The following is a 72,089-nucleotide window of genomic DNA, read 5'->3' as shown; positions in this document are numbered from 1 at the left end:
ACTTAGGAAGACAAAACTTGAACTCAGGTCTTTGGATTCCAAACTCAACCCACTTTCTGCTACACTTTGGCTGTCTCCCTTAATACTGAACAAAAGCAGCTCAGTGCTGAAAGCCAATTGAACTACAGAATTGAGGGAGTCTGACCTCACCTTAAAGTGGTTGCTATGGCTTGGATATGGTTTGAGTGTGTCCCTCAAGGCTTCATGCGTGGACATTTAATCCCTCTTGTGAGGCAGTAAGAGGATGGAACTTAATCCAACTCTGGTGCTTAGAGGTGAGGCCTTTGAAAGATTATCAGGATTAGACAAGGTCATCGGGGTGGATCTCCCATGACTGAGTACTGGTGGTTTTATAAGAGAGAGATCAGAGGACATAGACATGTATGTACATGCTTCCAGTTTCTTGCCCTGCACTGCCTTGGGACTCTGGCAGCAAGAAGCCCATCACCAGAATGTGGCCCCTTGAACCTTCAGACTCTGAGCCAAAGAATCTTCTTTTCGTCATAAAGCTACCCAGCCTCGTGTATTTTGTTATATTAACGAGAAATGGATTAATACAGTTGTAAAACTTAAGCTTCACACATAAAAGCTCAATGAATCAACTTTTTAAAAACAAACACACAAAAGATCTTGTGCTTTCTTTAAATAAACAGAATATAATCTTCAAATTCCTACAGTGGATGTGGTGAGAGGGTGTGGACTCTCATTTCATGGCCTGAAAGGCCAGCTGTCAGGGGAAATGCTCCCCACTGGGTGGGGTTCTCAGACATTTCTGTGGTTGTGTGACTGACCAGGGTTATCCACTATCGTCATAAGGCCTGCCTTTCAAATCTATGAAGTGGCACCCTGGGTTCACTCCTCACTTAACCAGAGTGCTCCAATCCCCAGGGCTTAGGCTGAGCCAGCACTATCACTGTGTTTGCATTTCTCACAGCAGAGTTATGGAATAGGGTTTGGGGGCCTAGGAGATCTGACTTCAAACTCTGGCTCTGCCACTTGTTAGCTTGGTCAACATGGTCTAGTTGTTTAAACTGTGAGCCTCGGGGTCACTATCTACACAATGGAAATAATAGTAGGAATACCAGCAGTATGTTCAGCAGAGAGTGATACTCAACATGTTTTAGTTATCAGTATTACTAATCTAAAGCATATTATTAATTGGGAAACACAGTTAAACCATTAAAGGAATGGAGGGCAGAACATTGGATGGTCGTTATTGGTAATTCTTCCTTGACCACTTTGTGAACCTCCCAGTCTGTATGTATTTTGGAGTTTGTTGTCATACTTTGTTGACTCCTGTTATCACTTGAAGAATGTTTTTTCTTCCTGCTTTGGCTTAACCCCAACAACATGGATTGGAAGTCCTGTGGATCCCTGACCTAATTTTCCTTTTTTCCTGATTGTCACTCTGTTCAGTTTTTTTTTTTTTTTTTTTTACCCTCTGGTCCTAGTTTCCATTTTTCCATTTTGTGAGACAAAGTTAAGTGTGTAAGTAGGTTATTCTGGAATTTCGACTTGTTGGAAGACAGACATGAAACATTTTGATTGCTCTCAATAGCTGCTCCCAAGTCCCAATTACACTCCATCCAATCATTCTTTATTCTTTAACAACATCTTAAGTAAATTACATAATCTTCTCTTCATTTTCAGCTGTTAAAATTTAGTCTGGTACAATATAAAATGTCAATCTCCGACGTGATTCACAGTTCTATGCCTATTCTCTCCAGTCTTCGGGGTTCTTGGCTGATCCTTTGCTGTGATGAGGTGGGAAAGGGAGAAGATAAAGGGAAACCTTGTGTTTGTTTAACTGGTTCGGGCCGTATCTTGTGTTTTTAACTGGCCAGCTCCTGGTAGCCTGTGTCCATGCCTCTAGTGTGACAGAAGCTTATGCAAAAGTTTTTGGAGACCTCTTAAGATCCTCTCCCCTTCCCCTGCTGTTCAGTTCCCTAACTAGAAGATCCTACTCCAGCTCCACCTCTTCTACTCACCTGTTCTAGTTCCACCTCAGCTCCCACCAAGGGAGTGTATGCAGCATCCTCTTGTTGGTGGGTATCCTTATCAGGTAGATAGTACAGATAGATGAGCCTCTTGGGTAAGAAAACAAGTGGCTCAAGCCCAGCTTCCTGCAAAGAACTGTGACCAATTATCTCAAGGGCAACTCAAGTTCATTGCCAGGACAAGTAGTGGGCCTGCAGCTGCTTCAACTGGAGGACCAGTTCTCCTCCCATTTCATGACTATGCAATTTTCTTTGACACAGAGGTTGGAGAACAGTTCTGCTGTGGATAGCCACCTGGGGAAAGGAGATGCCACTCTCTTTTTCGTGATGGAAGCCTCATTCTTTATATCCAATTCTCTTGGTGTCTTCCTCCTTACTTGTTATTATAGTTAGGATATGGAATGTCCCCTAAAGGCTCATGGCTTGAAGGCTTGATGCCCAATACAGCAAGATTCAGAGGTGGGCCTATGGGGAACTGATTGGATCATGAGGATTCTAACTTCATCAATGGGTTAATCTACTGATGGATTCATAGCTGAATGGACTATTGAGAAGTGATGAAAATTATAGGAGGTAGGGTCTAGTTGAAGGGAATGGGTTCTTGGGGTGTGTCTTTAGGTACTATATCTTGTCCCAAGCGTGTCTCTCTATATATATCTGGTGCTCTGTCTCATATCTTTCTCTCTCTTTTTCTCTCCCTCTCTCTCTTTCTCTCTCTCTCTCTCTCCTTTCTCTCCTTTCTTCAGAGCAGCTCTGCTTCACCATGTGCTCCCTGCCATGATGTTCTGCCTCACCATAGACCACAACAATGGGGTCAAGTAACTCTTGACTGGAACTCTGAGCCAAAATAAACCTTTCCTTCTTTAAATTGTTTTGCTCAGGTATTTTGTCAAAGTAACAGAAAGCTGACTAACACACTTGGTTTGAATAGGAAGTTGTACCCTTAGTCCTAGCCAGGGAAATGAGGTAGTTGCCATGGCTTATGATACACTTAGACTTCCATTCCTCTCCCAGCCTTTTTAGTAGTTTGTAGTGGTCCTCAACAGGGGGAACACTGATTGGGAAACTTTCTGACAGTTGATGAACAGAGATGAAGATTCCAGACATCCTGCAATGCATGGGGCAGTTCCACACCAGGAAGAACCATCTCATATCCCACATGTCTTTCTGGTTCTATGCCAGACATTTTATAGTTATCTGAGCCTAGAACCTAATTCCATTTTACAAAAAAAAAAAAAAAAAAACAAAACCACAAATAACTTTTGTATAGTTTTAACACTACGTAAATCAAGGGAAAATTATATAGTACGTGCTTCTTTTGGAAATTTACCAAGAGTTGCTCATCATTCTGAACAAGTGCGTGACTAATGATAGGCTGGTTATGCTTTTTTAAGTTGTCAGTATGTCACTCTGAATTTTTTCTGTTTCATTGGCAATTACTCTATAACTACCAATTTGCTTATTTGTTCTTTATTTCATTATGTTAACTCTAAAGACAACTGGGCACATACCTGTAATCTCAGGGACTCAGGAGGCTGAGGCAGGAGGACCACTAGTTTGAGACCAGCCTACGAAAATTAGTGAGACCATGTCTCAAATAGTAAAATAAAAAGGACTGGAGATGCTGTTCAGTGGTAAAGTGCCCATAGGTTTCAAGTCCAAAAAAACAAAAACAACACACCCGCACACACAAAGTATCAATTCAATAATAACTCAATTTTATATTGGCTTATTTTTTTTTAAAGTCCAAACATTCATTATGAGATCCAAATAACAAACTTCATTATATCCTTTAGTGTTGTTGTGTCTTAGGAAATACCTACAAGAGTGCATATTATTTTAACTAAATCCCCCCTTTATTTATGGTATTTCTATAAAGTTAGAGCATTTTTTTTAACCTGACTCTGACATTAACTTGCTGAGAGAACCCAGAGAAGTCTCTGAGTGTCTGAGGTCGGTGTCCATGTCCTTGTCTATAGAATGATGAGGTTGCATAGATCAGAGATGACATAATTGTGGCTAGCGTGCTGCTGCTCCTCATTCTGAGGATCATACAGACATGCTTAATCAACCATGACACCTTTTCTTGCTGAGTCTTGATACTTTTTTTTTTTTTTTAGACCAGTCATGATCCATTGACTGGTTGCCCAGGAAAGGAGCTCAAAAGACACAAGCCAAAGAGTCAAACCCATGCTAGGCCCAAGTCTTGGCTCTGATACTTACTGGGTACGTGACTTTGAGCAAGTCGCTTATTCACCTTTGGTCTTAGTTTTTTTTTTTTTTTTTTTTTCTGTTAAAAGAGAACCAATAACCTCTAAGTCACAGAGCTCTAGAAGTGAGCATCTGTGATCATAAATGAGCAGCCTTTGTAAGTGAGATAGGGCTAGACAGAGCTAAATTGTTCTTGCTACTGTGGTCTTTGTAAAATTCTGTACAGAATTTACCATACAGATGGCCCTCCCAGCTGTGTGGTTTTGAACAAACTGATTTAACTCATTGGGCTCAGTTTCTTCGTCTCTAAAATGGGGCAATAATAGATTTGCTTTAAAGGCTTACTGTGAAATCTCAAATGAGTTAATCAAACATTTATCCCCAGTGTGGCTCTCAGTGTGCAATAAAATGGGAATAAATAGGTTGGGCTGGGAAGAGTCTCATTATACTGTTTAGGATTTGTCCTGAGTAGGAATTTTCATGCCCTACCTAGCTCTTCCCCAAGATTTTAAAACGTTCTCTAATTGATTTCATGCCATGAATTTAAGTCAAAAGAATCCTTACCCTTCTGAGTTGGACTCTCCTGAAAGAATCACCAAAAGAAAATACTGAGAAAGGGAGCTGCCATCCCAATATTCCACCCTGTAGCCTCTTTTCTGTACCTCTCAGCTCTGGCTGTCTGGCTAAAGTTAGTGCTGCCCATTCTGAAGATTTTCTGTAGATTCTAGAAGGATGCAATAAAAATGAATTCCCCAAAATGCCACAGAGGAATGCCTGATTAATCAAAGTTCTTTAATAAAAAAGTTATTTCCCCATAGGGCGGCTGAAAGTTTTTCAGTCTGCCTTTTGCTCAAGGATCATCCTGGAAAGATACTTCTCAGGGGGTTCAATCAAAATTATCCTTTATCCTTCACTTTACAGAATAAGAAATTATAGTGTTCTAGAAGGTTCCTGGCTATTGCCACAGTAGGAAATGATAGGAATTCTTGACATTTCAGAACTTTGATGTAGCAATTTCTTTAAACATTTTTTTAAAGGAGGGAAGTTTTTCTTTAAAGACCTTTCAATGGTTTCATTGTTGTACCTGAAATTTCTTTATTCGGTGGATTTACTCTAATTATCTAAATGATGCTAAAGAAAATGGTTCCCCGCCCCCCCACACACTATCATAGCAAAGATGTGAATGTGAATTGTTGTGGGTTGGAACATTGATTGTACTGTAACGAGTGGCAGCTGTTAGCAGAGGCCAGGGTTCTGGCCAAATCACTGTCTTCTCCTGACCTTAGGTGTCTGGATTTAAGGTGGGCAGTATTTTGACAGAAATACTGACAATTTGTCAGAAATACTGAGTTTCCAAGGACTCCACAGGTTGCAAGCACCATCTCATCCCCACTGAAACCTGTTACCATATTTGGGTCTCTTTAATTCTCACTCCATCAAGGAAAACACATCCTAGCAGCAGTAGGCAGCAACCCATGGCCAGAGCAGAAAGCAAGAGAAAGGAAGAAGAGAGATGGTGAGAGGAAGAAAACAGGGCAGAGAGCCAGTGAGACTGAGCAGAATGCACCGAGTCCCATGGAGAGACCTGCAGAGACAAAAACCTCCCTACTCAGACACAAAAAATGTAATAGGTGGACAGCTGGAGAGACCAGGGAGGAGCAAGGAAGAAAGTACAATGCAAGGAGTAGAAACAGACCTGAAGTTAACATCTATTTACCTATAGAGATGTCTTTATAGTTAAGTCTGTTGTGGGTGTGTGTGTGTGTGTGTGTGTGTGTGTGTGGGTGTGTGTGTGTACACGCACATGCTTTCAAACCACTTGCAGACCAAAAATACCTTACTTATCAATGACCTAGTAGTATCTTCACTGCTTGTTGCCACAGAATTTGGAGTTACTAATTTGTTTTGGATACAGAACAACTCCCCTTCCAGGTCAGAAATCCTGCTTCTGTGTAGCTGACAAAGGACCAGGAAGAAAAGGTCCTCTTTGCTTAGAAAACTGTTGCCCAGCACTTCTAGCCAATTCATTATGTGTAATTGACCCTTCTTAGAATAGGTCAATCTATATTAGTACTTATTAGCACTTACTAGTTTTAGGTTTTTCTTTAATATCAATCAAATGTGTCCCTAGAAAGAGGTGTTTTAGAAACCCAGGTGTCCTCCACTTCTTGTCATTGGCCCTTCGGGCCCCTTCCTTCCATTGATGGAGAAAATTGGATTTCTTTAAGCACTTTACTACTTTATTTTTTTGCTGGGAATTTCATCACACCTGTGAGAAACTCAGAAGCTGCATCCTCACTCTTTTGCCTAAAACATGGTGGGTTTGAGTTGAAATGAAGGACAGAACTGGTTTTCTTTCTGTCTTTATTTCCATTTTTGGCAGGAAAGGGTTCCATTTTCTGGCCCAAATTTCTTTCCTGGATTCATGCCCACAGTCCTGGAAGGGCTTAGCTATCAATCCACTCAAGTTTGATTGATTTGTCATTTTCTGACGCTGGAATGAGTTTGTTAGAGGAAATTTATGAACACATTATCCCAACTGGCAAGAGCCTTGAGTGCTTCAGGATTTCCTGAAGAAACACTACAAGAACTTTCTGTGGCTTTTGTTTTTTCCTTGGGATGTGGTGTGATTTTCATGGTCTATTTGTCATAATGCTTCCCTGACGTAAAATACTCATACAGCATAAATAACTCCTCCCTGAAATACTTCGGATCTTTCCAATCTGGAAGTCTAAGCTTAAGCTCTCTGCTTTAATAAACTGCAGACAAATTAGCCAGCGGAAGAGACAGCAAGTTCCTACTGGGTCAAATTGGTACATTTTACTCCATTTATTCTTTCTTGGCATGTCTGGACTCAGATTTGGTAGTTAGATATTTATTGCTGTCACTTATTGTACAAAAATTATTAGTTTAAACTTTTTGTAGGTTTGTATCTTTTTCTCCCCATTTTTCCATTTGGTGCTTTTTGCTCTGAATTTTATTTTTTTCTGGTACTAATATTGTTCCTTCTGCATATTTTTGTAGCACTGATGTGCTATCTCTTTGTTCTTTATTTTCAACTTTTCATTGTCATTCCGGCGTAAGTTTATCTCATATATAAACAGCATATAGATTTTTTTTTGTTTTATTTTACATCAAATGAAAGCATTTTTTTTTGTCTTGAAGAGAATTTATTTTTTCTTTTTTATCCCCTCAATATTTTGTGTAGTAAAATATACATATCATAAAATTTGCCATCTTGCCCGTTTTTAATTGTGCAGTTTAGGGATATTCAACTCATTTGTAATATAAAACCATCTCCATAACTCTTTTTACCTTAATGTTGAAACTCCCTATCCATTAATAACTCTCTGTTTCCCCCCCCCCCCATCCTTGGCAACCACCGTTCTACTTTCTGTCTTTATGATTTTGATCACTTTACTTCATATACATGGAATCATATGGTACTTGTCTCTTGGGCTTATTTCACTGAACATAATGTCCTCAAGAGTTATCCATGTTGTAGCATATATCAGAATTCCCTCCCTTTGTGAGGCTGAACAAAATTCAGTTCTATATAAATACTACATACTGCTTATGCATTTGTACATTGATGCTGTACACTTGGGTGACTCCATGTTTTACTATTGTGAAACCTGGGTGTATGAATACTGTTCAAGACTCTGCTTTCAATTCTCTTTGCATATACCCAGAAATGGAACTGCTGGATCATAAAAAGCATCTGTCTTTTTTTAAAAGAGGCATTTAATGCATTCATATTTATTAATTTGGATATATTCCTTCCAATTCATTTCCTATTTTATGCCCATTTATTTACTGATATATTCAGCAAATATTTTCTTCACTCTCTTGTTGCTTCTCCGATTATGAGGCCTTTGCAAATTACAGGTGACTTGTGGTTGTAACCATGGTGATGCTGACTTTATAACAAGTAGTGCCTTTGTCCTGAAGTTAAGGATGTCAGAACTTGGTAAAGCTTCCCGATAGAGACAGCCAGTGGTGTCATTGTTAACTGTGATGGAACTGAACTACCATAAAGATGATCTGGACCTAGAGCCAGTCTTGACTCTGAATTGGTAGCCTCTTCCCCTATCCCCACACACTTGCTATATGACTTGGGATATTTAATTAACCTCTGCACCCACTAATTTCCTCATTTGTAAAAATACCAGTGTGATTGCAGGGATTAACTGGAGCAACATGGGAAAGCACTTACCACAATTCTAGGCTTAGTGTAGAGTCTGAACAATGTCTATATAAAAATAAAACATCTCTCTTGGTTTGTGGTTGTTTCCTTTTCAGAGCTGGGGTCTGGTTGGTATGCAGGAAAAGGGGAAGGCATGTGTGCTATGTTATCTGCTTGTCATCACAAGAGGAGCCCAGTGCAAGCCATGGATTGAAGCATATCCGGGCATTGGGGTGGGCCTTGGAATTCCACAGTGAAGACTCCTAGATAAGGAAATGCCAAGGGTGGGGGCTGCTGAATGGCTTGGGCTTCTGGTGCTGGGAAGAGAGCTGAGAAGGGATTTGTGACCTCCAGAGTCACCAAATAAGGAAGGATATCATCTTTTTCCACCTCACTCAAGTATGAATGTCAGCAAGCAGACCAACTCATCCCACATCATCTCAGTACCCCCTAACTATGATTTTGAAAGCATCTAGGCACAGCGCCCAGCTCAGGAAATGCTTATTATGAACAAAGCATATATGCCCTTATTTTTTGATATGATTTCTAACCTTTCATATTTCAAACTTTGCCGCCATAGATAATTTATCTAGGAAAAGGGACAGCTGCCCTTTGAAGGCAAGAAATTGCCATAAGCAAGCCAAAGCCCCTGTGACCCCAACTCACTCCTCTCCCTTGCCCAACGTGATCAGTCCAGGTTAGTGGTTCTAACCCAAAGTGACTCCCCAAAGAGCCATCGGATTTTGCCTCTAGAGGCCATTTCTTTGCCAAACATTCCTTTTCAATGAGAGGACGTTTTCATCCCCTGGTAAACAATCTTGCACACAGCAGAGAACAGTGCCTGTCCCTCTTCAGGGGCTCCACTTAGTCCAGAGCTGATTCCAACCCCAGAGGCGTCAGTCTGCGCTATAAATTCCTTTGTGAAACCTGAGAGCCTGTCTCCAAAGGAGAGCAAAGATCTTGGAGGAGTTGCAGTTTCCCTCGGCCCTGAAAGATCTGCTCCTGTTGGCAGCAGAGGACTATGTTTTTCCAAACAGACTCTTCCATTTCTTATGTGACTTCAGTTTAGAAAGCACTGCCAGGCTCCTGCTAAGTGGGAGAGCTAAGATCCTCTTGCTTGCAGGTCCACACATGCTAGAAAAGAGATGACATGCCTCCGGGAGCTGTTAGCCAAAGTCTTTCCCAGCTTCTTTCTCAACTAGTTGCTATTAGAAGGAGCACAGCTCCACTCACCCAGAGGCAGGGTGGGCCGGTGACCTTCAGCCCGGTGGTAGAGGCTTTCCACATCTTTATGATCCCTTTGGTTTTTTAATGAGAGAGATAAAGAGAGAGAAGAAATAAAAGAGTTATTCAAAGGATATAAGAAAGTTAAAGAGAAAAAGAAAGAGGAGGAAAAAAGAAACGAATCGCTGCACTGTTGTGCTAACCTCCTCCATCAATCCTGGGGAATTTAGCATTATTCCTATTTTAATTATTTCTTGATATATATGTTTCCTTAAGCTCAGAATTTGGAAATTAGGTAATAGGTCATTTTCTGGTAGGATCTCAGACAACTCAAGATGTCATTTTGGTGGCTCCAAAAGAGAGAAAATGAAGAGTTCGCTCTTGTCTTTTTGTTAGACTCCACTTGGCCATCTGTATCCTGTTGTAAAGTGGGGGCTGCTGGATCTCGGGGTCCCTAAGAGCTAACAGACATTCTAGCTTTCCCCTGAATTAATGGGGGGCAGTTGAACCAGTGTGTGTGATGGATGCCCATGTTCTTATACTACCATCTGAAACATGCCTTTTCTAGTTCCATCACGGTGGGTGGTAAGAAAGCAGGTCAAGCCATTTTGGCTGAGTGTGTCCTCCTTCCTCAACCTTCTGCCTGGCTAGCAGCACCAAAATTGAATGTAGCTGAAAAAGCAATGCCCACAGGAGCCTTGTTCTGTGGCTTTCCTGGGGCTCCAGGGAGCCTCTCAGAAATGCTGACTATCAGGGCTCTGTGCTGGCAGGTTGGCCTGCTTCTGGCTTCTGTCCTCTTTCTCTGACCCCTGCTGGGACTTCCTCCTCCTCCTCCTCCTCCTCCTCCTCCTCCTCCTCCTCCTCCTCCTCCTCCTCCTCCTCCTCCTCCTCCTCCTCCTCCCCTCCTCCTCCTCCCCTCCTCCTCCTCCTCCCCTCCTCCTCCTCCTCCTCTTCTTCACCCTCCTTCTCCTCCTCCTCCTCCTTCTTTTTAATAAGATTTTTATTAAACACACATTGATTGAATGCCTACTATGTGCCAGGATACTTCTAAGTGCTTGGTGTGCATCAGTAAGAGAAACATCTCTTGCATCATGGAACTTCTGTTCTAGGGTCCTTATTTTACTAAAATATTTTATGTATTTTTGAGATTTGAAATGTACAGTAAGTTGAAGAGATAGAACAATAAACACCGGTTTGCTCTTCATCTGGATTCACCAATTGTTAGTATTTGACAGTTACATTCTCTCTCTCCACACATAAACCTTTTCTGCTGAACCATTTGAAAGCACACTACCCCACTCCTAAATACTTCAGATTTCAGAACACATCTCCTCAGAGTAAGAACATTCCTTTACACAACCACAAAACCATCATCAGACAGAAGAAAACTATCATTAAGTCAATAATACTGTCTAAAATACCATCTGTGACTGGAGACAATTGTCCCCAAAATGTATTTTATGGCTTTTGTGTTTTACATTATAGGATCCAACCAAGGTTCCTGCTCTCTAGTTTCTTTTAATCTAGAATAATCCTTTGTTTCTTTTTGGTTTTGTGTTTCCAGTCACTAACCTTTTGGAAGAACTCAAGCTAGTGGTCTTGTCAGATGGCCTACAGTCCGGATTTGTCTGAATGTTGCATCATAATTGGATTCAGGTTAAACATTTTTGGCAAGGATTTTACATAAGTGATGGTGTGTTTTTCTTATTGCTGCACTTCAGGAAATGCATAATGTCAGGTTGTCTGACAGGAACGGGCTAAACACATGTTGAATGAATAAATAATATACACGTACATAACCTCTTCAGGTGCCACTTCCTGCAATGTTTATAATTAGGGGACTGGACTAGACAATGTTAAAGTCCTTTTTACCTTTGGGAAAACTTAGCAATGCCTACTTATGAGCTGTGCATGGTAGGTGCATGCCTATAATCCCAGACACACAGGAGACTGAGGCAGGAGGATCCCAAGTTTGAGGCTAGTGTGGGCAGCATAGTGAGACCCTGCTTCAAAATAAAAAATAAAAAGTGTCAGGGGATATAGCTCAGTGATAGAGCACCTCACTATGGAAAAAAAAAATACCTACTTAGGAACCAACGGAGGTAGGCAGATTTCTATGGCAGGAACATCTATTTAAACTTTGTCCCCTTTGACTGGCCAAAGTCATTCTTAAAGGTACTCAATAAATGTTTTTTGTTGGTGATGCTTCTTGGAATGAGACAAACAGGCTAAACTGTTAAGATTTAGGTAAGCCAAAAGAAACTTGTGTTGCAGTGAGATTCTAGGTATCAGGATGTATAGAAAGAAGGTTTTAGTCTTTAAAGTCCTACCTCCCTGAGCCTGGCTTTTCCTGATGACAAGGGACTGGACTCAAAGCCTGCTCAGTGTTTTTTACTGGCCCTAAATTTCTCTGATGGCCAGATAATTCAGAGTTAAAATGTCTTGCAGCATTTTCTCTTTTACTAGGAAACCCCAAAGTGTATCAAGAAAAATTTTTTCCAATACTCCTTCTTGAAGTCAGAAATTGCATTTAAAAAATAATTCTCCCTGCTCTAATAAATGGCTAAAAATGTTAAATAGATTTTCTTTCTATGTTTGCAGTCACAGAAGCACTTATCTCTCATCCCAAGTGGATGTCCTATGTAATTGAGTGTGAAGTAATTCCAAAGTTGCATCAAAATCTTTTCAGAGCGTTGCTATGACGATCAGACTTCTTTTTACAAAAACTGCTTCAATGCCAACTCTCCATCATCCACTGTCCATTCAGTGAAATTTCATCTCATGAAGTAAATTTGGCTTTTCAGAAAGTTGAGGGAGAATCATTATGCATTCACATTTTAACTGATTCTCCCCCACACACCATTCTTCCTGAGATTGCTGTAGACAGTCCAGCCAGTCCTCATCTCAGCCCCAGAATGTTGATTGTCAGAGGCGCTGCCTCTGTGGGAATTAGTGGAGAGGGCCTAAACAATAACCTATTGTTTGGGCAAATAAGAATTTTAATAGAAAGTCACACAGCCTTTTCTGACCACTTACCACAAAGGCAAGCAAGAGCTTTTGCAGAGATTCTCAGAGTCGGGAGGACAAAGAAAAGGGCCTTATCAAAAAATCTCTGATACTGGGGTTAGTTAGCAAACTTGGGAAGTTCTGAAAACCTTATCAAAGTTGTCATTGCTTTGATTTGATTTGGCCCCAAGTCGATCTTGAACTTTCTATTCATGTTAACAGGAGAAGGGGTATTTTTATGTTTATCAAGCTGAAAATAGTTGGGCTTAGTAAAAGCTTTATGGGCCATTTCCTATTTTAGAGGCTCTGGAGAATCAACTTTCTTGTCTGCACATGATGCTGTAGTTCTGAATGTTTATTTCTACCTTTTGATCCATTGATTTTTGAGGCCTTGATAAAACTTTAAGGACCTAGAAATCATTCCATTCAAAGCTCTCTTGTTAAACTTTGAGATTGGAAATTGTGAGAGCTGAAAGGGCTTGCTCAAATGACACAGGACAAAGCCAAGATCAAAAGCCAGGTTCCCAGAGACACACAGCTGCTGCCTTCTCTCACCTTCCTTGGCTTGGGGCAGAAGCATGTTACCTGGTCTGCAGTTCCCCTTAAACACTTCAGTAACTCTGTGTAAGCTCTGTGAGGACAGGGTGATTGTCTTAGCCCTAGAAAAGTGTCTGACACACAGTAGGGCCAAGTAAATATTGAATGCACTATTTATTTGTGTGTGTGTGTGTGTGTGTGTGTGTGTGTGTTTTGGATTAGTTGGTTTTTTGTGGTGCTGAGGATCTAACCTAGGGCCCTACAGCATGCTAGGCAAATGCACTTTCACTGAACTACATCCCGAGCCCTGAATAAATGCATTTTATTGTGTGTATTTGTTTCCCATAGTCTTAGTAAAGGTGGAGTCTTTACCAATCAAAGTTCTGAGAACAGAGTAGTGATGGCTTGACTGTCAACCACCACTTCAGAAATATACATGTGTATATGGTATTTACATACGTATTCACTTAAATTTATATCCTGGAATGGTATTCTCAATGATGGGTGGAAATTAGAACCAGCTGGAAATTTTTTTCTTAATACCCATACTTGGGTTTCTAGTGTAAAGATTTGGATTTCATTTACCTGGAGTGAGACCAGACCAGGGCATGAGCATATTTTTAAAAGCTTTATAGCTAACTGTGAGATGCACCCAGCCTTTGAACCACTATCCTAACAAATGTCAGTTTATATCTCAAGCCCTAACTGAAAGCTCACTTGTTGATGTTCATTTTTGTTTGAAAGATGCTAATGAGTTGCTCCCACTCCAGAGGAGGTAACTAACCCATAAGAATTTTATCTTTACCTCTGATTAGTACTAGAGGATTATTAGTTAAGTACCATTAGAAATAATGCAAATTATTTCTCATTTAAGGGAGAAATCAAGATAGTGGTTTGACTAGGAAAGAACAATAGAATCCTGTTGGGTCTCAGGTAAGTCTTATCTAGCTCTAGTATGTGTGAGGCATTTTTTGATGGCTATAGAGTCTTAGACATGTAGTGAGTGAGTGCTAGGGGTTTGTCAGATCTTCTGTTAGGCCACATACAAAAGTTAGCTGAAATCAGTTGCTAACGTGTAGTCTCATCTGCTTCTGGTAAACCTTTTATGCTGGACATTATTTAATGGACAGAGGACTGGGCTTCCTTGCCTTTCCACAAGAGTCCATATATCTGTCTGTGCCTGTTGGTTGACATGAGTTTATACATATGTTTGTGTTGAGAATTTGTACTGAGACCCATTTACTTTAATAAGGGCATCTGCTGGCAGATCTAGGAGGGAGACCTTTACTTACCTCTCGTGTCAGGAGCCCTCTGATGCTGCAAAAAGAAACTTTCCAATGTGAACAGCCCAGTTGGCTCAGGGCAGCTTGTGTGCACTTTGGTCCAGAGTCCTGGGTTCAAACATTTCAATATTTCAATTTTGATTCTTCTTTGAGAGGAAGGTAGAGGCCACCATTTTGTTCAAATGTCCCTAATACTTTACAGCTTTTCAAATGCAGGTGATTCCATTGCTGGTGGGCAGGTGAAGGGAAACAACATTAAACCTTGTTTGCTTCCCTTTTGTGACCTCCCTTTGGCATTTTCAAATGTGTAACCGAGCCATTCTTGGCTGTAAGGATGCTTGGATTCCTGGGCAGGCTAAGTCAGCCACTTCTCTGTGCCAAGGAAGGTGAGCATCAGCTGAGACTGCTGATGGCAGAATGAGCAATTCTAAGTACAACAGTGGAACAAGACGTCTTCCAAGTCGGAATCTGGCTGCTGTCCTGGGGGCTCTTCGTTTTAGTGTTGAGATGGGTATTCTAAGGATGAGGGGTGTTAATAACAATAAAATTTTATGTGCTGTAAAATGCCTTTGGTAGTAGCAAATAAAAGTGACCATTGTGAAAAACAGTCTACATGTTCATAAACAGGAGAGTGGTCAAATAAAAAAATACCATGTCTATCCATGAAAAATCATCTAGGCTTTTAAAATCATGAGATAGATCAGTTTAGGTTGACAGAAGAGAATCTCAAAGACTTGTTATTGAGTTGAAAAAAAAGTCAAGTGTCAAATCAACACCCAATAAGATCTTGGCTGAGCAATGTTATTTTAATAATAGCAATGTGCATCTTGCTTGTATAGTTAAAATATAATAAGAAAAACAAAAAGTCTGAGTAGATATACAATGTGTTATATTTCATATTTTATACATACAGAATTACTCATGGAGTTGAGCTATGGCACAGGAACCTGGGTGGTGTTTGGATGCTTTGGGCCCCATTTTTCTGCCTTTTAAACTTTCTCCTATAAACAGTTATAGCCAGGGTTGTAATTCTGTTCATTTTTCACTTCACCCATCGAAATGCATAAAATCTGAGAAGAGGAAGAAAAGTCTCCTGCATTGATATCAGCAAGGTTCAGAGATCATTCTCTTGCTCATTCTGGTCATAGGTGGTTGGTATTGCCATTGCTAAATGATTGGAGTTCCAGCTAGAAACTTTGTTGTTTTAATTCATTTTGGTAAGGAAAGGGTTTGCCCAGTTCAAAGCTAGATGAAAGCAAATAGGAGCCAGGTGTGGTGGCAAACTTGGGAAGCTGAGGCAGAAAGATCACAAATTTGAGACAGAACTTGGCAACTTAGTGAGATCCTGTCTCAAAATAAGAAAAATTAAAAAGAGGCTGGAGATGTAGCTCAATAGTTGAGCACCCCTGGGTTCAATCCCATGGTGCCAACAGAGAGTGGGAGATGCTTTCCTCCAGTTGAGAAGTTTTGTTCTCAATTTTGACGAATGATTCAAATTACAATTTTGCCTTACATGTTGCTAAGGAGCTAAAGGCATGTAGAATCTCTTTTCAAAAAGCATATTCCCTCATGCTTATAAGGACAAACTGGATCGGTGTGGAAAAGGTTTGCCTGGCTGTGATTTTGCTAGCCCTAAATATACCCAAGCTGGCTCCTTTCTCTCTGTTTCTGCCCAAGTTGCCACCCCCTCTTCAACTGCTCTGCTCTGCAAAGTTTTCTTCAAGTCTTCCTGGAGCCTTTTGTTTACAATCAGTCAGGTTTGAGGGGATAATTAAATGATGAAATGGAGAAAAGGGTTTGGTAGCCCTTCTGACCCATTTTGTATTCTTTGAGATGATTTGAGCACCAAAGAGCCTTTTAATCAGTTTTGTGTGGTTCCTGAGTGGGTCTGGGTAGAAATGGCTTCAGGAAATCTGCAAGTTACCTAACATTGCTGTGCCTCAGTATCCTCTTTGCAAAGAGTGCTGGTCTTGCTCAAACTCTGAGGCACAAACAGGTCTGAAATTCCATATCCAACGCCACTGAACAACCCGCTGCCCTTCCTTAAAGGGATCTCTTTTGCTTCTCTGAGTTTGGGTTAGGCCTAGGAAAGAAAGGTGTAAGAATGGAATGTAGGAAAAGCTTGCTTTGCTATTTCTCACTTCAAAAGACCAAAGAAAAATAGTGTTAGCTGTGCCCACCTCAAAGAAAAGGGTGGGAGAGTTCTTTCAGTCACCCCTACCCCTTACAGGGTAGAATATTAATAGACCAGAACACATGATACAGGAGTTATTGGTAGGGTCCCTCTTTGTCAGTGTTTTGGTTTTGGAGGTCAGTGTCTCATTCTGAAAGTTCCAGAAATGTCACTCACTGGCAGGTCATTTCAAGGCGGGAAGATGAGAATGGCAGCCATATTGGTTTGAGTGGTGAGTCTGAGGAGACGGTGATGTCTACTTAACATCCCAATCAGCACTGCCCTCCTCCAATCCTCCACTAGTTCCCTTCTCTTACTCACTCTTCTTTCTTTTACAAAAAAAAAAAGTAAGATTTTAAATGGCTTTGAAGATAGTAACCTAAATAATTTTCATAATTTAATACCTCAGAAATGAGAAACCATAAACAGAGATCTTTTTTTTATCCCTCTTCAAAGCAAAGCTCATCACCCCTCTAGCCATGTGTCTCACATCTTATACCAGAATCATCTGATGCTTTGAAAAAGACAGATCCCTAGAAATATCTGTAAATTGGCCCCAGATTCCCTGTAGTAGGGTCAGGGGAGTCTGAATTTTTGTTTTGTTTTGTTTGTTTGGGGGCATATTCTTTTTTTGCGGGGGTGGGCAGTGCTGGGGTTGAAACCCTAGGATTGCAACAAATGTTAGGAAAGCACTCTACCACTGAGGCACATACCCAGCCCCAAACATATATATATATATATATATATATTTTTTTTTTTTTTCTGGTACTGGAGGTTGAACCCAGGGTTGCTTTACCACAGAGCTACATCCTCAGTCTCTTTTATTTTATTTTTTTTTCGAGACAGAGCCTCACTACCTTTGAGGCTGGCCTCAAACTTGCAATCCTCCTGCCTTGACTCTTCAAATTGCCTGGGTTATAAGTGTGCACCACCACCCCTGGCCCAAATCTTTATTTTCTCTTCTTTTCTCTCTCTCTCTCTCTCTCTCTCTCTCTCTCTCTCTCTCTCTCTCTCTCTCTCTCTCTCGAATTCCCATGGATGGTTTCTTTCCCACAGCATTTGAGGAGTTTATCTCAATAACCAAATCAAGGTCATGTTGTTGCTAATAACTCATCTCATATAATCTATCTCTGGACCACTCCAATCCATTTTGAAGGAAAAATGCTCCAGTTAGTATGCTGTTTTAGAACACAGTGTACATGTCATGTGCTAATTATGGCCAGTGACACTATAAAATAAAAGTGCATTACTGAATGCTTTCAATTTCTTATAATAATGGTAAGTAAGGTGGCATGTCATGGAGCCATTTTAGCCCCAGACATCACTCCAGAGAATTCCAAACAGATAGAGACAAGTGCCATCAGGACCCGGATCCTTTCCTCTCAGGCTGTTTACCCACAGAAATAGGATGCCCCGAGGCCACACTTCCCCAAAGTGAAGTGTTGATAATTCTGGTTATCAGAAAGATATTACTGGGAGTGTGATATGCAGAGCATTCACATTTTCTTGATAGGTTAGTCATATGAAAACTGACAAAGAAGGGAAAAGAGCAGTGATGTGGTGCAATATCAACAGACAGCTGTCCCCTGGCTTCTCGATAAATAGGATGACTCACATTGCTGAGCAGTGTGGTCATTGCCAAAGGAATGGCCCTCTCACATTTCTTCCTGATTCACATATTCAGCAGAGTGCGCTTGTCATCCCCTCCCTCTCGGGCTTCCCAGACATTGAGTCTGGAATGAAAATTCACCTGCCTCTGAGTTGGCCACTAGTGGGGGTGGTGGGTGTTACTTGTGTTCCCAGGTTGGAAGATTATCTCACCCTGCCCAAGCTATTTAAGCTGACGGGTGTGGAGAGGCTCAGCAGGGCCAACTCCAGGGGCTCATTCCACAGGAGAGAGACAACGCAGACCCCTGCCACCAACATGATGGTACTGAAAGTAGAGGAACTGGTATGTAAGACACATTATTTTTACACAAGGAAAACGGGCTCATCTTGGTTTTAATTTGAAAGTTGAGATGCCTTTTTCTTTCAGACATAATGCAAGGGAACTCTGAGAATGTCATATTTGGGAAAAAAGGGGTTGGTTTATGTGATGAAGCGAGTGAAATTGGAATAAAATGGAGCTGCCAGTAATGAATTCTCTGCATATTTCCTATTTATTATGTTCTCCTTTGGTTTTATTACTATAGTGTGGAATCACAGGTAGTTATCAAAATGCCTTAGGGGAGATTTTTTTTTGCAAGAATATATGGCTGGAAATTTTCCAAGTCAATGCTGAGAGTTATCAAAATTACCTAAAACTAGGGAATTTTAAATAAGCAGAGAAGAGGTTGTGAATCTCCTAGAAGAAATCTGATTATGTGAACTCAAAGTAGATTTAAATATTTCAACCTACACTGAGCCTTACTTTAACTGAGAGAGTAGGACATGCACCTGAAGTTAATCCTGGGTTATCTGTGGCCATCTGAGAGTGTACCACATGGAGGTGCCTGTCACCAGGGAGGAAGGACCAAGAACCTCCTGCAGCATCCTCTGTGGAGAATGATCCCCAGTAAGGGCACTGCTCCTTCTGACCCTGCGGTCTTCTTCCTTTGCAGGTCACAGGAAAGAAGAATAACAATGGGGAGGCAGGGGTATTCCTTCCAGAGGATTTCAGAGATGGAGAATATGAAGCTGCTGTCACTTTGGAAAAGCAAGAAGATCTAAAGACACTTCCAGCCCACCATGTGAATGTCGGGGAGCAACAGTGGATAAGTGAGAAACAGCAAGAGGCAGAGGTGAGAACCTTTCATGGAATCTATTATTGGGGGGGTTGGCGCTGGGTGAGGGATGGAGGCACCATGGAAGAAAGGAAGAAGAAAGAAAAGAAAACCACTCCAGAGATGTTTTCTGGACCAAATTTTAATTCTAAAAGAGGCAAAATATATGGAATAGGTTTGGGAAAATAATTCTTAGAAAAGACCATGACTGCTGGATTCTGAATCAATGATTTAATGTGCTATGAGCATGTTTGATTGAGAAACAGGCTTAAAGAGATAATCATGTCATATGAGTTTCCAATGCCGTATTTTGTTTACTTAATCTCAAGTAAAGGAGACCTCTTTTTCTCAATAATGTGGTTTGTGGTCCATGGATCAGTTAGACTGTATCTGTTATCTGTATTGACACAATCTCTGTTGCCAAGCGAAGTCTGACTACTTACCAACACAGATAAAATGTGCATCAGTTTGCTATAGTCCCGACTAGTGGGCCACCTGAAAGAGAATGGCACTATTATTTCAGAACTTAATATTTATTATTAGATTCTTTTGGGCTGAAAAAAAAACCTTTAATTTTTGAGCATGATAAAATTCTACAGAAATCTGAGGCTTATTTATGGCATTAATTAGGAAATCATCACTCAGAGACTAGATCCTGTCTCCAGTTAGTCAAGGGCAAAGGAAGAAAGCATGAAGGCAATTAGCTAAAAATTAGAACCCCAAATACCTGAATAAAAAATTACTAAACCAAAGTCAAAGAATTATTCATTTATTTTTTTAAATTTTCTTGCTCAAACTGTTCACATTCTTGTGTCAGACTTTGCAGATTTTGTTTAGACAACAGCAGAAGGCATGCCAAGTGGAATTCACCACGATTTTGACACCTGGATTTCTTTTTTTAGCTCAAAAAGAAAAAACTAGAACAAAGATCAAAGCTTGAAAATTTAGAAGACCTTGAACTAATCATTCAACTGAAAAAAAGGAAAAAATACAGGAAAACTAAAGTTCCAGTTGTGAAGGAACCGGAACCTGAAATCATTGTAAGGACTGTTTGGTTCTGAAGTATTAATATCCAGTGTTGGTGGTAGAGGGGAGCAAATACTGGTGGAGGGTTTGACTGAATGTAGGACAGTTCACAGTGATTCTCATGCTATTTTTTTTTTTTTTTTTTGGCTTTAGACAGAACCTGTGGATGTGCCTAGGTTTCTGAAGGCTGCTCTGGAGAATAAACTGCCAGTAGTAGAAAAATTCTTGTCAGACAAGAACAATCCAGATGTCTGTGATGAGGTAAGGTTTATTCCAAGCACTGCAAAATCCAGATCATTAATTTTGTATTTCTAATGCTTTACTGAAGCCTTGAGACTTTGGTGCCAAAGTCTTTCGACCTGAAACAGTTTCCCCAGCTGTTACCACATCTGCCAGAAGCATAACAGGAGAGTGCAGTTGCCCCCGCCCCCCCCCCCAAAAAAAAAATTCTGGATTAGTGCAATGGATTGGTTTTTGTATTCATATAATTCTGGCTGATTTTGAGTTTGTCTTTAATTTCTCAGATCCTTGGGAAAGACTTAACAAGGCAGGGTCTAAAAGTTACTTTTGGAGAAATATATTATTAACATTATCTTTGGTTGGAGCCAAACACATCAATACTAGACAGGCAATCTGGAAACTGGAGTTCAAGTTCCAGTTCTACGCCTACTTGGCTATTTGATTTTGAGCAAGCTCAAATGCATTCTTTAAGCCTCAGTTTCCTTAATCTGTAAACCTAGTCTACTACAGTGAAAAAAATGTCCAAAGTTTTTCCAGCTCTAATAGTCTATTAATTCACTCACATGAAGCCAATTTACTAGAAATCACTAATCCTTTTGTTATTTTCACCCCATGAACTAAGATGGGGGATCCTATTAAAAATGAGTCTCTCATTCTTTCAAGAAAATGAACTAAATCCTTTTTGATATTCAAGCTAACAACAGTTTTGAATGGAAGAAAATTGATCTGCATAACAAAATGCTACATGAACAAGAAAAGTGTAAAATACAAGAAAGGGAAATGTCAGTACTTAGGTAGCTTTGAGGTTTTAAGTCCACATCCCTCAGTGTAAGCCTTTGAGCACTTAGAAATGTATGTGGCAGGAAGCTCCAATCATAGTTGTGAGATAATTATTCTAATTCTGAAATTGTTAACTTTGGCTTTTCTGTTCATAAAGAAGTACTCAAGTTTCTATCAATTAGGCCTCCAGAGTCCCCAGCTTCATACCTCTGAAAGGATGGTGAACATTTATATATACATCGCTATCTCTTTTTTAAATCTCTGACAGTATAAACGGACAGCTCTTCACAGAGCATGCTTGGAAGGACATTTAGCAATTGTGAAGAAGTTAATGGAAGCTGGAGCCCAGATTGAATTCCGTGATATGGTAAATATATTTCTTTGCTTGGAAATGAACCAAAATAAGTAGACTATATGAAGCTCAAGAAAACCTATCCTAAAAAACTGGGCTGATTGGATTGAAAATTGATCTGAGAGAACCAGGCAAAAGCTCATTTCTCCATACAAAAGAGAGTTGGAAGATGGGACTAGGTCATGTGGAAAGTATTTCCCATACATGCTGAGGAGGGGGAGTGTTCTGGGGAAGAGAGAGGAAGTGAAAGCTGTTGAACAGAATTCAATAACCTCATCAAAGAGTTGGGTCATTATCAAGTCAGTAGCATTACTGAGAAGTCATACAGTTGACACTTGCCTTTCAACACCTCTGCCCTCCCATTATACACAGCAGCCTGTTCTTGGCCCCTGGGCTGCCAGCAATGTATAAGAAATTTTTAGCTGTGCACTTTATGTGAGAGATGCCAATTGCCACCGATGAGATTTGGAGCTAGACTGCATACTAAATGAATTGCATCCAAGGAAAGTAGCTGCTATTCAGAGCTCAATAATTCAACCACTGTGATTTCTACAAAAGACCAGTATACAGTATATTTTATGAACTGAAGATTGGGCTGGGAAAAGGCTTCATTTATTTAAATGCAGCTCAATTTGATGTTACAGTAAAGTAGAAAAAGGATATCAAATATTCAAAGGACTTGGCCAAAACCGAATCTAAAGACCAAACAAGTTGAAAAAGAATTAAAGAAGCAACAACAACAGCAATAAAGTTTGCATGTAGTGACACCAAAATTCAGGAGTGTGGGATTTGGAAGTCCAGAGATAAACCAAATAGAGCAGAGAGGAGGAAATCTACTAAAAGAACAATGTGCAGGGATCACAAGAAAAGGCAGTTGAGGTACTGAGGCTCTCCTGGAGAAAACGACAACAGGGGACATATTTAGGCAGTTAAATTACAATACTTGGTAAGAATCTTCATCTATAATAGTTAGAATTGACCTGGGGACCACCTAGTACCTCATGGATGCCCTAACACACCTGCATTCCCCTGGGCCTTAGAAACCCAGTACAAATCCTCCTGACCAGGTTCTCTCGTTGTGTCCTTTTACCTTCTGGTACAGCTCGAATCCACAGCCATCCATTGGGCATGCCGTGGGGGGAATTTGGATGTCTTAAAATTGCTGCTGAACAAAGGCGCAAAAATCAGCGCACGAGATAAGGTATTTCCCCTTCAGATCTCCCTCCTTCTTTCTGCCATCCTCCCAGCCGTCTTCCCAACCCCACCTCTCCACTGAGGTCATCTGGCAACGTGGGCTGTGTGGGCACCCTAGCCATGTCCCCCCCTTGCACCTGCCTTGGGGTCTAGGACAGGGTCTGTCTTTACTTCCAGCCAATCAACCATGTCTTCCCATTTTCTAGCTGCTCAGTACAGCACTGCACGTGGCGGTGAGGACCGGTCACTATGAGTGCGCTGAGCACCTCATTGCCTGTGAGGCGGACCTCAATGCCAAAGACAGAGTGAGTAGACGGACAAAGCTGGGCTGCTGAATTTGTTGGATTGTTTTTTTGGAATCTGGCAAGCAGGGGTGCCCGGACGGGACCCACTGCTGGCTTCAGACCTATCACTAGCCTATTGGCTCTGCCTTTCTAGGAGGGAGATACCCCACTGCACGACGCCGTGAGACTGAATCGTTACAAGATGATCAGACTCCTCATTATGTATGGCGCAGACCTCAACATCAAGAACTGTGTAAGTACTGCAAACAAGGGGTAGAGCTCGCAGGCCTCCTTATAAATAACCACATGAAACATTACTGCTTTCTTCCAGGGTAGTTTTTTTATATATATATATATATATAGAGAGAGAGAGAGAGAGAGAGAGAGAAGCCTATATTTTTCAGATAACTTCCCATCCATTCTTCATTTTGGCTTATCTGTATATATCTCAAAATAATTTCCTATATTAAGGCCTTGAAAATTCTTGTATAAGTACAATATTAACTTCATCAGTAAGCAGGGAATGTAAGCAACTTTTTCTATGGTATAAATTCCCAGGCAAACAGCATCTAATGTAGGCTTTAAAAATATCAGGAGGAGGAATGAGTATAAATTACTGGAGAAATAATTTTGAAGATTTTGGAGAATTACTTTACAATAAAGGAAAAGAGTCATTTTCTAAATGCAAATAATTTCCTCTCCTTATTTGTGGTATTGTGAGGTTGAAAGGAATATTTTATCATTTTAAAAAAGAAGAAAATATCTGGCTTGGTGACAAGGACAAAGATTGGTGATAAATGGAGCCTATTTGGGATGGAAAATGTAACCAGTAGGGTTCCCTCATGCTAGATACTAAAATTGGTTTTATCTTAATAATTTTTAAAAGAGAAAAAGTAGATTCAAGGAAATCGCCAAAAAGCTGCAGAACATACAGTTTTGGGGGGACAAGATGATCAAACTCCCCAAGGGTCAGGTAGATCATGTAAATGACTTAAATGAGTGGCTCCTGGGGTCTGTGCACATGGCCCAGTAGGTTACTGTCTGGATCACAGGTGCCATGTTGCCACCTCTTCTGATTTTTGCACAAATCCAGTTAGGAAATTGCTTGATGTCCAACTGTTGCCCAACTGTTGCCAATTAAGTCTAACTTAAAAAAAAAAAAAGTCAAATCTAATCTGGGCAAAACATAATAGATCTCTAGACTGATTTGCATCTCAAAGCTTCTAGTTTCCAATCTATGGCTTAAAGCATACTTTGGAATGAATTTTTAGGACTTCTCATAGCTAAAGACAAGCATTGAAAGGTGACATGGTTTAAATATTTGTAAATATCTTGAGACGTGTGTATAAAGGAGAACAAAATTTGATAAAAAATTATTGATTCACACACGTCATTGACATCAAATACGAGAAGAGTAAGTTCCCTGGGAAGACCTCGTGTAAATCCTGAGAAGCTGTGGAAAATCTGCTTTCAACAGTAGCCACCTGAGTGCTAACTCAAGGTGCACAGAGCAGCACCTGAGCGCTAAGCAGAGGTGCTGCAGTGGCTCATTTGTCAAGAGTTCATATCAATTAAGAATTATTTTCTGCTGGGTGTAGTGATGCACACCTGTAATCCCAGTGACTGGGGAAGCTGAGGCAGGAGGATCTGGCAATGTCTCGAGATCCTTTCTCAAAAATAAGAAGATCTGAGGAGGTCGCCAGGGGTACTCTACAATCCCCTGTATCCAACAAAACAAATGAAACAAAATAGACAACCAAAACCCAAAACCAGACTATTTTTCAAAGCAATAGGACCAAGAAGGATAGTACCACTTCCTGGAGCTATTAATTCCACAGAATATTGGAGATGTATACAGGCACTTTTGTTTTTTCAAACTTCAAAATGACTTGGGTTGCTCTTGTCACTTAATGTCTAAGGACCTGGGATATTACCAATATCCTACAGGAACAAAATAAAATAAAAAAAGCTAATATAAAATACCCAAAGCATTCCTATGAGAAACAGCGAAGGCTTGTTTGAATATAAAATGCAAATCACTTATAGTAGAAACCATAAAACACCTTGATAACATGTACTTTATTAGCATACCCACAGAGGATGGGAACTGATTATTCACATGCAAGTCAACTTCCCTTCTCTCTTTTGACTAGGCTGGGAAGACCCCGATGGATTTGGTGCTACACTGGCAGAATGGAACCAAAGCAATATTTGACAGCCTCAAGGAAAACTCCTACAAAAGCTCTCGTATAGCTACATTTTAAGAGAACCGAGACTCTTCATCAGTAGCTGTTCACTTTTTTTTTTTTTTATTTTGAAGGCGTAGCCCAAAAGAAGAGTAACTAGCCATAAGATCCAGCTTGTTTGTCAACTTGTTAGGAAGACATACCTAAGGAAGTTTCAAGAAACCCCAGGGATATTATACCTATTTAAATTAATATTAGTGAAACTCACTGTTTTATTTATTTATTGACTTCAATGCTTATTTATTTATTAACTTCAATGGCACGGTTATTCTGACTTTCATGAGCATCATTTGTTGGGCAAAACTTAATTTGTGCATAACACTGTCAGAGCCTTTCCATAGATGGTTCTTAAACCATGCAAAGGTACAATGTTCTAAGTGCCAGCTTATTATATGTCCTCACTCATGCTGATAGTTTAAGGTATTTTTTAAAGGACAAGGGTGATTATCGCAGGCCTCTTTTCTTCTGGAGTTTTAATGCTGATGTTTGGGTGAAGCAATGGAAGGCATGTAGTAACAGGAAAGGAAACAAGAGCATGAAAGCAATTCAGTACAAAAGACAGTAAAGCCAGCCATTTCACCCCGGGCCTGGTTGTTGTTGCAGTTTTAACCAAGTCACACAGTGTACCAAAGCAAAAGAACGTCATGAGTGTAAGCGAAGGGCAGTAGAAGGATCTGCTGATGGGGCCATGAAGAACTGAGTTTGATCTCAAAACATGAAAGGAAATGCAGACTGTAAATGTGTAAATATTTATTATGTTGTAGGTATATTTTATATTCATAATAAAAACAAACTCACTCTAAACCTTCTTCTAAGTTCTTCTGTAAATATGGTAGGAATGTCCCTTGTGAAAAAAGGCCACTTAGGAGGGTGGATTTTTTTTCATTGTTTCCCATATTGGATATTTCCTGTACGATAGCACTCTCGGTATCCAATGTGTGTACAGATAACCCTGAGGATCTTGTTAAAATGCAGATTGGGATTCAGTTTGTCTCAGGTGGGGCTTGGGATTCTGTATTTCTGACAGGATCCCATATGATGTGGCCATGGAGTCCCACAACCACACTGGGCATCAAGGTTGAGAACTGTAAACATAAGGAAGCAGTTCTTTCTGCTCCAACTGTGTGGAGAAAGAGACCTCTGGTGAGATGAAAAAGTACTGCAAGTTCAATGAGTGCTCCTAAATCCCATAACTCATCAGAGCTTTAACCATCACTGCTGTGGATAGGGCTGGCAAGGTCAAAGGCCTTTGACTGACATTTTGACCTCCAATGGAAGCTAAATTGCTGCCAAGTCTAAGGTTAGGTGCTAAGACCTCTGTGGATAAAAAGTGTCTCCTGTCTTTCTGGGGCAAATGAATATTAAAAACATAATTAGCTGGGTGCAGTAGCCCATGCCTATAATCCTAGTCACTCAGTGGGAGTCTGAGACAGGAGGACCACAAGTTCAAGGCTAGCCTCAGCAACGCAGTGAGCCCCTAGCAACTTATCGAGACTTTGTCTCAAAATAAAAATAACAATAATAAAATAAGGGGACTAGGGCTCTAGCTAAGTGATAAATTGCTTTGGGGTTCAATCTCCAGCACTCCCACCAAATAATAATAATTAGAAATAATATATAGTATCAATTTATGGCAAGTACAATGAAGGGAAAAAATGGAGTGTTATGAGTATCTAAGATGTGCAGGTATACAATTTGGTGGGGATGGGAGGGGGATTCTATAAAGAATTTTTTGGGATGGTGACCTTTAGGGTGACTATGAAAGATAAACTGGAGTTATTCAAGCATAGTGTTCCAGGCAGCAGAAGAGCATAGGAAAGGGCAAGGGTATGGGAAGGTCTAGCACTTGAAGAAATATATGAAGGCTAATGTGAAACACAAGCATTGTATCCCCCAAAGCTCATTCCAGGCAGGATCACGTATAATTAACCTCTTAGTAAGCCTCTACCATTTTGGAAGAGTGTATAGGCACAGTCTATAACCAGAAAGTCTTCCAGTTATTCAGTCATGGACACACCGAGTTGTGAGGTTGGTTTAAAAATTTTTTTTGTGAATTTTCTATCTACTCTCTAACCAATCCATGGAATTCATCTCCCACAGGCTTTTGAGTGTTCGTGGCAATTTCATGCTCTCTGTTCGCTTCCTCCTAATTCCCTTTTTGCCACCTCTGTGCCTTCCCCACAGGGTCTTGGCTAGCTTGTGAGAAACTTAATTTGTTCTTCAATTTTTTTTCCAAGTAAATCACTTACAACACAGATGGCATTTCTCTTGATTCTACTGATAACTCTCATAGCATAATGTGGATGTATTACTATAAAATACAATTTTTACAGTATCGTCTTCAAGCCCCTCTCCCCAAAAGAGCAGGGAGGGAAAAAGGAGAAAATTTAATGAAAGTTGAGGATCTCTGTTGCCACAGAGAAATATTTGCACTAATAAAGAGGTAGAGAGCATGAGAGACAACAAGGAATAAACCCCATTAAACTAAGACCAACTCTTGTTTATCTGTAATGGAAGTGGTAAACACTTAAGGGAAAAATTTCACGTTTCTATCACACAGAGTCAATTTTTGTAAGCTCCTTGTCTTCCCGCTGAACTAACTCTTTGTTCACCATCTTTTATCTTGTGTTCCCTCTCTATAAAGGGCACATCCCATTAGCCAATGGAGAATACTCTAAAGTTGTTCTTGACCTTTCTCTTAGCTGCTCCCTTTCAATCAACCAAGTCTTACCAAGTACACAGCCTTCAGAACTCTGTAACCTGTCCCTGCCCTCCAGGCCTAGGTGCCTCTCTCCTAGTTTAGACCAGCATTACTTTTCCTCTGGAATACTCAAACACTCCTTCCAGGGCTGCTGGACTTCAGGCTTATATATTTACCTTCAGGCTTACTTACCTCTCTGTTTTTTTCAAGTTGTGACCAAAGATTTTTTCTAAAATGCAAATCTAATCAAGTCATTCTCCTTTCTAGCCCTTCCATGGCTTCACATTTTCCCCAGGATGAAATGAAAACTCCTTAACATGTATAATAAAATCCTTAAAATATGGCTGCTGCTAACTCTATTTTTATCTCTCATTATTTCCCTAGTTAAACTGAAAATTTCAGCTCTACCGAATTTTAAGTTCCTTGAAGAATCCAGGCACTTGATTTACTGTTTTTATGAGCAGCTCCCTCCCCATCCCAACCCACCCCAAAATATTGCAAAACTTCTTCTCATCCATCTCCTTTGGTTTAGTTGTATTTTCTCCAGGAAGCCATCCTTGAACCCTTAGATTTTGTTGGTTCCCTCAGGTGTGATCCAGTTGTACTTTTCCCCTCCATGTCATGATTTTTTTAAAAATTTATATATAACAGCAGAAATGTCATGATGTTGATCATATTGTTTTTCCTCTCTCCTCTCCTTTTCCAATGGAAAAATCTCCATTCTTATCTTGAACAAGCAATAATACTTATTAAGTATTAAACTAATATAGAAATGAATTTTGAAAATAGTCAACATCACCAATAATCTTAATTTCATGACATCCTTTGATTATGTGTCCACATTATTTATAGGTAGAAAGCAGTTTTCTAATTTTTTCAAGTGGACAGTTTATTCTAGGCATCTTTATAGATGGTTTTGTTTCAACATATAATGGATCATTTCATCCTGTCATTGGGCATTTATATTGTTTCCATTTTCCCACTATTTTAGTCATTGCTTCAATGAATGTTTATTTACAGACCCTTTAGACACCCTTTAAATGTTTATTTATACACCCTAACCAGTTATTTCTAAAGAACAAATATACATTAGTATCTATAAGATTAGTATGCCAATCAATAAGAAGTATCTATAAGGTTGGTATACCCCCTTCTACGATGTTATTGTCTGCACCAATTTTGAAAATATTTGTTTTATAAATCTTGGTTTTAATACCTTTTCAACTTGACATGCAAAAGCAAGATATTTTTGATGGGTTCGTTTCCCCTCATGTCTAGTTAAGTTCAGCATCTTCATGTTTAATGGACACTTTAAAAATCAACTTTATTTGCCTAGTTTCCTATGAAGTTGGGTCCCCTTGATAATAATTCTTGTGCAAGTGATTTATTTATTGAGTGCTCTGTAAGGGAATGAGGGGAAGGGGGAAGGACAGAAGAGACAAAGATGTGGTTTCAGAAGAAAGCTACCCTCAGCCTACTCCTTTGGGATACTTAGGAGCATAAATGGCACCCCAGAGGTCAGAGTCTGGGCTGTAGTGCCCTGAATTGGTCATTGGACATGGGCCAAACTCAGAAGTGGGCAATCCTTCCCAGGTATCCCTGGGCAATGTGACTTCTGTCAGGCTAGGACAACAGTCTGACAAAGGATAAGCCAACACCCTGGGAAAGGGATCTGGATAGACTCTAATAGAATTTGTCATGATAGGTATTTAAAAAAATAATTTCTTAAAAGCCAAGGATGATAAATCTCTCAAAATGTTTTTCTAATGGAATATTTTTATAGAGACAAATCCATCAAACTTTTTGTTTTCTGGCTTTGACGATCACACTTCATTTTATTCCAATCCAAGATTATTATTATTATTTTTGGTACTAGGGATTGAACTCAGGGGTATTTAACCACTGAGCCACATCCCCAGCCCCTTTTTAAATTTTCTTGACACAGGGTCTTGCTAAATTGATTAAGGGCTGGTTTTGAACTTGTGATCCTCTTGCCTCAGCCTCCAGGGCCATTGGAATTACAGGCGTGAGCCACCATGCCTGGCCCCAACCTGATTATTATTATTATTTTTTTTTTAGAAAAACAAAATTACCATATTTTTCTCTGGTATCTTACAAATTTGGTTGAATCTTTACTCAATTTGCTATGGATGTGTACTGGTTGTAAGATAAAGATGTAACTCAATTTTTTTCCTAAATAATGCAATTATAACTGATATGTAGTAGGTACATTCTAAATACCAGGCCCCAGTCTAAGCAAGCTTTCTACAAAAAGTAAGCTACTTAACTCTTGCAATGATATCACAGGTAGGGAGAACAGATAAAGTGAGGCACAGAAAGATTACATAATTTCTCCAACATCACAGCTAGTAATAGCAGCAAGTTTAGATTTTAATGCATGTAGTTTGTGCATTTAACCTCACTGTGTTGGCTCTGCTGTATAGATAACCAATTGTTTCAATATCGCATACTGAACAATTCATCATTTCTTTTTATAACTGGAGTGTGATCCTGGACTCCCTACTCTTTCACTGATCTCTCAGAATTTACATACCAATTACTAGAGTTTTATTGTATGCTACACTATTCATCAGTATAACTCTCAATAGGTTTTTCTTCAAAAATTTCATCTTTGTATTCTTTTAGAATGCCAAGTCCCAAATTGAAACATATAAACAAATAAAAACATCTATAGGCATTTTGATTTGGATTTTGTTAAATTCAAATTGGAGAGAATGTGATTTATAATTTGTCTCACTAAAAAAAAAAAAAAAAAAAAACAGAATACCTTTCTTCATGTTATTGCAGCCTTCTCTAATTTCTTTTTGTTATCTAGCTATTTTTGTGGTTTGGATGTGAGTTGGCCTCCAAAAGCTCATGTGTGAGACAATGCAAGAAGAGAAATGATTGTTATAACCTTAACCTAAATGGTGAATTAATCCTTGATGGGTTAAATGAACGGTAACTGGAGGCAGGTGGGGTGTGGATGGAGGAAGTGTTCATTGGGGATGTGGCTCTGGGGTATATATTTTGTATCTGGAGAGTGGGTTTTTTTCTCTCGTTTCTTAATCATCACATGAGCTGCTTCCCTGTACAACACTCTTCCATCATGATGTTCAGCCTCACCTTGAGCCCCCAGGAGTGGAGCCTGCTGTCTATGGACTGAGACCTCTGAAACTGTGAACCCTCAAATAAACTTTTCCTCCTCTATAATTGTTCTGGTCAGGTCCTTTTGGTCACAACAGCAAAATAGCTGACTAAAACATCTATATTCACTTATTGTTTTTACTAAGAGTTTTCTTCAGGAAAGTCTAACACATCCATTCCTTGGTAATTTATGTCTTTAAGAATATGGTCATCTTTTATAAGTATATAACAGGTTATTAATTAAAATTGTTGGCTTTGGTGAATTTAGTTTATAACTGGCCTTCCTGCTGAACTTGTAGTAAAGGAATTGTTTTCTTGTAGCAACTACAATGTTCTAACAATAGTGATTATTAAAATAGTGATCATGTTCTAACAATAGTGATTATTAGAAGGAAACCCTCTTGCTGCTACTCTTTGGTGACCATCCATCATGCCCTCCTATTTTGAATAATGGGAAAAACATGTATTTATAAATAGAAAGTAGGCACCACTGCAAAAACATACTATGCATGCCCATACACCAAGAAGCACTTATTTTTCTAATTGTTTTCAATTTGCTTCTCTTGAGTTTCCCAAGATAGTCACATCTGCAAATAACTTTGCCTCTTTAACAGGAAAACCCTCAGTAGGATATTTGGTGAAATTGGAGCTAGTATAGTTAATTCATAAAGTAGATTAAAATGGGACTTCAAAAAAATTGGACATATGTCTCTTTAAATATTCTGAACTTAAAATACCTAAATGTACACTCACATGTCAATTTTTTAAAAGAAAGGTCAAAGTCTACAGATGCACTGATAAAAGAACCAAAGTTGTCCTTCAGTTTTAGTCCCTTTAGAGAGCTTAAGACTTTAGTGAAGTAATTTGAATGCAGAATTCTTCCTGGATAACCTTCAGATCTTAAGTTGTCCTGCAGATATCTAATATGATAGCAGTTGTTGGTTTTGTACTTTTGGTGGGGTGTTTGGGTACACCAGACTTTATTGGTGGTACTTGACAAGGTAAGGTTCCCTTAGCCCCTACCTTTCTTCAGGAGGTATGGGATGGATACTGTCAAGAAGGGGGATTTTATCAAGGGACAAGTGTGGGGACAGGGACTTTGGAGCAACTGATGGATTTTTCTTCCACATATGTTCTTGCTAATGCTACTGGTCCAAGGAGCTCTTATTCTTTGGAGGTCACTTGGACCACAAGGTCCATTATTCTGTTCCTGTAGCCAAATTCATTGTCATACCGGGAAATGAGCTTGAAAAAGTGGTCATTGAGGGCAGTGCCAGGCCCAACATTCACAGTGGAAGAGCAGGTGTCAGTGTTAGTTGCAGTGGACAATGTGATCCTCAGTGTAGCCTAAAATGGCCCTTAGGGGGCCCTCTGATATTTGCTTTACTTCCTTCTAGATGTCTTATTTGGCAGGTTTCTCCAGACATCAGGTCAGATCTACAACCAATGTGCTGGGAGCTGGCACATGGAAGGTTATGCTAATGAGCTTCCCATTCAGCTCAGGGATGACCTTGTCTACAATCTTGGCAGGACCATGCCTATCATGCCAGCTTCCCAGAGGGGCCATCCATGATCTGAGTGGCAATGATGGCATGAACTGTGGTCATGAGTCTGTGATGCTAACATTGTTATAGATGACCTTGACCAGGGATGCTAAGCAGATGGTAATGCATGAGGCATTGCTGAAAATATTGAGGAAGCTGTCATACATCTTGAAGTTTATGCTCATCACAGGGACATCAGAAGGGGCACAGAGATGCTGACCCTTTTGGCTCACTCTTCAATTGAACTTCGGCCTTCTACAAGGTAAAGACTGAAAATTCCACTACATATTTACCACCAGCATCAACCTATTTAATGTTAGCATGTTATCTCTTCTGGAAGGTGGATATGGGTTTCCCATTGATAACATACTTCTTATTCTTAGCCTTGAGAATGGATGAAATCATAGAACATGTAAACCATGTAGTTGAGGTCAATGAGGGGGTCACTGATGGCAATAACTGCCGCAGTCTGGCTGAGCAAAATAACCGGGGGTGACAAGCAACTTGTGAAGGTTGAAACAGCGGGAGCCACTTTATTACGGGACATCAGAGGTATATATACCCAACTAATTACACACAGCTTAACTTAATTAACATCATCTAGATACAGCAGTCAGTCATTAAGGAATCCTCATCATCTTAATGGCTCGCTGGTGTTACTTCACAAACCACTCCTCCTGGCAAACTGCCAGGCGCCATCTTGACTTGGTTGTGGCCCTCAACAAATAACATTCACTTTGTTAGAGTTAAAATTAGCTCAAGTAACCAGCACTCAATATGGTCATATCCAGTTACTATGACCTTCACCATTATATCAAGGTGGTGGCTGGCACTATACAAGATGCAGTTGTCTTGTTGAATGGGGAGAAGCAGAAAACTGACAGTTCTTTTTAATGATTCATCTTTCCCAAGCCTTTCCAAAGAATCAGTTTAGATGGGGATTCTTTCTATGACTTTCATAGTTGATCAACTTTCATAGTTTTTAAATTAACTTGCATAATTTACAATATTAAACACAAGTGGCATAAACAGACAGCTGACTTTTGGTGAATTCATGTGGGGTAAAGGTAGAAGCAAACGGGCAAAGAAGAGGCAGAGGGGGTGTATGGATGCAGCAGCAGCCATCAGTTACAGAGGCAATAGGTATCCTAGTACATCAAATTGGCCAAGTGGGTATCAGTTGATACTTTAATTTTAGAACCCAACATGCTTAATATAAATGCAAGTGTGTATGTATAATCACATGTGTACTTGTGCAATATTCTTCAACTTGTATTTTACCGAGGATTGTCATTGCTATTTATAAAATGAGTGGATTTTACATTTTATCAAATGCCTTTTTGGTATTAAAGCTTTTAAGTCTTTTCATTTGACTAATATAGTTTTCTCATTTGATTTATTAATGTGATGTAGTATATTGCATTAGAAAGAACTGAAATATCCTAACATTCAGAACTGAACTGTCCTTGAATTCCTGGAATAAGTCTGACAGGGTCATGTTGTTTCGATGGTTTCTTTCTACTAATATTTTATTTGGGCATTTACATTTGTGAGATAAGTATAAGGCTTTCTCTTTTAAATATTAACTTTGACTCTTAAAATGGTGTTTTTTCTCATTGATTTTTTTTTTTTTTAAATTCAGTTAGACCTCTTGCTGTACTTACTCCATTAGGTTTTAGGGTCCTTATATCAATATAGCATAAGTGCATATATTTAAAAGAAAGGCTACTTCTACTTAACATGATGATTCTATTATTTTTAAAAAATTGTTTCTGAAGTGTTTTGAGTCAAATGCTTTGATATCTTAAATATAGCCATGAGGAAAATCACTTATTACTTTTTCAGGGTTTTCCAATTAAAGGGAAGGGATCTTTTTCACATATATCACAAAGGTAAGGAAAAAAAAAACGGAAGAGGCCAAGTGTAATTTTATGTACACACTCCCTCTCCTTCAATTCCTTTTAGAAAGAACTCTGACAATGAATACATGAATAGATCAACTAAAAGTCACCCCCTTAATATAAGTTGTATTGGACTTCAAAATAACCACTTTTTGAGTTATAAGATTAAAAATAATAAGCCATGTATATCAAGTAGAAAAGCATTAGTTTTTAAATGAATAAGAAACATTAATATTAGAATCTCTCAAAATATTGAAACATTTGTTTTGGTAAGAGGAACTGAATTTACTGAGCTTAACTACCGAGTCACATTCCCAGACCTTTTTATTTTTTATTTTGAAGGTGGGTTCACACTAAGTTGCTTAAGGTCTCATCAAGTTGCTGAGGCTGGCTTTAAACTTGCAATCCTCCTCCTCAGCCTCTCAAACTGCTGGGATTATAGGCCTTTGTCTCTATTATTTTTCACTTACCCAAAGGATAAACAAACTAGCCTGTTTTTCTTTTAAAATATACCTAAATCCATTAACTGTTAGCCTGTTTTTTTTTTTTTTAAATGTGTCACTAGGTTTTGTTAGTTGTTTTAATGGCTTCAGTGTAAAATAATTATTAAGACCATTGGTTTCTAGCTTCAAATCAAAACAGCAAATCATGCAAAAGTTTTATTTTTATTGTGGATGATAATCTACAAAATGGAAAAAAGTAGTGCTGTCAGAGACTGGTCCATTCTTTTCAGCTTTCACACTTAGCTTTTTTGCAAGCTGGAAGAGAATCATCACCCTCTTCTGATGGCCGAGGTTTCTTCACTGTAGAAATAATTCCAAAAGCAGTTTTTCTAGTTTCTATAAAACAGAAATTCGTGTGTGAAGGAAAGACAATTTAAAGAGAAGTGGCTTAACAAGTATGACTTTGAATTTGGCTGATGGCATTAGCTAATGATAAAACCATAGTGAACTGCTACGGCTGCTGATGCCATTTATGGTCATTATCTTTTTCCTAAATATATACAAATCATATATTACTAACATAATTTATTCCTAAAGATTACCTCATGGGTAAAAACCTCAGAATAGGATTTTATCTTTTTATAACTTTGTTTTATTTGCTTATTTACTTATTATTGTTATTTTTAATGTAGTTCTGAGGATCAAACCCAGTGCCTCCTACATTCTAGGCAAGCACTCTACCATGAACCACAACCCCAGCCAGCCCAGGATTTTATCTTTATGGTCATGGTCTGTCTGTAGCATATTATGCAGCCAGAACCCAAATCTCGTATTTGGTAGAAGCTGAACAAATCACAAGGGTGAATATAGCAGTAAGTCAACTGTATTGCTCCTATAGTGGGGGGGTGGGCTCACCTCATTTAACAGCATGTAACATCTCTCTCTCATACACACAGGATTAATGTATCTCTGAACAATCAATTGTATTGTACCGCCTATACCCTCATTATATAACAAGTGTCCAATAAATGCTTGTTGAGTAAATAAACAAAACCAAACACACTCTATTTACTTATTTATTTTTTGGTACCAGGGATTGAACACAGGGGCGCTTTACCAAGGAGCCACATCCCCAGCCCTTTTTTATATTTTATTTAGAGACAGGGTCTCACGAAGTTGCTTAGGGGCTTGCTAAGTTGCTGAGGCTGACTTTGAACTTGTGATCCTCTTGCCTCAGCCTCCTGAGCCACTGGGATTACAGGTGTGCACCACCGTGCCCAGTCAAACATACATTTATTGATCCTTTATGTGTTAGTGACAATGGGCAAGGAACAACAGGGATAATTTTAGATGCTCAGATCAAGTTAGCAGCAGAAGTCCACTTAAATTTAGCCAACTTCTGCTAAAACTTACTAATGGGTCAGGTACTATTACTATGTCATACACACAGGGCATAAAGATACATTACAGACTGTGCTTTTCCTACAATACACTGGAATAAATACATTAAGAGCAAATACAATAGGTATGGGGAAAACCATTAAGAATCATGTGGATAAACCAATAAACTATCTTCTCTAAAAAAGTGACACTATTTGGAATAAAGAAAAAGGTGGTGACAAGGTGAGGAAAGAAAGCAAGGAGACAGAGGTAAGAATAACCTGGGCAAGAATGTGTAGAGGAAATGAAGCTGGAAGGATAGCTTAGGAAAGGTCAGAATGTCATGAAGAGACTCAAACTTTGTCCTTGAGAAATGGAAAGAGATTATGAAAAAGGAAGAAGATACCTTTTAGCTTCAAAGGAGATAAAATGGGAAAAAAATGAACAGAAATTTAGTTAAGAATTATTTCTTATTTTAAGTAATAAAAGTAAAGTCGGCTCAGAAGAGCTAAGCATTACCTTTCCATTTGTGAGGACTAACTACCAGTTGTTTTAAAAACATTTTAATTTATAAAAGAGACAAAATTGATTTCAAGGACATTAAAATGCCAACACAATGAGAAAACCTCAAACAAACTGTCAATGATTTCTATTTCACCAAATGAAAAATGTTGCATTTATATTTATATCATTATGATTGATAATAGTCTAAAAACAGTTGAATAAATAAAAATACATGAATTGTGAAAACAAGCACTTTATAACATTGTTAATTTCACTAAGAATTATTTTAGTTCCATCTCAGAAATGTTTTATTTTTACTACATGAATATTTTCTCCTTAATTTAGCTGACATAAATAACTGAACAATAAGTTCAGTTTATAGCTATCAATTAAAGTAGCTCTTTTAGTGTCTTTAAAAATATATATATTTTTTATAACAACAAGAAGTTTTATTTGTGTGGAGCTTTTGTTTTAATTTGCTTTTACACAAAGCATTTTCTTTAATCATCTTGCCAAGGAAAATCTACAACTAGCTCTAAAACAATCATTGAAGAGTGTGCTATTTTGTTCAAGAGAGTTAAAGCCTTGTTCCTACCAGGTCCATTTCAGTCCAATGGCTGAGGACACTTCATATATTGAAGACTGTGCGCTTGAAACTTTTTACTCACAACCTCCTCAGAATTTCTATTCAGTGTTTTCTGGAAACTTAGAATCTGTCTAGTTCTAATTGCCAGTGGCAAGCCTTTCAATGTTGAAAACCACAACATATTCAAAGTATTGTTTGCCAAGTAAGCATTCCTGCACTGCTTTCAATGACTCCCTCATCATGAGGTTTCTAGACCCTTTGAACACTTATCAGCCATCTTCTGGAAGTGCTCCAGTGAAGTGCCATCCTTTTGAAATGTGGCACTCAAAATGATACAGATGCCACCTGAGATTTCATCAATGAAAGTATAATGATACTTTGAATCCTTTTCCTCCGAATCATTTCTCTCTTCTAATGTAACCCATGCTGAATTAGTAATCTTTTTTTTTTGAGATCAAAGGCCATCAACTTTATTTTACTCAAGTCACTTTCTCTACAAACACATTGCTACTAAAAGAGCAAAACAGGAGAGATTTTTTTCAGTCTATAAAATAAGCTTCTACTTTTTCCTTAATGCAGGAAGACACACTACAAATGGGGAGTCAAACGATAGTCCTTTATCTCTAAAATTTATGAATGAAATGCATTTTTTTCCAACTAGTTTTTGTGTGTCTTTCAGTATTAATTGGATTTTCTCAATGGCCTTAAGCAACAGAACTAAATTCTCAAGGGCTCTCATTAGTAAAGGCTGATGTTAAAGCATAGGTAACCATTAGCTCAAAGGTGAACCATAGACATTTACCATTATTCATATTGTGTCTGTTTTTTTTCATAAAGGTCCACAACTCTTTTTGTTTTCTTACAGTGATGATGTTTTCTTATATGATTTATAAGCACTATTAATGAGAGAAAATTTTCATGAGAAATACTTCAATGACTCGGTCAAATATACAGATTACTGCATTCCCCTATAATTTCCATCAATTATCTATTCAGCTATGTATATACCACCCCAAACATACAATCCACTGATATATTTGGAAGAGCTGAAAGACACAAATTGTGTTAAGTTATTCATTAATTGGAATCCAGATTACTCTTCACTTAAATACTGTGAATTATAATCTTAAGATACCTCATACTACCATCTCATTCTGATGTCAACTAAAACTAGGGTAACTTTAATTTATTATCTAATTATAATTTATTATATTTTATGATAATCAGAATTTTACAGAAATAGCAGTTATGAACTATGCCTGTCCTAAACACATTGGTAATGCCACCTGAAGCTAAAGAGTCTTTTAGTTTAGATTCTAGAAAAGCCTCACTTTAAATATCATATGTTAAGTAGTTAAGCCTTTTAAGTCAGATGCAGAAATGTAATTTCACATTTCCTACTTTTCCTTTCAGTTCCCTTTCTTGTTTAGTCTATTTTTGAACAAGTTATCCAAAATCGTTTTTCATCTTTTTGCCCCCAGTTCTAGAGATTGAATCCAGGGCGTTCCACATTCGAGGCAAGCATTCTATTATTGTACTACCACTCTCAGACCATTAGGCACTCATTTAAAAATATACAGAAATAATGGAAGTACTACCAAAATGTGAACCAACTCTTCCCTAATTTCAAGAATGTCTTGATAAAGATCCCAATTAATTTGATCATTCCCAGAGCTCACATGATCAAGTAAAGATTATATAATATAAAAATCTCCAAATAAAAATGTTAAAAGGAAAATCATGTAATTTATAGTAAGCCAATAAAATAAGCAGTTGTCTCAAGTGGAAATCAGATCATTAAAGTACACACACAAACAAACAAACAAAACAAGCCCTCAATAACCTAGCTATTCCTATCACAAATAACTTAGTCTATGTAATAACCTATTCTAAACTTTAAGATTCATTTGGATGCTACCACATAAACTGCTTCTTAACCACAGCAACTACTATTAAAAATTACAGAGAATGAAGCAAAACCACAGGTCAAAAATTTAAATTATGTAATAAAACTTATTCTCATTTTCCAAAATTTTGTTATATTTCTATTTAAATTTTTATCATGTGATGAACAAGAAATTTAGTGGGTTATAGTAGTGGAATTAAGGGTAAGAAAGAAATATATATATATACTTTAAAAAATGTGACTTAAAAATAAAGTCTGTACATATACAACAAAAATATAAAAAGAAACACTCTGAGTTGTTATAAATGTAAAAGTTACAGTCCAAGTTTAGTTAGGTGGGTTTTTGAAAATGTATTCACTGTTTCTGTTTTTCTAATAAACAGCTTACCATATATTTCTAACATACCAATTCTCTAAAATAGCAATTTTCATCAAGGAAAGCATATTCCTCTGGAGAGGTGGGATGAGGAAAGATTAGAAGTTATCGCGCGGGCTACAGCGCACATATGTAGCTTGAAACAGCATTCAATATTTATTTCTGTAATGCGAAGTATATTCATTCTGCAAACTACAGAAATGACAGCCTGAAATGATGGATATGGGTAAAACAGGTGAGAAAAGATGACCTCAAAGGAACTCTGGAGATAGGATAATAAAAGTAGATAATGGTTCAACTGTCTGATAAAAATGAGTTGCCTCTAACAGGACCATTCAGTTTTTATTGAAAGAACTTACTCACCTCCGTGGAGAAGTGCTGCTCGGCAATTGGTGGACACTGCAGCCTTAGCATCACTTTCAGATAGCCCAAACAGCAACCCTCTGGTAGCACCATTAAGGATCTCAACTCAAGAGTCAGCTAAGGACACGAACTAACACAAACATGACACTAAATGCCAGCTCATCTTGTCACATTGAGAGAGACTAATGAATTCTACAGTAGTTCTTACCCCAACTGGAACATGCATCTGAGAAGAGACTTATTTAACTCTTTTCTTATTTTCTATCTGATGATTAATCCAAATATAAAAACAAAACAGAAGGTTGAAGCTCTCTACAACAAGAGAAAATTTCTGAAGACATTAATTGGTAAGCTTACAGTAAGAGGTTGAGAAAAAAATCATATTACACTCTAGTACCACTTCAAATTCTAAATTTCTTAAAATAACATTTCAATAGAAAGTGATTAATATTAATATTAGACTAATGTAAAAAACCCCAAAGAGTCCAATAACCCAAATAACAAATAATCACATTTTAATATTTACAGCTAAAATACCAACTTATTTTTCATGATAAGGTAAAATAATTAAAGTTCAAAACGGGAAATCTCATGTCAAACTAAAGGATACAAGTTTGCCACATCATATGGCCCTCTTATTTCCAAAGGCTAAAATAAAATGAACAAAAAATTGAATATGAGAAGTTATTTAATACCATTTCAATGGCTTTATTTGCAGTGAATTAATAGGATGCCTAAGTATCCAAAATCAAATCAATTACATACATTTAGATCCTCATAGTTTTGATGGGTTTCTTAGGTTTATGAAAATATAAACAAACCTTTAAAAGCATTTGTAACAATATAAAGGAAAACTATATAAACAAAACTTGAAGCCCAGAATGAATGGGGATAAATTTTACCTTTCAGCAATTATTATGAGCAAATGCACAGTTAAAAGAGAAAACATGAAACTCATTATATTACTATTTTAATTTCTCCCATAGAAATCCAACAAAGTTTTCTAACTGGAAGAGCAAAAACAAAGTACTTCATGCTAGACTTACCCTTTCTGCAGCACTGGATATAATTATATTCTACAAAACAGAAAGTACTCACTATTAATCTTAGATAAAGTAAAAAAAAAAAAAATCACTGAAATGTCTTATAAACAACCAGTAACCACATTTTAACATTTAAGGCTCAAAAACCAACTTCTTCTAATGATAAGTTAAACAATTCAAGTGAAAAATGAAAGACCTCATGTCAAACTAAAGGCAGCCTATAAAAAGATACAGAACAGGCTTTCTAAACAAATCTTAGTAGACATGAATTAAGTTTAGAAAACTAGTTGAAAAGGTCATATACCCTTAATTCAACTCACTGATAACAAAACAACTGTTATCTAGACTACTCTTTTCATAGTGGTAAATTGCAAATTCCTTATCAAAAGATAAAGGCTTTCTTTCAACACATCTTCCCCTCCCTTTTGCTATTGTTCTGTTGATATTTTTCTTTCCCTTAAAACTTGCAGAGCTCATTGAAATTGAAGAATTTATGCCTGTGCCTTGAGAATTTCCTGCTTTAGGAAAAGGGAATCAGTTTGACAATATCAGGGTATTAATAATAAACTGTCAGATTCACATCTAAAACATCCTAAACATTCTAAATTCTAAAATTTATGGAACCATACCTTTCCTTTGCAGATCTGCATCAAATTGAGGGCATTGGAAATTGTGTACCTTCTCATTGTGGAGTCTTTGATGGCAGGACTATAGACAAGTTCAAAGCCCAGGCCTCGGTCAATTGCCTTCACAGGAAATAAAGAAAAGAAACTGTCTAGGATGAACACACACCGTCTTATTTAATTTTCACTTACGTCTCCACTCCATCTCTACCACCCATCTCTTACACATCAAGGTATAGCCTTAAACAAAGGCAGATATGCACCCAAATGGCAACACCAACAAGAAGAAAACAGCTCTGCATTGAATTTGATCCACAGAGTTTACCTCAGCTGTGGGGAAGCTGACTTTATATATAAACAGGAATTATGAAGAGCCTAAGGAAAGCAAAGTCCCAGTGGGATGGCAGAAGAGCCACTCCATGAACTATGGAAAGGAAAAAAAGATGTGTTTCCCTAAATATAGGGTAAATTAAGTGCAAACATAGTAAAAAACAAAACAAAACAAAACAAACAAACAAACAAAAAACAAGTACTTTGGCTTAAGAATGAAGAAAGGAAGAAAGAGACAAATGAAGATTTCAGGAACACCTACAGAATGATAAAGCCTTTCCGGTAAGTCATTTATTACAAACTAAGTGGAGTGAGAGAATAAAAGTCATGGTTCACTGAGGGATGACTATGTGCCAAGCACTGTACTAAGGGAATGCTATGTATATATTTAACGCTTATAACACCTTTATAGAACACTATGGCAGAGATGCTCATTTCTCAGATTGATGGCATATCCCAGAAAAAAAAAAAAAAAAAAAAAGATGGAAGAAGCTGGGACCTTGAGGATTTTACCCAGCTCACCATACAAGCATGGCTTTTTTTTTTTTTTAAAGAGAGAGAGAGAGAGAGAGAGAGAGAGAGAGAGAGAGAGTTTTTAATATTTATTTTTTAGTATTTGGCGGACACAACATCTTTGTATGTGGTGCTGAGGATCGAACCCAGGCCGCACACATGCCAGGCGAGCACGATACCACTTGAGCCACATCCCTAGCCGTATGGCTTTTTTTCATAGGAAAAAAAAAAAGTTCTCTCATTTAGTATATTTTTAATACATAGGGATTTCTAGGTAAGAAAGCCTGGAAGGGATGGAAATGGGATTGAAATGAATTTCAATGCTATTGAGCTTCCCAGGTGAGTGACTCATCCATTCACAACAGATGTTTTAAGTCCACTATGTATAAAAGCTACCTTCTAGGAGCTTATAGTTTAGAGGGGGAGACCATCAAATAAATAAAGACCTAAAATTTCAGCTGTAATACATATTATTAAGGAAGAGTCTGAAAGTGGGTATGGAGAAATTAAGTAAATCATAGCAGAAGGAACATTTTTGAGAGAAGAAAAGTAGGCTTGGAGCACAGTGACATGTAGGGGACTGGGGATATAGCTCAGTGATAAAGCAGTTGCCTGTTTAACCACTAGACCTGTAAAACAAAAACAAACACAAACAAAAAACCAAATGGAAGGCCTGCGGGTGGAAAAGAAAGGAGGAGGGGAAACCTTGTGGTGAGAGTTGAGGCTAAAGAGGATGGGAAGGACCAACTTGTATGGGACTTAATAATATATGGTGACAAAGATTAATCATAACAGCAAGGGGAAATGTCTAAAGGATTTTTAGTATGGTTACAAAAGTCACACAGGCTGTGGTGTTGTTTGGAATGAATAAGGAAGGATGGTAGGCATGGTCTGCGCAGGACAGTCCAAGTCTGTGGCTGGCAAATGAGCTTATATTACCCAGAGGATGAGTTAGAACTCGTCCAGGTGAGGCTGCTGAAGTCTACCCTTGAGTGTTTACAGGGAATGAAGAAACTCGTCTTCAGAACTGTCCACCTTGATTTACCTCTGGTGTACACTGAGGGTCCCTTCTACATTTCCTTCCTGAACACAGATTTCCTTCTTTCCATCCCCAAATCTTCCCTTTTCCCCAGGCCTAAGGCTCTCAAATTTATATTTTCCTACATATCTGGTATTACTTTTGTTGGAATTTAAATACTATTTTCTAAACTGCGACTTTTCTCTCTCCCCTTATTTTTGAAAAATTTCCCCCACGTCTAAATCTTTGGCTTGTGTTGATTATTTCTAGGAATGACATTTGTTATAACACTCTTGGTACCATAATTAAATCTATACCTCCTTCTTCCTGCCTAATTTATAAACTCAGGGCTGGTGTCACAACACCTCTTTGTAACACCCAATTGTCTTTTATCCAAATAGAAATATATTTATATTTTGAGTGAATAAATAGTAGTTTATGGAAAAGAGGTCATGACAATGACCAGGTACAAGGGTGAACTTGGCTAACTAAAATTCACAGATAAATTAAAAACATCTCTTTTAGTCATGTTATCATCTCCTTTGCTATTTCTTTTACCAAAACTACCAATTAGTCTAAGGAATCTACTTCTTTTCCTCATTTCTCTAGTTTCGGGACTAAAACACAAAGCAGTAGAATAAAGAAGATAAGTGAGTGATTTAGAGCTGGATGATCAGATCCCAAAATATTCCTAATTGACTGAACCTAAATTTCTAAACCCTTGTGGGGATCAGAGCAAATTAAAAACTCATTGTGAGGTAGAGAAGACAAAAATAAAGATAAAATTATCAGCTTAATTCTTTAAAAAAAGTTATGATATTAATCTTGGTACATTAATCAAGTTCACTTTAAAACTGGCAAGAATACTCTTGAGAAAGACAAATAAAAGATAATGTGCCATTGAAGGTTGTGCACATTTCTCTCATAATACCTTATTTAAAATCTTTAGATGAATAAAATTTATACTCATTACCTACACTCCTGTTTCTAAGACCATTTTAATGTAAATCACTGTATACTCATCAAATGATTGTTCATAATAGCCTCTTCATAAAGAATGACAGTGCTTGCTTGATTGGCTTTTGTTCCCATGCCTGACCAAAGGTTCTGCAATAGGCAATGCTTAGATTTCTTTACTAATGAGAATAATAGTCATAAAGATGCTACCAAGGGCAGGTGTGTAATACTTGAATTAAGAGAAAATGGCCATAAAATTCAAGTATAAAAACTTAAGCAAAGCTGTAGACAAAGAAGAGAAGAAAACAGGGAGTTGATTACTAGGATAATATTCTGTCAATTTCGTAAAAAAATAGTTTTTTAATTGAATTCAAATGGATGACAATATATATTTGTTCACAAGAGCTGCATATTAAATAAAAATAAGAAAACAATAGTCTTATGTGCATCTCTGCTTTTATTTGCCCCATCCTCACCTCCCGTGACTACTTTTTTTAACTTCTTGTCTTCTTCCAGTTTCTTCACACAAACATAAGCAATTATGAACATGTATTATTTTTTCTTTTTCTTACCTTAAAGGTAGCTTTGTCCTGAAAGCTTTACTATGTCAGGCCACAACCTCTATTCTCTTTATAGCAGCATAGTATTACATTGTAAAGATACAGTGTATATAATGTTTAACCAAGCCTCTACTGATAGATTTGGGTTGTATCAACTACTTATAGAATAAACACTAATGTGGGTTTGCTGGATATTATAAATTGTGTCCCCAACCATAACAAATATATCTTATTTGAAAATAGAGTCATTGCAAATATAATTAAGATGAAGTCATACTGTAAGAAGGAAGAAAGGCTCCTAATCCTACAGGACTGGTATCCTTACAAGAAGATGAACATGTGGGGAAGGGCTAGGATAATAAGAGGGGAAGAATAAGGAGGCTGGTTATAATCAAACTATGTTATGTGCATGTATGGAAACATCACATAAAAAAGATTAATTTGTACAATCAATATGTGCTAATGATTAAATAAACACACACACACACACACACACACATATATATATATATATATATATATATATATATATATTGATGACCACGTGAAGACACACAGGGAGAACATACTGTAAATAAATACAAAGGCAGAGATTGGGGTTAATGCAGCAAACAGCCAAGGACAGTCAAAGAGTGTTAGCAAAATCACCAAAAGATAGGAAGAGGTAAGCAAGGCTTACCTACAGATTTGAAGGGGAACACAATCCTACTGATACCTTGATTTTAGACTTCTATTCTCCAGAATTGTGAGACAATAAATTGCTGTTGTTTTAGACTTTTTTTTTTTTTTTTGGTGGCAGCAGGGATCAAACCAGGGGCTTGAGAAGGCAAGTACTTGCTAGGCAAGTACTCTATCATTAAGCCATATTCAGCCCTTAAATTTCTGCTGCTTTAAACCACTTAAGTTTGTGGTACTCAGTTATAGAAGATCTAGGAAACTAATATACTAGGTATAGTTTATTTGTGATTTTAATAGTTGTTGCCAAATTACCCACTCCCCTCAGGAACTGTTCTGATTTACACTATTACAAACAAAGTATGAGAATGCCTATTTTCCCAAAGCATTATGACACAGTGTATAGGCAGATTTTAATATGAATTTAAATATGAATTTGTCTTATAGTGAATTTAAATATCTTTTCTTCCTTTTTCTCTTTCTTTTTGTTTTGGTGGTGCTGGGAATCAAACCCAGAGACCCTAAATGCCAAGCAAGCATTCTACCACTGAGTTACATCCACAGCCCTTAGGCTACTTTTCTTATGTTTAAAGGACAATCTGTATTTCCTCTCCTATGAAAGGTCTTTTAACATTCTTAATCCATTTTTTTGTATTGTTTATTCTTTTTCTTTTTAAAAAAAATTTCTCAAGTAACTAAAGATAACTTGAAGTCACTGTTAATGGCAAAACATTAAAAAACAAAAAGACAAAGCAAAGGTAAAGGTAAGTGGTGCTTAAAAAAAATCCTTCTCAAAACACAAATGAATAAAGATCATGTTTTTTTTTTTTTCCTCTCTCTCTTCAATTCCATGATTCCCCATTCACAATGCAGACCAGGCACAGGGCCTGGGCTGGGTGTACATGCAGTATGCTTACTCCATCTCCTCTTTCTATATTGTCAGTGGAAGAACACACCCTGTGGTAAGTACCAGGAGGCCTAAAGATCATGTTTTAAAATATGAAATTATTCTGTGTTTAACAAAGAGTTCAGATGTAAAATAACTTTACATAGCATTTCAGAATGATAGATTTGGAATCAAAACAGTAAAAATCCCTAGCCAACTCTTTTGAGAGAAACATTTAACCATGAGTCACAAACTACCTGAGGCTCAATTTCATTACCTGCATATGGAGATAATGAACATCCACCCCACTTCAATGCTACTGGGCCACAGCAGGTGTGAAAGTGCTTTTGCTATAAAATGCTGAGGAAGTCACTTGATAATCCACAAAAAGCAGTTGAATCCAATTTTTTGGAAATATATCTATCACATAGTAGAGCTGAGATTGCCATAAAAATTAACCAAAAATTCCAGAAGAGGTTTGTAGAAGATTTTGTAGAAATCTGCACAACTGATATTATGGAGCCCTAAGCACATGGTGAAGATGACAAAAAGACCTAGTGCTGTTGAGTACTGTCAAGTGCACAAATGGAGCACTTTGGTATAAACGCTAGGTGCTCCAGCTCCTAGTCCCTAATCTCAGTTTTCTGAGCTGATAATTCTCACATGGCTTTTGGCCTAAAGGTAAGACTAATGAATTACCTATCTTAATACTCTCGCTTTTCACTATCACTAAAGAAAAGGACACCAATTTAGATCTGTGTTGTTTTCTTATGTGCTGAATAATGTGATCCTTATAAAGCTAACCTATCAACTTCTCATGGTCAAAGACAAATTTATCCTCAAAGCCATGCGAACATGGAAGGACCAAGAATTAACACATCCATATGCACTAAATGATGGTTTCACAATGAGTATATCTCCAGTAGTTCCATACCAACATTAGACATGATATTGCAAATGATAAACACACCTATGCAACAACTATTATTTGCCCTGGACAATCAACTGGATACCTGTGTGTTTAGTTTTCTCTTTTAAGTGAATAAAGAATAGGGACTTTTCTGCTACTTGACCAATTCATACCACAGTCTACTTCTATACTAGATGAAAACTAAAAATAATCTTATGCAAGCTTTTCTTTCCACTCCATAATCTAGTTTTTATTAAACAACATATGTAATATGTTCACAAGACTTTTTTTAAAGCAGACACTGTGTTAAATATTGCACATCGTTCCTGTCAAATTTTTTACTTGCAGAATTCTTGAGTTGAAAAATGTGGGAATTATGCCAAAAATACCCATCACACAATAGCAGCTTTCCTGCACCTCCATATGGAATGGGGAAGGGCTGGGATGTCCTGGTACTTTTGCATCAAGTGCCACACTCCTGGTCGTGTTGCTTCAGTGCCCCACTTCCTCAATGCATATACTTCCTGCTCAACACTGACAGCAACTTAGGCCAGATTCCCAAGCTGCACCCAGATACATCAAGTTAGAAATATACCAATTCAAGGAGCAAATTTCAAGAAAGACTTTTAGGCAAGATATTGGGAGTAGTTAAAAAAGGCCTATGCACAGCTGGTATGCTCTAGAAGCTTGCAATCTGGTTTAAATTGAAGGCGAGTTCATAAGAAATTCAATTAAAAGTCCTCACCAAAATCAGCACTGGGAATCTTACCATTGTCATGGAACATGAGGAATTATGAGCTGTGCATTGCTGTCCTCTCCATTGACTTGGCCTCAGCATCACACGCCACTGACTTCTCCCAACCAACACATGGTATCATGTGTGAACTTATTCAGGCAGAGCCACCTAGAAGATGGCCTTCCTAGTTCATTAAGGTGAAGAAAAAGGTGAAAAAATTGTAGTTCAATAATAATTTGCAGAGTGGCTGTAATGCCTAACTCTGGAGATGCTATTTGTGTAGGAATGGGTTGGCAGACTGAAGCTGGTAAAAAGCTAAGGCAAACTTCTAAAGACAGATTGCTACTTCTGGAGAGATAAAAATACATGAGGCCAACAAGACTTACTGTCCTAAACCTGGGTACTGTATTAATTTGTGGCTTTTTTCATAATTACTTGGGGCACACATCAGAGGTCTTACTTTACAGACAACCAATGAGAACAGCCTTAACCCTGTGACTGAAGAGTTAAATGACCTCTTACTAGTTTTCATTATCCCATATTTTATAAGTGGGCTCAACAGTACACAGAGCTTCAAACTCCAAAATGTGATGATTCAGGTGTAAGTGTTTCTTCATTTATTTAGAAGTATTAGTACGGGCATGGGGAGACCAGTGATTCAAGTTTAGCCAATACTAAACTTGTTCAGAGGTCTTCATTAACCAAAAAAAAGAGCTGTATTTAGCAGCATATTTTCAGGGGTAGTAAATAAGTAAATAAATTTTTCTATGCCAAACAGATCCATTTTTTCCCCTCATTATCTCTTCTTAATACTCAGCATCAAGTCAGTTCCTTAGGAGAAAATGGAAACAAAAATCTAGCAAGTAAGCAGGATGTGATGGCACATGCTTATAAACCAAGTGATTTGGGAGGCTGAGACGAGCCTGGGTAATTTAGTGAGACCCTGTTTCAAAATCAATAAAATGGGCTGGGAATGTAGCTCAGGGGTGAAACACTCCTGGGTTCTATCCCCAGTTTATTTTGTTCTATCCCAACAAAATAAAACAAAAAACAAAAAAGTCAAAACCAAACCAAAACCAAAACAAAAAAACAACAATCCAGGGAGTAATGATTCTAAAGAGACAAAAGAATAAGGAATTAACCTCTTTGAAAAAATTAATATTCCAATTCTGAAAAAATAGGGTATGTAATTTGGATTATATTTGCCAAACTTTTTGCATGGATAGTAGTTTTTGAGAACAAGATTGAGTTTTAGAAGCCATTGTTCTAAAATAGTATTCCTAAGATCTTGCGCCCAAAGCAAATAGTTAACATATTTGTTGACCTCATAACTATCAGATAGTTACTAGTATGAAATAATGTCACCTTTAGAATGGAAATGGAAGGGGACTGAAACTTTAGAGAGCAGTATGACAGATATAAGATAAAAGGTATAGGAAAACAAGAAAAAACTATGTAGATGGGTGAAAAAGAAAATTCTGTAGCAATAGAGAAGAATATTTTGGTGCCAATACCATGCTGTTTTTGTTACTATTGCTCTGTAGTAGTTTAAGGTCTGGTATTGTGATGCCTCCTGCTTCACTTTTCTTGCTAAGGATTGCTTTGACTATTCTGGGTCTCTTATATTTCCAAATGAATTTCATGATTGCTTTTTCAAGTTCTACAAAGAATGACATTGGGCTTTTAATAGGAATTGCATTGAATCTATATAACAGTTTTGATAGTATGGCCATTTTGACAATATGAACTCTGCCTATCTAAGAACATGCAAGATCTTTCCATCTTCTAAGGTCTTCTTCAATTTCCTTAGTTTTGTTTTTTAATTCTGTAGTTTTCGTTGTAGAGGTCTTTCACTTCTTCTGAATTCCAAGTATTTTGAACACGTGGCCACACTGTTATTACAAAAGCAACCCTGGGCTCTTGTATGAGCTAGCATGCTTCAGTGCAGATTATAATTTTGCATAATTCATGCCCAGGTGATTCCATGACTTGCTCCTTACTCCTTTTGAGTTTGCTAGTATCTCAAGGACTCTCTGTGTAATATTATTATTATTATTATTATTATTATTTACTTTTCCTATCTTTCTTGACTGTTCTGTTTCCTTAATATTCAAAGTTCAGGATATAAGCACCCATTATTATTAGTTACCCTCTTAAAAAACATTGTTCATAAATTTTAATTTCTAAGGCTTTTCAGAAACATCTTGATACTTTTTATTTTAGCTTGCAAAAATAAAATCATCTTCTCTAAAACTGTTTCTTCTTACCTAATTTTTATTTTTCCCTCTAAGAATTTCTTCTATTCCTTTCCAACATGCTAATGTAAGTTTCTACAGACTCAAATATACAATGGAAAGGGTAACACTTACCACATTAATAGGAGGTCTTTTGAAGTAAAATGGTAGTTTCTCTGTTACAGTTATGCAGACTAAATCCACATCTAAATGCGTGCAAGCAACCTATTAAGAAGAAAAAACAAGTAAGGCAAAATGAAAAATGTGTACAAGTAAAAACAAGATATGGTCAGACCTGAATAAAGAGAAACATGGATAGGTATGGATCCCTCTATGCTTGTTATTGTGGTTTGTGTTGAAATACATCTGACCCATTACAAAGCCGATTGTTTAGCCATTCCCTCAGGTTTGGTTTGAATGGTTTAACTGTGATCCAGCTGAAGCTGAGAGACATGTCTATAGACGTTCCTCAAAAGACAAGACCTGGGGACCGTCTAATTCAGATGGTCTTCTACAATGGGATTGTTTATTGAGGCTCAATATCTAAGGAATTACTTCAGATTATTCCAGAAAGAAGAAATTGTTTTGAAATCTAAGGAAGCAGTAAGTCAAAAGGAATGTATGCATGGTACATTTGTTCCACAAACTATTTATTGAGGAATTGTCCTTTTTATCAGGAATTGTCCCAAGCCTATCGCTCCATTCTGTCTATTTAGTGGCTAAAGAAACATAACATGGAACTACTGATAGCATTTTGTTCAAATAATAGAAACAGTTGATATAAATGGTAGAAGCAGAGCTGTTGCAAATCAAATAACAATGAATGTATTTTTGAACTTTTAATTTCCCTTTCATTTGATCTAATTTTTGATATTATTGATTAATAGTCTGCATTTTCTTCTAAAATAAAAACATCATACTAAATTAAAAACTAAGCAGATAAAGAAATCAGAATAAGTGGAAAATCAGGGAAGGAAAGAAAAGCTGGGCAACAGAGCTGCTTGGATAGAATGCAAGCCAGAGCATACTGCTCAAAGATTCCTATCTGGCTTTGATTTTTGCCATTACTTGATTTATAGAGATAAAAAGAATTGTTGTCTTGCACTGTATTAAAAATAATCCCTGTTGACAGTGCCAATGTGTACAGGATGATGAACAAATTTAAACAGCCTGCGTAGTTATGTTAGCAAACCAATATCAGTGGCACACACCAGGAAAAATGGTGAAGTATGGAAGGGGGGTCAAGAGAGGGTAGTAATCCACTACAGGATTGGTACCAACCTTCATCATTGACAGGGATAGCACATATTGTCCTTCATCAGAATTCCCACTGTGGTCACTCCTACCTCCACCCAAGGGCTTTAGGAAGCAAGTAATGATCAGAGGCTGCCTGGCTCTAAGACGGTCATGGTAACTTAGTAAGCCTGGGAAGCAATGCTGTTTTGGCAGAAATACTTGGCTCATAAATAATCTGCCCCATCCCTACTGCTCCAGCTGTCCAACTCATAAAAGAGTCATTGAAAATTTAGGAATAGATGAAGAAAAGCTCTGAATAATAACTAAAACAAGTTCAAGTTATAGTCATCATTTTCTAACTACCAGACTGGTAAAGATCAAAAAGTTCAATAATACAGTGCTGATATGAGAATGAATAAACAGGCACACACAGGGTTTTTTGTTGTTGTTGTTTTTAATTTTTTTAATATTTACTTTTTTAGTTTTCGGCGGACACAACACCTTTGTTTGTATGTGGTGCTGAGGATCAAACCCGGGCTGCACGCATGCCAGGCAAGTGTGCTACCGCTTAAGCCACATCCCCAGCCCACATACAGGGTTTTAAACAAGTAAAAGGTCTTGAAAAGCAATTTAGCAATAGCTATCAAAATTTTAAATCATACACTAGCAATTTCACTTAGAGGAATATACTCCATAGGACTCCTGAAACATATTCTGTCCTTAGTCTATACAAAGACTAAGGACAATAGTGCAAGGATAGTCATTGCAACATCAATCACAAAAGACTAGACACAATTAAACATCCCTCAGTTTTACTTAAATATTTATGATCCCTTTATATGATAGAATACACCAACTTCTTATAGAGGAAAAAAGTTCTTCTCTAATTGATTTTATGGAACAATCTCCAAGAGTACATGGTAAGGTGAAAAAAGCAAGGCATCAGATGGGAAGGAAAGGAGACAGAGGGGAGAATGAAGGGAAGGACAAGGTAAATAATATTTTGAAAAGATACATAAGAATCTCAGTAATAGACACTCTCCTCAAAATAAAGCTAGATTAGGTTACTTTTTCTTATGTATTGCTCCTTTCTTCCCCCTTTCCTATAGAAGTGGCTGATTAAACAATGAATTTGTATTTAAGTAATCCATTATAAGAAACTTTTCATTTCAAAGGACAGCTCCATTTGGCTCCTTCTGACATGGAGAACTTAAAATGCCCCAAACTGAGTTCTTCTGTTATTTAGCTTTCTATTAACCCAAAGTTTAACTGGTACATTTAAAGAGCCATAAAATTAAATGTTAATATTCAGACTATAATGAAATGCTTTCTAAATCATTAAAAAGATGAAATTCAATATAATTTTGGGATTAAGAATCTTCTAATAGCTTTCTCTGAAAAATGATAGATTACATATGAATTCATATTAGTTAGCCATATACATATATGTGAAATGTGTGTGTGTGTATATGTATATATACACATACATATACATTTTGTGTGTTTGTGCACACATGCACGTGCACCAGGGACTCCTACAACAAAGAAAACATATTTCCATAAAAATACATACATCTTTGCCTTTATGACACAAAGGGAATAGGAGGGTAGGGGTTCATAGTGCATTGTAGCCCCTAAACTTCTTTCATGGATGTTGGGGTAATAAACTTTGGAATTTTTGATTAACAGTATACCAGGGAGAGTCAGGCTTACAAAGGAAAAGAGATGATCATGAACAGTGGTTCTCAATGTTAGATGTCACAAAACTCCCCTTAAAAAATGTACTAAAAGTGGAGACTACCAGGCCCCATCTCCCATGATTCATTCAATAAGTTGAGCCTAACGATATGCATTTTAACAAATATCACAGGAAAATCTGAAGCTAGAAGACCATATCCTGAGAAAATGGCCTTGAATGCTACTCTATAACAGTGCCCTGCAAAGAGAAGGCATAGATTTGAGGAGCAGAGAAAAAACCAGTAGTTCTATTTTCATTTATTTCTTAATTCACTTTCCTAAAATTTGTTTTATATGTATATTTTGCAAAGCACACTGGCATAATGGAACATGAAAATAACTTTCAAGAAACAGACACATACTGGAAAAGTAGGCTCAATATTTCTTTAAACTGATAGGGTACCTAATCTAAGCAGTTCAGAGTTTACTGGAGTAAATAACCTGAATTTTCCTCTATCCTGCTCAGTTACTTTAATCTTAAATGGGAATAAATGACTTGGAAGCTCCTAAACGTACTAAGCAACTCTCTGTCTCTCTGTAATATTCCATGGTTGTCCCTGATCCCAAGGAAGCATGGCCAGTAGACCCACTCTCTGTGATGATCTTTAATCTTTGCCTTATCCCCTGGAGAAGCTAAGGGAACAGAGTTTCTTTTTTATGAGACATCTTCCATGCTGTGGAAAACATTATGCCATTTCCTGTGGAAATGATGCTATTTAAAGTGTTTAGATTTTATACCAGAAAATATTGATGTATACGTGTACTTGTATATATACATTTTTATTTATTTTTAATTACTTAATAAGTAATTACTTATTAAATGTACATATACAAGTACACGTATACATCAATACTTTCTGGTATAAAATCTAAACACTTTATGACTCATTTTAGAGACCTAACTTTTAGAATATCAAACCTATATGAATATCCGTTAAAATTCTGGGTAATAAACTTGCAAACAAAACAAATCACTTATGGAAAGCAACCTATCGAACAACATACTGCTTGCACCTGACCTGACTATAAACCATGAAATACTTAACAAAACCTTTATAATGAGAAGGAAGATATCTTTTTAAATTATTTTCTCCAGGAAATAGGAAGAATTCTAACTTCAACTGAAGAATGGGTATGATTTATATGGAGATATTCCAATTTTAAAAACTGTTCTCATGTAACTTTTGGAATATCAGTCAATTCCAAACAATTACTGTGTGAATTTTTTTATATTTTATATATATCTTCCATTTCCAAAATATTTCTGACTGTTCCATCCACAACCCTCAAGCATGTTTTTAGCAAGTTCAAATTTGAATAGTCTGAGAAAAAAAAAGTAATAAGATAAATGAATAAGTTAAAACTGTCATATATACTTATAATCTAAAATCTAAGTCCTACCTCTATTCACATACTTGCTGGGGTATTTATAGCAAATCATTTAGCTTAAGTCTCAGTTTTCACTTCTATAAAAAGGGGATAGTAGTAAATACTCAGCCTAGTTATCCTGAGATTGCTGCATAAGTTAAAAAAATAAACACATAAAAGTCTTTGGAAGGTTCTATAAGTACATTTTTTCTAGCCAAAATGTTACTTATTTTGTTTCCCTAATCACTAGTAAAGGGTCATGGAAACATAAATTATATGATCTTCAAAATTAATTCAGAAATCAATTATAAAACAAAAAACATGGTATATGATCAACTTTTTAGTCTATGCCATGGCTGAGTTACTACTTAATAACAAAACTAAGTTGCAGTTGCTTAAAATTTTGCAAAGTCCATGGTCCTTTTTATACAGTGATTTCAGCAATGAATCAGACTTTACTTGTGGAACCTGAAAAATCAGATATCCAGACTCAACTGTAAACCTACTGGTAAGGATGAAACATGACTGATTTAAAACTTCCATAGAGGTCTTTGATGTCTAAAAACTACTCTACTCATCCCTTTAACTGAAACAAGTTACTATACTATAATTTTGCATTTTATAAAGATGCTAGCAAAAGAGAATAGGTATCTATGGATAAGTTTTGGTGTTTCCTTCCATTTATATAATTAAGAATTCATAGTGTTCCTTAAAAACTAAACCTATCACACATCAGACTCTAGTCAATAGCTCCATCTACTAGATAAAGTTAAGACAAAAAACAACAACAACAAAATTACAATTTTAGAACAAATTTGGCTTAAAAAAGGACAGAGGTAAAATTAAAACATCTAAGACCAGCATTTTTTTTTTCCTGTTATATCCTTTGGCAGATATACCTCTGTCAGATGGATCCTTTTTTGAGCATAGATAAAGATAACTTTCAAAACTTTCTAAAAATAGTTATACCTCATTTTACACATTGAAACATATTCCTGAAAAACTGCATTACAGTTGATTTTTTTTCCTTTACTATAATAATTGAAAACGCCCAGGGTCATCAATCTCAAGTTGACAAAATGAGTACACGTTAAGCTCCTTTCTTTCCTGCAAAGGTACCAAAATGGCAATTTTAAAAGTCAAAAGGAATTCAATTCATAAAGGCTGTCAGAATAGCAAAAGAAATCATATTAGCAGATGATAGATTATGAAGAATTTCTGGAAGACTAAAGGCTGACAATCATACTGGCATATGGGCAGTACCTCAGAGCATGCAAAGGTGGAAGCTGAAACAGAGGGTGAAGCTTTCATGTCCTTTTCTTCCATTTTAGGCAACAGTTGAATAAGAAGGGCAGAAACTCAAGTGATTTTAGAGCTAGAAGGTGACGGACCAATACTTATCCAAGAGAAGTTTTGAATGAATGTAGCAAAAAGAAAGAAACAGGAGAGTCAGTCATGATGTCACATGCCTGTAATCCCAGCAACGGGGGAGGCTGAGGCAGGAGGATCTCAAGTTCAAGGCAAGCATCAGCAATTTAGAGAGGCCCTAAGCAACTTGGTGAGACTTCGTCTCAAAATAAAAAATAAAAAGGGCTTGGAATGTGGCTCAGGGATTAAGTGCCCCTGGGTTCAATCCCTGGTACCAAAAAAAAAAAAAAAAAAAGAAAGAAAGAAAAAAAATCAACAGGGAAAAACTTGATGGGCTCTTCAAACTGAGCCCATAAACTGTCTAGATAGATAAAACAACACACAAAACAAAAAACCACACATCCCCTCAAATATAACTCTGTGAAATTCTAGAGCTCAACTGTAAATGAAAAATCCTAACAGTTTTCAGATGGGATAAAACATGTCATCTGCAAAGGCATATATCAAATTTGTTAAATGGAATTAGCTTTTTTTTACTTAATTGTTACTTACATGAAATAATTTTTCTGTCTTTGGAAAAACTGCAACAATATCATACAGCCGGACTCTTGAAGAAGTAGCCCTCTAGTGACAGAAGAAGAATGTTATTAATACAGTAACAAAAAATATACATACATGGAATTCTGCACAGTGATCTAGCTACACTTACATTTCAATCACATAACACTTCTAATGTGTTACTGATTTTTCTGTTTTGCTTTGTATGTTGGCAGAAAAGCACATGAGAATTAGGTACTAACACCTAACCCACTAATCATCCTCCTCCTTCTTATACTTGTTATGCTTTAAATGTACACCAGTTAAACTGCTCTGGACATTTGGTTTATTAAAGATGAATCTAAACCATAACTCTAATCTTTAAGTTATCTAAACCAATGGAATGACAAGTTATTAATATTCAAAATAAGGCACGGCAATGCTAAATTGTGGTCTTCCCTATCTGTAGACCAAACATTGTGTCTGACATACAGCACTGTATCCACTATTTGATCTTACAATCTAGTGAATGAGCTTGCCAGACATTCACTGAGCACCTACTATGTGGATACAAAATCACTAGGACATAAATCTGTCCTCAATGGAATTCACCTTTTTTTTTTCCAAGACAAAAAATATACAAGACTAAGTTCATGTGTACTATGCAATGTATGTGATACAAAAAGAATAGCATCAAAAAAAATATAAATACAAATAAACACCTGAGAGTCCTAGGACAGGAGAATACATCAGTAAAGACAGCATTATTGTTTATAAAAGAAAGTCTCAAACCTATAATGTATGTATCTAAACGTGAAAAGATTGGAAAATATATATTCAAATGTACACTCTCTGAATGCTAGGATAAAGTGTGATAGCTCTTCTTTTTATGTTGGTACCTTTTAAATTTTTACAACCTCTTCTTCATGAAAAGGCAAAGCATAATACAAGTTAGACCAAAGTTTAAGAGAAGCAGCCAATGCCTTGCTTAAGCAGGTAAGAGGGCATACTGGACAAACTTGGGCTAAGACAGGGCAGGTTAAAGGCTCTGGAAAAAGCTAGGATCCAGGATTCTCTTCTCCACTTGCCCATTTCCACTTGGGATGGGGGACAAAAAGGAGCCACTAGGATGTTCATGATAACAAGAGTAAATCAAAGTCTTCCCATCCTATCAAAAGTCAGTTCTATTTATTTCCATCTGGACTTAGAGAACCAAAATGTTACCTTATAACTGTATAAAATATCAAAACAGGGCTTCTCACAAGTTCTTTTGTCAAGTGTTATAAAGTGAGTCGGTCTGCCCTTCATCATTCCTGTTCCACCATGTTCTTGCTAAGATAAAACAGCTCACCTTCTCAGGGATTCATTTTCTCTCTCTCACACGTGATGATCTTTCTTATCACATGAATCTCTCCCATTAACAAAATCTCTCTCTCTCTTTCTCTCTCTCTCTCTCTATATATATATAGATAGATAGATAGATAGATAGATAGATAGATAGATATCTCCACCAATTACCCTATGCTTTCTGTTCTCCTAAGAGGTCAAATTCCTATGCAAAGTCAGCAGCACACACTATTTGTATTTTCCTCTATCTCAATCATATTGATGGAAATGGTTTCTGCTAAGGCTGCCAATGACTTTCTCATGAATAAATCCAACTGACTTTTTTTAAGCCCTTCTCCTGCTTGACTACTCTGATATATCGATGCTACCTAATCACCTTTTGTTCCTACTTTCCATTTTCTTTCCTCATTGCTTCCTACTTCTAGGGTAGTTCCTTTTCTGACTTCAATCTTGGCTCATCCTCTGTTTTACTATTAAATGGTGAAGTTCCTCAGGACTGTTTTAGATCTCTTCTTCCCATATCACACTCTTAGCAGGGAATCTCAATCCTCCCTCCTTCGTGCCTCTCAAATTCCCCCCTCCTTTTACTTCCTCTAATATATTCTCTGTAAAGCAAACCCCATAATCTTGTTCCCTTGATTAAAGGCTTCAAGGACTTCCCACTATTGGAATCCTCACCTAAGCCTCCCTGCCTGTTTGCATTGTACCTCCCTGTCTCCTGTTAGGAGGTAGCCAGCTCACATGGCTCAGTCCTTCAGGTCTTTTCTCACTTCCTACAACACAGTTTTCCTTTGTTTTAGGGCGTTTGTATGCTGTCTGCAGAAACACTCTTTCTTGCTTGGCACCTAGGTAACCCTTACTGATTTTTCTGGCCTCAGTTTGAATAAGTTATTAAGGTTATACACTCCCAGAGCATCCTTTATTTGCCACTTCCCCTTTAAAGGTATTCCTCACGTCTGAAATAATTAATTGTTCAGTGCTTGTCTTATCAATTAAACTTATAAGCTTTATAAGTTCAAGGACCATGTCTGTATTATTCACAGCAACATTCCCAGCAACTACTTTATATCTGGTTCATATGATGAGTTCAATGACTAATAGTTGACATGGAATTCTTAATTGTGTTATCTTTACACATTCACCACAAGTAACATATAACATGTTATACTGTGTGAATTCTAAGAATAAGGAAAGCAAGTAAGTGTCATGAATGTGGTGGGGAGATGTAAAAATGGGGTGAGATGAAATGCAACAATGTTTAACATTCAATACAGGTTACAAGGCCAAAAGAAAAGGAAAAAATAATTAACTTACCAAAACATTGCAGTGAGAAGGATCAGTAACTATAATTGTCAATCTCGTTAAAATTTTAATTGGTCTTGATTTTCCCTATAAATAAAAATATCAAAAGCATAAAAATAAAATTGATTTTCCTCTTTACCAGTGGAAAGAACTCATTAAAAGGGACTAGCTATAAGGAATAGAAAAGATCAATAAAGCCTAGTTCTCTGAGTTTATATTAAGAAAGATAAAAATATGATGTATGCATATCTATATAATGAGATAATTTAAAAGTTGTAGGACTTTAGGAAGGAAGATTAACGAAAAAAGAAGTATCAAATTAATAGTAAGAGATTATTCCAGGATATTATACTTCTTAAACAACAAAAAAACCTACCTGTACAATTGGGAAAGTTGGGAAGAGGTCAGAAATAGCTATGGGTTTCTCAATTTCCTACAACAAATCACAAACAGTCATCTTAGATTGTACATGTTAAAGGTACAATGCAAAATGGAAAACTTGACATGGGGTTCACATACATTGTTTTAAAGAAAGAAAGCCAATTTCTTGTATTTAGGAGGCTACATAACCTCTTTTTTTTTTTTTTAAGGAAGGAAACAAAAGATCAGAGAAGCAGCTAAGAACAGCAGTGAATAAAAGGGACAAAAACTAATTTTTAGACAGAAGTAATCTATAAGATAAAGTTGTTGGCCTAAAGAGAAATATACATATTTACTAATGTGCTTAAGAATTTAAGACAGTAAAAGATAAAATATTGTAATTACAGTTCAGTTGATAACAATGCACTTTTAAACATTATTGACAGTGACTTAAATAACATCAAATCAACTTTCTGTACTTATACCATGCCAAAATACTTCACAAAAATCTCAATCATTTTGTACAAATAAACATCAGCTCAATTGTTAACATAAAATAATAGTACACAAAGACAGTACATTTAAGACAAATGCTTAACTGCAGCTTCCATGTTTCTAGTATGAACACAAATAATATCTCCAAACTTACTAACTTCAGAAATCTTATTTTACCTGTTTTTTTTCCTTAAAGTCAACAACATGATTGATGGCAACAACTGAATATCCAACTGAAAAGAAAAACAGAAATACTTAAGTATTTTCTTTCCTATACATACAGGCCCATTCTGGTTCTATGTCAAGACTAGGAGTGCTCCTAAACACTTTTCTGGGATCCAACTTGTTCACAAAGAAGTTGGTTTCTTCTGTGGGCAGGTCCATGTTATAGGTGATGGGTTTATACATGCTGAACTACTGCTGGAAGGTAGAAATGGAAGAGAGGGTCACAATTTAAAAGCATAATGCCATTCATTGTGCTCTTTAAGAAGGTATGGGGGTTGAGAGCTGAGGACAAAAGAGAAGAGAATATAGGTTGAGTATCCCTAATCTAAAATCTGAAACTTTTTGATTGTTGGTAAAGCTTATGCAAATATCTCAAAATCTGAAAACCTCTCAAATTGAAAACACTCTGGTTACAAGCATTTTTGATGAGGGATTCTCAACTTGTATAAGTTTTCATGAAAAACTGCCTTAACATCTGTTAGCTCTTCATTTATGCAACGCAAACATGTGGTCAGACACACAGGTTTGAATCTCAGTACTGGGAAATAAAAAAAGAACAAAGGAAAAGAAAAGGAGGCAGTTTAGCAAAGCAGTTATGGTAGGAACTTTGTCTCCTTTCAAATCTAAGCTGTCTCTTTTCAAATCTAAGCACTACCTCTTATAAGTTACTTAATTGTAGTTTTGGTTCTTCATCTGTCAAACAGTGATAATAACAGCACTCATTTCATATGCTTATCATAAGAATTAAATGAGATAATATACACAAAGTATTTCATAATAGTGCTAGTCACATAGTCAGGGCTTTCACTACTGTGACGTATTGGTGGCATGATACTAAAGCCTTTTAACTTTGTGCTGTTTCTAATCAATACTCTCTTTCATGTCCCTATGTTCATTTTCATCACACCAAGTTAACACCTTTCACTATTATCTTTACTATTATTCATTTATTTTGCTTTTCACCCTATTTCCTCCCTCTCCTAAGGACAGATGGGAGTGATGACTCCATCACACCACCACCCACTTCTCCTTTTCAGCTGCCTACCATCAGCAGATTGGGAATTCTTTGAGGCCAGCAGCTTGCTTTACCTTCCTCCTCACAGTTAACATTGCTCTGGATATTTGGTCTACTTAAGATGCATCTAAATCATAACTCTAATCTTTAAGTTATCTAAACCAATGGGATGACAGTTATTAATATTCAAAATAATGCACATCGATGCCAAATTGTGGTCTTCCCTGTCATCAGTTTGTCTAACTTCCTTCTTTCCTTCCTCCTTCACGTATTTATGGAGCCTTCACTACTTGACAGGCCCTAAGCCAAGCACTGAGCACACAAGGTAAATAAAACAGTTCTCATCCTATGTTTCATTGGAGAATTAAGGCAATTAAACAAGTCATCATATGTAAATAATTTTTTGTTGTCATTAAGGAAAGGTTCTACGGAAAACCCAGCAGAATGAAACATGACTGCAGGATGGGGGCAGAAAAGAGCCCCTGGAGAAAGCAATATTTAAAAACAAAAGAGCAATATTCCTATACTTTGGTCTTTGCTTTTCACCCAGTCAAATCAACCAACCATACTTCCTTCCCATTCTTCTTTACCACTCCCAAGTCTATGCTAAAATTTTTTTTATACCATTTAGGATATCATTTGTTTACTAAACAATGTCCTTGTTTTTCAGAAATGTCAAAAAGACTGTTTTCCCACACAACTTTCTCCTAGAGTACTCTTCATCTGGCATCTTAGGAGTAATCCCCCAATCAGTCTTTGGCGTATTTTCTTAAATTCATATATCATATATCTGAAGCTTATCACTGGTTTCTTATATAACATCATAAACTAAAAATGGGGGCTTTGTCTTCTTTAGTGTATAAAAATTTCCACAGACTAAAAAGTAGTCTTTTGCCTTTTGACTCATAAGTTTTTCCAGGTATCAGGAATTGAACCCAGGGCCAACCCTTTTTAATTTGAGACAGGGTCTCACTAAGTTGCTGAGGCTGGCTTTGAACTTGCTATCCTCCAGCCTCAGCCTCCTGAGCCACTGGGATTACAGGCATGCACCACTGCATCCAGCCTTTCATTTCATTTTAAAATAAACTACTATTATATGAGGGATCTAGAAATTTAAAAAGGGGATCCTAAGAAGATAGAAGGGAGAACAGTGGAGTCAAGGAAGGAGATCAAAAGGGAGAAAGGAGGGATTAGAAAAGGGAGGAAATGTGCACATATGAATATATCATGATGAACTCCACTTTTATGAATAAGTATAATGGCACCAAAAAAAAAAGAGAGAAACATTAAATAAATAGAAGGAAGACCAACAGAGTACAGGAAGTATATCAGGGGAGGAAAAAGGAAGGAAAAGAGGAAGTACTTAGGATTAAAATGGAGCAAATTATATTTTATGCATTTATAATGATGTCAAAATAAACCCCACTATAATATATAAGACAATAATAAAAACATTAAAAATAAAAAAGAATTAGAGAATGACTAATACTGCACATAAATGACATGTCTTTCAAGCATATTTTAAACTGGGTGATTCTCTAAAGAAATCATTATAATGTTTCTTTTCTGTGTGTATTTTTAAAAAAGATGTTCAGTTTGCTTACTCCACTCATTAACTGAGTAACTGTCATGTTTCACTACCTGCTGATTGACTATATTGGGAATAAGGTAATAGAAGAATACATGGTCCATTTCTAAAGAAGCTTATGTATTCATTAAGGGGACAACATTAGGAAAAGCTTCATTGAGAAGGTAATACTTGAAGTTACGTCCAGGAAAATTTATTTTATAGAAACTGCTAAAAAAAATATTAGTGCTAAATGGTTCCAGGAATTATGTCTACCCTCTTCATTCTACTGATGAGCAAAGCACAGAGAGGAAATGTTAATTAATAGCTGCAATTGAAAGAGTCCTTTTTCTGTGGATACAGTTGAATCTTTGGATTCAACCAACCATGGTCAGAAAATATTTTTCAGGGGGTGGTGGGGTGGGATAGGTAATGGGCTGCGACTGTACTATGCAGACTTTTCCCCCTTATAATTGTGTCCTAATCAATGCATATACCAACTATTTACCCAGCATTTGCATCATATTAATTATTATAAGCAATCTAAAGATGACTTACACTACACAGGAGGATTGTGATGGTTTCTAGCTTCACTTCTGAGAAATAGCAATAATCAGCTTTCACAAGGACCTGAGACTGTTCTCTTAGGAATGGATGTTATTGCACCAACCTCTTTATTCTTTGATCTCCTCTATACCCATACTTTACAGTCTGAGAGAGATAAAACCCGTGACAAACTATAATAATTAAAACACAGTCTCATTTCTTAGGCTTTAGCTTCCCTTTGACTCAAACATGAAAAACATTGACATTCTAACCACGTTGCCCATTCTCTCCTGTCAGGTATGTCCTGTGCCCAATCTACCATCCCTCTTAAGTATTACTGTTCCAAATTTTAAAAACTCCTATGTCCTCCCCATTCTCTGACTCTCCACACTCCCTGACTGTGGCCCAGTCTCCAGAATTTGCTTAGACCCTTTACTGAGAGTCAGAAAGGACTAATTAAAAGCACTGGTTCAGGGGACTGGACATTAGGAGTCCAGCCCTGGCATCTGCCACACATCAGCTATGGGACCCTACGAAAACTCCTCGCCCTCCTCTAGAATCTTTTTGAGTTTCCCACAACCAGGGATTAGGGCAACAGCATCAGCTTCTAGTGACATCCCAGAGGCCCCGGGAGATCTGAACGAGAACTGGCAGAACTATCCAGCGAGGGGTAGGCACTGCGACCCGCGAGGCCAGGGAGACTCACGATGAGCGGCAGTCTCCACGAGTCCGCGCAGAGCCTTCAGGTCGGAACCCGCTCTTATATCCAAATCTGCAAACACCGCCATGCTGAAGTTCCGTGAGCGCCCGAGCGCGCTTCTGCGCAGCCGCCGGCCTGCCCCGGGGCATGCTGGGAGTTGTGGTTTACTGGCATGGCCCGCCCCTCTCTCGGAATGACTACTTCCGGGATGCGCTGACACTTTCTTTGCTTTCAAGCGCCAGAAAGATTAGCATGTTCAAATCAACAGCCTCACTTCAGTCCCTCTTTGTCTTGTGAGTGAGAATGTTTGGTTCCTTCTGGAGGGGTTCAAATCTCCCAACATCCCTCTTACCATGTAGAAAGTGGGTTATTCAAAATGCACCCGTACGGCAGCGATTGGGCATTTACCACGAACAAGACATTTGCTCCGTGTAAAGAGTAGTAATCCAGTTTTCTTTCCTTTCTCCAAAGTCCATTGCGTTATAAAATAGAATTTTAAGTTTAAGATAGACTTAACGGGAAGGGGTGTGTGTGTGTGTGTGTGTGTGTGTGTGAGAGAGAGAGAGAGAGAGAGACAGACAGACAGACAGACAGACAGACACAAGCTCTAAGACTCCAAAAGAGGACTGCCTGAAAGAAGTATTTTTGCAGTCAGAACTGGTGCGCGCTTCTCTGTTACACCTAACAGCTTCCACCACGAGATGGCAGGGCTCTCCCTAGGATGAGCCTTGAACGCCAAAGTTGGCCTAGCCAGACAAGTTTGTTAGTCACAAAACCGAAATGTTTTTACAGTTTTCCATCTGAAAAAATATACAAGGTATATACCACACACTCGATGCTTCCACTTTTCTGAATTTTGTGTAAATTGAAAATTGAAGATTGGTAGATCAGTTATCCGACAACATAAAATTGTGAAACTACTGTATAATTTACTGTCAGTGCTTCCCAGACTATCTGCAACAAAGGACCAGTCTCCTCCTCTCTCACCTGCCACCATGTGGTCTCTTATGCATTACCAGTAAGCAGGTCCAACCCTTTGAGACTCCTCAATGTGACATCATCCGAACTGTCCCCGAACCAGCTGAAATAAGAGTAGCCAGCTTCTATAGTGGGACGATGTATCAATGCTATTTCTAAACATTTTCACTTTCTGCATTTACTGATCACAAACAGTACACAAGAAGTCTTCCTCTTGTGGACCACATGTTGAGGTAGTACTCCTTTACTTATTGGTCTCAATTGGTTTTCTTATTGATTACAGAAGAGAGTGTGAAGAGGAATCTGTTCCTGTGGAAGCAATTTTTTCCTCTTGAATGACTTTTGTAAAGAAGTAGTATTTTGTCTTGTTCAATACTTGATATTTCCTAAATAAAAATATTAATTGCACAAATGAAACAAGGTCAAAAGATAAACACATTGCTTTTTATTTTTAAAAATGTTGATTTTTGTGGGAGTACACAGGCATTTTCACATATGACCAAATCTAGACAAATACCAGACCTTAAATTATATTACAGAGAGCAATAGTAACAAATACTACAGAACAATAGTAACAAAAACAGCATGATATTGGCATCAAAATAGAAATGGTAGACCAATCGTACAGAGTAGAGAACACAGAGACTAACCCATATAACTACAGTTGTCTTATATTAGAGAAAGGCACCAAAAACATACATTGGAGAAAAGATAGCCTCTTCAACAAATGGTGCTGGGAAAACTAGAAATCATATGCAACAAAATGAAATTAAGCTCCTATCTCTCACCATGCACAAAATTTAACTCAAAGAGGATCAAAGACCTAAGAATTAAACCAGAGACACTGTTCCTATTAGAAGAAAAAGTAGGACCAAATCTCCGTCATGTCAGATTAGGCCCCAACTCAATAAGACTCCCATAGCACAAGAATTAAAATCAAGAGTCAATAAATGGGATGGATACAAACTAAGAACTAAGAAGGTGGATTTTTTCTTTCTTCTTTTTCTTTTTCTTTCTTTCTTTTTTTGTATTCAAAGTAACCTTTGATCCCCTCCCATTCTCTCTAAAGACCTTGCTTTCTTGGACTGACCTATAGATCTCGGTTAGTCTTTAGTCTTATTCTCCTTTCATATGGTTCATTCTTCCTGGGTCAGTCAAGAAGCTTTCTTACTAGCTTGTGTCCTCTTGTAGCTTAAGACTGAGGAGGAGCCAGGCAAGAAAGCACTACTTGATTTGCACAGATATGTTGGGAGCACTGGGAAGGGTTTTCTCTCCCAGACTAAGGGGGGAGTTTGGAAGACTTAGAGGGAGAAAAGGATGATTTCTTGGAAGAGGTAATGCTTTTGCTGCATGGAGTAGAGGAGTTATATGATACTGAGGTCTTAGGGCATATCCAGAGCCATCACAAAGCAGGTGGTGCTTAGTCAAAAGTTGTCAATTGAATAACCAAACCCATGACTTCTTGTTCAACTTGATACCCATGTCAGCACAATTGCAGCACTATTAAATTATTAAATTCCATAATGATTTAGCTAGAAAGTCACTGGACTATGTGTATGAGACACTGACATGATGTGCAACAACTCAAACAAAACCTTCCTCTTCTATTCCAAATGATGGGGTGTTTATAGGAGTTCTTGGGGGAGGCTAAAAAAAAGATTCCTTTCCACCAGGCAGATATTACATTTGATCTAATTACGAAACAGCAGGGAAGTCTGTGAAGTCAATTATCTTCCCAACTTTTCCCCAGAAGCCCTGAAAAAGCTACCAGAGGACCTACACTAAGACATAAACCTAGAACTCTACTGAGACTCTCACACCAATCCAGGAGTCATTCTTCCCTCACCTTCTTACCTTCCCCCAGAAACTTTTGTTTATTATTACTGACCTGATGTAATCATGATGTCAGTGACAGTTTTCTCACTTTATGTGCTGGAGTGGTCTATCCTTGCATACAGCTTTAGAGAGTTTTATTTTCAGTATTACTAAGATGAAAGTGAAGTATATTTTTAAAACAAAGTATTTTTATAACTATGTTAATGTCAAACTTGGAAAATGACAGATGAAGACCTCTATGTTATTTTTTTTTAAAAGAGAGAGTGAGAGAGGAGAGAGAGAGAGAGAGAGAGAGAGAGAGAGAGAGAGAGAGAGAATTTTTAATATTTATTTTTTTTTTTAATTCTCGGCAGACACAACATCTTTGTTGGTATGTGGTGCTGAGGATCGAACCCCGGTCGCACGCATGCCAGGCGAGCACGCTACCGCTTGAGCCACATCCCCAGCCCAAGACCTCTATGTTATAAAAAAATTAGCATGATAACATTCTTTAATTATTAGAGATTATTCCTACTTCTTTAGAATATAATATGCCTGTGATTAAAAAATTACAGGTCCACACAGGTCCTCCGCGTGCCCCAGTAGGACCACTGGCATTAGCACCTGTGCAGGACTCTTGGCCCCTCACTGGTGCAGGAATCCCAGCCATAGCCCACATGGGAATTTCTGGCTGCCATTCCCGTGTGGACTTCCATCTATCAACATGGAGCTCCTCCAGTCCCCTCCGTCTTGTGGCACTACAACCATGCCACAGTCCCCTACATGTGGTAGCCTGTACCTGGGGACACTTTACTTGGTCCCGTGACATCTGCCAGCCACAATACTGCATGTCACAGAGCTGCATCTCTGAATATGCTACTCAACACCACTGCCTGGCCCCACCAGACCTGACCTCCATCGCTGAAAGCAGCCACCTCCATTTTGGGATGCCTTCATCACCATCTTTAGTTGGGGCAACTCCCAGCTTAGAATACTGATTGGGGCTTAGAAACAATATCAAGGTACCCAAAATCCCCAACTGCACCCTCTCCCTGTTAGCTGCTAACCTGGCACAGTGTCAGTGGCTATGCAGCTGATCCTAGCTGGCAAAACGAAGTCCTGAACTGCCCAGTATAAAACAGCACTCTGCAACAGGTGTGCAGCCCCCAGAGCGCAGCCCACAAGACCTCTTAAGAGAAAGGTTTCTGATTGGGAAGTAGAAAGGGAGGGGGTGAGTGAGACACATTTTAGAGACTAAATTAGAGACCAGGAATTGTGAGATCTATAGGCAATATAAGAAGGTAAGGCCAGGTGCCCACATCACACGAATGGACCCCAAAGGAGATCCTTGGGATGCAGTCTCCCATAGGGGACCAGCAAGTACTATACTCTACCTCCAGGCCTATGCCACCCAAAACAACCCTCCCACCTTAATAACTTTACCATCCTCATTCACCTATTGGGTGAGAAAGGAAGCTAGAAAGATACTGATCTCCAAAAGAAAACACAAAAACAAACAAAACAATCTTTGCATCTTTTTTTGAGATTTTTTTCCCCTTTCTCTCTCTCCTCCCACCCTCACATCCCCAACATTTGTGAAACGAAGTACTTGTTATGAATTAGGCTACTGAGGACTGAGATGGCTGAATGGTATATTACCGTGGTATTGTATATTCTTTTATCTCCTATTTTTACATTTTTTACTTTTCTTAATATTTATGTTTGTTTGTTTTTTGCACTCTACTGTCTTCCCACTTGTCTCCCCAAAATCACTTTCTCTCTCTTCTCCTGCTACTAACCAACTTCTTTAGATTTCTCTTTCACACTTTCAAGATCTAATAACTCTATATCCTCACCCCCTACCCTCTCAACATCTCATCTTACACCTCACCACCGGTTCTCTCATTGTCCACCATCAGAAACTGTAGACCCTTGTGCAAACCTACTGTTTATAATGTAGATAATAATTGAACTTCCCATTTCTGTATATTGTGACAAAACTATAAACATCTTAATAGCAACTATTTGGTTTAAGGCTGCATATTGTTTGTATTGGGATCTATTCACACTGTTCTCTCCCTTAAAGGAGAGGTTTTAGAAACCTGCAGGGATACTATATGCCTTAGGGTTAAAACTGTAATGCCTCAGATCCACAGTGCTAGAAGGGAAGACCCATGAACAACATGAAAATACAAAGGAAGAAAGTGCCCTTAACAAACCAAGATATTACATTATTAGAATCCATGGCTAGTACAACAGAAAAAATTACAGAGAAGAAGCTCAGGATGTACATAACTAAAATGGTCTGTGAATTAAAGGATGATATAAGAGAGTAAATGCAGGCAGCAAAAGATCATTTTGATAAACTGTTACATAAGCAAATACAGGAAGCAAAAAATTACTTCAATAAGGAGAGAGGTTCTGAAAAAAACCCCAAAAAGAAATCCTTGAAATGAAAGAAACATAAATCAAATTAAAAGCTCAATAGAAATCATCATCAAAAGATTAGATCACTTGGAAAACAGAACCTCAGACAAGTTCACCTTAAGATTGGTGGTTCTCATCCAATCAGTTGAAGATGAATACAATGAAAAGAGAATTCCCTCAATAAAAGAGAATTCCTCTGCCTGACTGCCCTTGAGCTGGAACATTAGCTGTTCCCTACCTTTAAACTCCAAATAATGTCAATTCTTTCTGAGTCTTCAACCTGCCTGCCTTGCCCGGACTAGAACTGCACCATCAGCAATCCTGATTCTCAGACCTTTGGGCTCAGACTGGAGCTTACACCATCAGCTCTCTTAGGTTGTAACTCTTAGTAACACGCTCTTGGCCCACACTCTTGTAAAATGAGGGAAACGCCCAAGCACAGGGAAAACTGGTGCAAAATTGTCTGGTTCCACCTGACTCTACTTCCACTCTGACCCCTAATTACCCCTCTATTAGTATTGGAGTCACAACCCAAGGAGGGACTTCTCACTCTTGAAGTAGCCTTCCTTCTCCCTTAAATGTGCATCTGCTTCCAAGTAAACTTCATCTGTGCCTTGGCTAAATGCTGAAATTCTTTTCTGCCAGGTCTGTCAAGAACCCCGCTGGTCCTGAATTGAATTCCCTTTCTCTTCTTGGGGGGAACTCTTTGGACCTTTTAGAGACATCTCTTCTCCCATGACAAAACAATGCATGCTTGTTAAACTTATTTCAATAGCAACTAATTTGCTTGAATCACAAATAATGCTAATACATTTTTCTTGTGCTATTAAAGTTTTAAAAAGTGAGATTTCCATTTTCACATAAATTTGTAAACAATATTTTTTCCTCAGCTGAAACAACAGTTCCAGCAATGTTTTGTGGACCTTGACTAAGGGCAAAAAAAAAAAAAAAAAGTCCAGAATCCAAAATCCACTTAATTGTGTAGTTAAGGAGTTTCCACCTAACCTTACATTGGGAGTGACGAGTTGACATTAAATATAATGACATATTAAATTTAAAACAGTAAGAATCTAATAGAATTCTTTTTTTTTTTAAAGAGAGAGTGAGAGAGGAGAGAGAGAGAGAGAGAGAGAGAATTTTTTTTTTTTTAATATTTATTTTTTAGTTCTCGGTGGACACAACATCTTTGTTGGTATGTGGTGCTGAGGATCGAACCCGGGCCGCACGCATGCCAGGCGAGCGCGCTACCGCTTGAGCCACATCCCCAGCCCAAGAATCTAATAGAATTCTATAAATTATTTCCAAGTTATGAATGCTTTCAGTTAAAAATCATATGCTGATGTGTGGGGGGTGGGGGGGTGGGGGTGGGGGTGGGGGGGCTGGGGTTGTGGCTCAGCGGTAGAACACTCGCCTAGCCGGTGTGAGGCGCTGGGTTCAATCCTCAGCACCACATAACAATAAATAAAATAAAGAAAATGTCCAACTACAACAACAACAAAAAAATATGCTGATGTCAACTAATGAATGGGTAAACAAAATAAGGCATACCTTTATACCGGAAGATTATGCACGCATAGAAATAATAAAGTACTACTATATGCTTCAACACAGATGAACCTTGAACACTACTTGTCACATGAAAGAAACCATATACATAAGGCCACAGATTACATCATTCCATTTATATGAAATGTCCAGAACAGGCAAGCCCACAGAAACAGGAAGCAGATTAGGGGTTGCCAGGGCTAGGAGTTGGGGTGTAGAAACTAGAGAGTGACTGCCTAATGCGTATATAGAGTTCCTCTTTATTATAATGAAAATGTTCAGTGTTCTGGTGGTGGTGGTTGACACTTTGGTGAATATATTAAAACCACTGAATTGCACATTCTCAAATAGTTAAAGTTATGTGAAATGTATGTCAATTAAAATCATCTGCTTTTGGACACATATCAGTATATGTTAGTACCTATATGTTTGAAAAGGCTCTCTTAAAGATGAACTATGTAAAGAAATTCATTAAGAAATGAATATTTCCAGGTGATTTGATGATAGAATACTAACTTTGAACACCAATTAGGTAAATTGTTGCCTCCTCAAAATGAATTCCATTCTTCTCATCAGTAGACTTGGACTACAAACAATTGTATTTGACTATTATTATTATATTTTGAATTTTGTTAAGAGATCTACAAGGACTATTGCCAAGTCCACAAAATCATGTCATTGCAA

The 72,089-nt window shown here is 37.7% G+C and overlaps 2 protein-coding genes, 1 non-coding gene and 1 pseudogene across 3 annotated transcripts; 1 reads left to right on the top strand and 3 right to left on the bottom strand.

Moving 5' to 3' along the window:
* The first annotated feature begins 18,460 nt into the window (after window positions 1-18,460).
* On the top strand, window positions 18,461-26,305 carry Ankrd1 (ankyrin repeat domain 1). Its single transcript, XM_026397340.2, has 9 exons — window positions 18,461-18,568; window positions 19,218-19,397; window positions 20,282-20,419; window positions 20,559-20,666; window positions 21,694-21,792; window positions 22,880-22,978; window positions 23,178-23,276; window positions 23,410-23,508; window positions 25,409-26,305. Exons 1-9 carry the CDS (start codon window positions 18,542-18,544, stop codon window positions 25,517-25,519), a joined length of 960 nt encoding a protein of 319 aa, XP_026253125.2. The 5' UTR covers window positions 18,461-18,541; the 3' UTR covers window positions 25,520-26,305.
* Window positions 26,306-32,513: 6,208 nt separating this feature from the next.
* Window positions 32,514-33,440, bottom strand: LOC113188847 (glyceraldehyde-3-phosphate dehydrogenase pseudogene; annotated as a pseudogene).
* Window positions 33,441-34,873: 1,433 nt separating this feature from the next.
* On the bottom strand, window positions 34,874-64,768 carry Rpp30 (ribonuclease P/MRP subunit p30). The gene is made up of 11 exons (XM_026397353.2): window positions 64,647-64,768; window positions 60,765-60,820; window positions 60,109-60,165; window positions 59,745-59,819; window positions 57,099-57,170; window positions 50,973-51,062; window positions 42,025-42,141; window positions 41,399-41,428; window positions 40,963-41,000; window positions 40,353-40,432; window positions 34,874-35,633 (listed from the first exon to the last, which is right to left on the bottom strand). The coding sequence occupies exons 1-11, from the start codon at window positions 64,726-64,728 to the stop codon at window positions 35,524-35,526; spliced, it is 807 nt and encodes a 268-aa protein (XP_026253138.1). The 5' UTR covers window positions 64,729-64,768; the 3' UTR covers window positions 34,874-35,523.
* LOC113188873 (small nucleolar RNA SNORA51) lies at window positions 46,920-47,050 on the bottom strand. Its single transcript, XR_003301594.2, has one exon. It is a non-coding gene; the product is annotated as a small nucleolar RNA SNORA51 (small nucleolar RNA).
* Window positions 64,769-72,089: the final 7,321 nt, after the last annotated feature.

This window comes from Urocitellus parryii, chromosome 5, assembly GCF_045843805.1.
Source record: "Urocitellus parryii isolate mUroPar1 chromosome 5, mUroPar1.hap1, whole genome shotgun sequence".
NCBI lineage: Eukaryota > Metazoa > Chordata > Mammalia > Rodentia > Sciuridae > Urocitellus > Urocitellus parryii.
Note: the sequence above shows the minus strand (reverse complement) of the source record. Positions and strands in the feature narration are given on the sequence as shown.

Coding starts and splice junctions, on each gene's coding strand:
- Ankrd1 (XM_026397340.2), top strand. CDS start 18,542: ATGATGGTACTGAAAGTAGAGGAACTG. Junction 19,398..20,281: donor AGAAACAGCAAGAGGCAGAG/GTGAGAACCTTT, acceptor TTCTTTTTTTAG/CTCAAAAAGAAAAAACTAGA. Junction 20,420..20,558: donor AACCGGAACCTGAAATCATT/GTAAGGACTGTT, acceptor TTTTGGCTTTAG/ACAGAACCTGTGGATGTGCC.
- Rpp30 (XM_026397353.2), bottom strand. CDS start 64,728: ATGGCGGTGTTTGCAGATTTGGATATAAGAGCGGGTTCCGACCTGAAG. Junction 41,429..42,024: donor TGCAGATCTGCAAAGGAAAG/GTATGGTTCCAT, acceptor TCTGTTTTGTAG/AATATAATTATATCCAGTGC. Junction 35,634..40,352: donor AGCAGCACTTCTCCACGGAG/GTGAGTAAGTTC, acceptor TCTGTTTTATAG/AAACTAGAAAAACTGCTTTT.